Source organism: Mesoplodon mirus (assembly GCF_964341445.2).
Source record: "Mesoplodon mirus genome assembly, chromosome: 10".
NCBI lineage: Eukaryota > Metazoa > Chordata > Mammalia > Artiodactyla > Ziphiidae > Mesoplodon > Mesoplodon mirus.
Genome location: NC_138986.1, coordinates 68373919 through 68446007, shown reverse-complemented (window position 1 = coordinate 68446007; position 72089 = coordinate 68373919). Strand labels below are relative to the sequence as shown.

Genomic DNA, 72089 nt, shown 5'->3' with positions numbered 1-72089 from the left:
ATTTTATCTTCCACCTCACTTATCTGTTCTTCTGCCTCAGTTATTCTGCTATTGATCCCATCTAGAGTATTTTTTATTTCATGTATTGTGTTTTTAATCGATGCTTGATTCATCTTTAGTTCTTCTAGGTCCTTGTTAACTGTTTCTTGCATTTTGTCTATTCTATTTCCAAGATTTTGGATCTTGGAAATAGAATCTTGGATCATCTTTACTATCATTATTCTGAATTCTTTTTCAGGTAGACTGCCTATTACCTCTTCATTTGTTAGGTCTGGTGGGTTTTTATCTTGCTCCTTCTCCTGCTGTGTGTTTTTCTGTCTTCTCATTTTGCTTATGTTACTGTGTTTGGGGTCTCCTTTTTGCAGGCTGCAGGTTCGTAGTTCCCGTTGTTTTTGGTGTCTGTCCCCAGTGGCTAAGGTTGGTTTAGTGGGTTGTGTAGGCTTCCTGGTGGAGGGGACTAGTGCCTGTGTTCTGGTGGATGAGGCTGGATCTTGTCTTTCTGGTGGGCAGGTCCACGTCTAGTGGTGTGTTTTGGGGTGTCTGCAGACATTTTATGATTTTAGGCCACCTCTCTGCTAATGGGTGGCGTTGTGTTCTTGTCTTGCTAGTTGTTTGGCATAGGATGTCCAGCACTGTAGCTTGCTGGTCGTTGAGTGAAGCTGGGTGCTGGTGTTGAGATGGAGATCTCTGGAAGATTTTTGCCGTTTGATATTATGTGGAGCTGGGAGGTCTCTTGTGGACCAGTGTCCTGAAGTTGGCTCTCCCACCTCAGAGGCACAGCACTGACTCCTGGCTCCTCAATTTGGGATGATTTGTTGTCTATTCATGTATTCCACAGATGCAGGGTACATCAAGTTGATTGTGGAGCTTTAATCCGCTGCTTCTGAGGCTGCTGGGAGAGGTTTCCCTTTCTCTTCTTTGTTCTCACAGCTCCTGGGTCTCAGCTTTGGATTTGGCCCCGCCTCTGCGTGTAGGTCGCCGGAGGGCGTCTGTTCTTCGCTCAGACAGGACAGGGTTAAAGGAGCAGCCTCTTCGGGGACTCTGGCTCACTCAGGCCGGGCGGGAGGGAGGGGCACGGAGTGCGGGGCGAGCCTGCAGCGGCAGAGGTCGGCGTGACGTTGCACCAGCCCGAGGCGCACCGTGCGTTCTCCCAGGGAAGCCGCCCCTGGATCCCGGGACCCCGGCAGTGGCGGGCTGCACAGGCTCCCGGAAGGGCGGTGTGGACAGTGACCTGCGCTCGCACACAGGCTTCTTGGCAGCGGCAGCAGCAGCCCCAGCGTCCCACGCCCGTCACTGGGCTCCGCGCTTTCAGTCGCGACTCGCGCCCGTCCGTGGAGCCCCTTTAAGCAGCGCTCTTAATCCCCTCTCCTCGCGCACCAGGAAACCAAGAGGGAAGAAAAAGTCTCTTGCCTCTTCGGCAGCTCCAGAGTTTTCCCGGACTCCCTCCCGGCTAGCTGTGGCACATTAGCCCCCTTCAGGCTGAGTTCTCGCCGCCAGCCCCAGTCCTCTCCCTGCGCTCTGACCGAAGCCCGAGCCTCAGCTTCCAGCGCCGCCCGCCCCGGCGGGCGAGCAGACAAGCCTCTCGGGCTGGTGAGTGCCGCTCGGCACCGATCCTCTGTGTGGGGATCTCTCCGCTTTGCCCTACCCAGGTATGTGGGGAGTTTCTTGCCTTTTGGGAGGTCTGGGGTCTTCTGCCAGCGTTCAGTAGGTGTTCTGTAGGAGTTGTTCCACGTGTAGCTGTATTTCTGGTGTATCCGTGGGGAGGAAGGTGATCTCCGCGTCTTACTCTTCCGCCATCTTACCCGGAAGTGAGTATTAGCTATTTTAAATTTTGGATTTTTCTTCTGTTTTTTTAAAAAAACATTTATTTATTTATTTATTTATGGCTGCATTGGGTCTTCGTTGCTGGGCGCAGGCTTTCTCTAGTTGCAGCGCACGGGCTTCTCATTGCGGTGGCTTCTCTTGCTGTGGAGCACAGGCTCTAGGCACGTGGGCTTCAGTAGTTGTAGCAGGCGGGCTCAGTAGTTGTGGCACACTGGCTTAGTCGCTCCGTGTCATGTGGGATCTTCCTGGACCAGGGCTTGAACCCATGTCCCCTGCATTGGCAGGTGGATTCTTAATCACTGCACCACCAGGGAAGCCCTAAATTTTGGATTTTTCTTTGCTTTTTCTCACACTCATATTTTTTCTCACTATTCCCCAGGAAATTGTGCCTTATGGAATCTCAGAGTACACAGCACCTAAAAGGTAAGCCAGTTGTACGCCCATCCCCACCGTTAGTTGCCTTTTCAGCACCCTTTGTACCTTGCTAATTGCCCCTTCCGACCACATTTTTATAGCCTCCTCCTTTACATTGTCAGTCTGAGCATCAGATTGCACCAGGAATACATTTCTGTTTAATTACTGTTATTTATTTATTTTTAATTGAAGTATAGTTGTTTTACCATGTGTTAGTTTCAGGGGTCTATTATTCATATATATATATATATTCTTTTTTATATTCTTTCCCATATGGTTTATTACAGGATATTGCATATAGTTCCCTGTGCTCTACAGTAGGATCTTATTGTTTATTTATTTTATATATAGTGGTTTGTATCTGCTAATCCCAAACTCCTAATTTATCCCTCCCCCACCCCCTTTCCCCTTTGCTAACCATAAGTTTGTTTTCTATGTCTGTGAATATGTTTGTGTTTCCTAAATAAGTTCCTTTGTGTCCTATGTTAGATTCCACATAAATAAGTGATATCATATGGTATCTGTCTTTCTCTGCCTGACTTAGTTCACTTAGTATGATCATCTCTAGGCCCATCTATGGTGCCGCAACGTTTCTGTTTCTTTTCTTTTTTTTTTTTTTGCTGTATGCGGGCCTCTCACTGTTGTGGCCTCTCCCGTTGTGGAGCACAGGCTCCGGACGCACAGGCTCAGCAGCCATGGCTCACGGGCCCAGCCGCTCTGTGGCACGTGGGATCCTCCCGGACCGGGCTCAAACTCGTGTCCCCTGCATCGGCAGGCGGACTCTCAACCACTGCGCCACCAGGGAAGCCCCGTTTCTGTTTCTTGATACCCAGAGGACACCCAAAGCCCAGCCCAGTGTGAGGTGCCAAGCCCTGAAAACCACTGCGTGCTCACTCAGCCACCTGGTGTGGATTAAAGCCCCATCAGTGTCCGACTGCCGAGTTTAGAGCCCCGCCAGTGTTAATCCACAAAGAAACAGTTCTTGATCACTGCAACCATGCTTCCCAGTGCAAAAACAGCATGGGCTCAGGCCAGCCAGAGGGGAGCCATTTACCCAAATGCAAAGCGAAAGGGTCAGGGGGGCAACCATGTGAGCCAATAACTTTAAGTTGCCTTGCGACCCTGAAGCTATCAGTATAAAACCATTTCATCGGTATAAAATCATTTCACCTGTTTTCCTGATTACTGATTCCTTGTCTCCGTTGCTGACAACTGCTAAACTCTTTGCTCTACAAATACTTCAAATTGCCCATCCCCACCGTACATTCAACTTTATGCTTTTTATTTCTTTATTTCTATTTTTTTAAATGAAACAAATAGGCCAAATCTCCTCTCATGTCCTCCTATGCCAAGTTTCCAAGGAAGGCAAGTTCCTGCCAAGATCCCACTACAGACACACACACACACACACCACACACACACACACACCAATCCCCAAACCATACCTTTCTCCAAAGGCAAAAATTCCTTTGTGTCCATCTACCCCTGGGGCCCCTCGCATCTGCCTGGGTCTGTTTTCTGCACCCCACTCCTCTAGCTCCTCTTTTTGCTGGATTTTTGGAGATCTACCCTTAGAGCCCATTCCAGGAAGACACAGGGTCTTTCCAAGCACCAAATTCTTTCCAAGGTCTTTCAAAGCCCAGATTCCAGGAATCTACAGGAGTTTCCCTTTTTTTGTTGTTGTTGTTTTTGTTTTTGTTTTTGCGGTACGCGGGCCTCTCACCGCTTTGGCCTCTCCCATTGCGGAGCACAGGCTCCGGACACGCAGGCTCAGCGGCCATGGCTCACAGGCCCAGCCGCTCCGCGGCATGTGGGATCTTCCCGGACCGGGGCACGAACCCACGTCCCCTGCATCGGCAGGCGGACTCTCAACCACTGCGCCACCAGGGAAGGGAAGCCCCCAGGAGTTTCCCTTTTGAGCCTCCCCAAGTGATCAGCAGCTCAGAGTCACTGACAAGACTTCCCATCCTCCTGGTGCACTTATTAGAATTCCTGTCAGTTTCATTCACAGGCTGGGCAAGAGGTAGAAAAATTCCACCTTGAAGAACAGCTGTTAACCAGTTCTCTCTGACCCCTTTTGGCCCTCACTGACCCCAGAACACACTCCAGAGAGATGCATCCTGCAGAAATAGCCTATGCATTTGTCTTTCTCCCGGAGGAGATTTTCAGACCCTTTGAAGCAGGAAACAATCATCTGTATCATTTTTTTTTCTTTACATGGTAGTTTCCTCTTACATGCATTCCTGTGGAGGATGTATACCCTTTTCATTTGTGGTCATTTTATTAATAATCAGTGCTGTAATAGTATAAAATTTCATAGCACTCTTCATCCAGGAATCTCATTGTACTTTATAAACAGTAACTAATTGGAGAGGGACTGCTGTGTATTTACTTAATGATACAGTTGTATCTCCTGTTTTAACAAAATGTTCGGTTCTTTGCTGTTTACTGTCAATGTAATTTCCTTCATATAATACAAACTAATGAGGAGAGAAAAAAGCAAATTTGTTTTTCATTAGTTACTAATTTAAGACTTTCCAAGCTGATTAATCAGAGTTCTTCTAGCCCACCCCAACCCATGCACTCAACTGATCAGCCATTTTTCTTCCTAAGAATATGATCTGTAGTGAAATGTTTGTTTTGATTCCTTAACCTATACTAATCTTCCATTTGCTTATACATCTGCATTTGTCACATTTCTCCGTTCTCTTCCTTCCTCTCCCACAAAACCCACATGCACATGATACAGATACACGCACACTGTCTCATTTTCACCTCTCAAGCAACTCCTTCTTTTTCATCTAGTCTCTCAAAATTATGCCTTTCTTTTTTTCACTTTTTTTCCACTACCTTTGAATTTAACTCAGTGGCCTCAAGGGTAAGATCTTTCAATTTGGAGTTATCTCCAAATACACACGCAGACAGAGATGATAGCTTTCTGCAGCTGGGGAGATTATTAACTGCTCATATGACTTTATCACAGATTTTTTGTGTGTGTGCCTGACAGTTGCTTGTAAAAATTATATTTTTCCTCAAGTTCTCCAACAGCATTTCTATCATCATCACGTCTTCACCTTTACTGGGCCCACTGGCAAAACCTCAGTTATTAATTGTGAAATAAACAGCTCTCCAGCAGAAAGAGACCCTGTCTCCTTTCATAGGAATCCCCCAGTAGGGCCATCCTCATGGGCGTGTGACTTGTGAAGTTGTGCAGCGTCCTGCACCTAGAAGGGCCCCTTGCTGGATTTCATGCTTTGTCATCACCATCTTGAAATTCATAATAACTTTGTAACAAGGGACCTGCATTTTCATTTTGTACCAGTCACCACAATTATGAAGTCAGTCCTGCTTCCTCGGTAGTATTGGCTTCCTCCTTCTTTTTACAGGTCCTGGGAGCCCTTGCGAAGTCAAAGAGGTCAGACTGGCCCTTTGGGGATGTATTGTTATCAAGGAAGAGAACACATCGAGACTTCTCTCACCAGTAGGAACTTTCCATCACCCCGATCACCTCCACTGAGAGAATCTCCTCCGAGTGTCCTAGGTCATTTGGTGACTATGACTCCAACACATTCTTCTCCCCAGTCTGAGGCCCCAGTTTTTCTCTTCCTAGGACTCCTCACCTGAACTTTGTCTCATCCTCTTCCACCTTCAGGTGACTCATCCTCATCACGTGATTGGAGCTGATGCAACTCAGTACTTCAATGGCAGAGACACTGAACCTGGTACCTAGATACCTCAGGACCTGAAGTCTGAGCTCAAATATTCAGAAAAAGTTTCTCCTGATAGTGACTGGAATGCTCTCTAGAAGCAACAGCCAGCAAGAGGTGGGCTGAGGTGACAAGAAGGACACAAGTGCTTTGAAAGAAAGGGGCTAAAGGGTGGTAAGAGAATCAACAGGAATCAAAGCAATAACTGGGTCTAAGCAAGGGGCACATGTTCATCCCTTATGAAGATATATGCAAACAAGTATGCAAATGAAGAGAGAGAAGGCAGGGGAGGTCTCCCGTGAGTATCAAACTGATTGAAATGTCAACTGTCAGCTGTTACTTCAGGGCCCATTGTGGAGGAAAGACCGGGACTCTACTGGGAAACAAATCTGACAGGAACTGGACCACGCCTTTCTCTTTTAAACACACACACACACACACACACACACACCACCACCACCACCAATCATGACAATATTATTTTATTGCACCTGACTTGCTCTGACAGCTGCTCTTAGGGATCAGGATTTTTATCCTTCTTGTTTGTTTGTTTATTTTAAGGCATTGCTGTTTGTCACAGGATCTAGGACTTGGTGTGTGTCTTCAAAATACCAGCTCAGGGCTTCCCTGGTGGCGCAGTGGTTGAGAGTCTGCCTGCTAATGCAGGGGACACGGGTTCGAGCCCTGATCTGGGAGGATCCCACATGCCGCGGAGCAACTAGGCCCGTGAGCCACAACTGCTGAGCCTGCGTGTCTGGAGCCTGTGCTCCACAATGAGAGGCCGCGATAGTGAGAGGCCCGCGCACCGCGATGAAGAGTGGCCCCCGCTTGCCACAACTAGAGAAAGCCCTCGCACAGAAACGAAGACCCAACACAGCAAAAATAAATAAATAAACTCCTACCCCCAACATCTTAAAAAAAAAAATACCAGCTCAATCTATGACCCTCTTTCTTTTAAGCAGCTGTGTGTTCTGCATCAGGGATGATGACATGCAATGCAGATTCGAGCAGATTTGAAGCGTCGGGAACATGAAGCATACTGCTTGGAACGGATTCTCGTTCTGCTGTTGCCAGCTCTGTAGCCTTAGACACATGTCTAAACTTCTCTATGCCTTGGTTGCTTCATCTAGAGACAGGATGTTGTGAGGATTAGGTGGGTTAATATACATAAAGCACTTACAAGGCCTAAGCACTGAATAAATGTCAGCAATTATTAGTGTTGTTGGCTTTTCTCTCTGCCTTGGGAGGAAACAGAGCTGGACTGTGCAGAGCGTGTTGTGAGGTCCTGCTTTCTGGAGCCCTGGGGCCACATATCCTGCTCCAAGCAAGGACTGCCATCCTTCCAGGGTGTCAGAGCATCCTCACCTCTTAGGGCGGCAGCGGGGCTTGATTCAGAGGTCTCCCTCTCTTCCACCTCTGGGCACAGGTGACATATTCCATGTTTATGTCCTGAGGAAGTTTACCAGGAAGAATATTTCTGACCATTCACATCCAGAGCACAGCACAGAAATGTGACTGTGCTGGGTGGGTGATGTGATTTCCAGATACTGGTACAGCTGGTGCAGTGGTAAATGAGACAGCAAGGTGAGGATGATCTCCCCAATGCATAAGTAAGAACAAAACATGTGACACGTGGGAAAAATCTCGCTGGGAAATCAGTGGGTCCAAGGGGTGGAAATACTAACAAAACTGATGGGACTACAGTACCTGATGAAAGGCAGCTTCTTCCTCACCACATCTCTGCAGCCCATAAAAAGCAATAAAATCATACCAATCACACAATAAAATATTGCAACCATATTATTCAGTTTAATCTGCTAACACAATGCTAGACCTTAGCATTTTCCCTTGCTTCTAGCTTCTTTGTGGAAAGAATTCACCCTATTAGGTGACAGCTGTCCTTGATACTAAAGTAACATTCAATCATTCTTCTTTTTTTTTCCAGATGCAGACCAGGGACATTTGTGACTTGCTTTCAGAGTGTCTCAAGCACTTGGGGTTTTAATTGATTATTTTTTTTAGCTCAGCCAAGCTTGCCATTGGACAATTCTTTGAATTTTCAAACAAAGCCCAGTGCCACAGAAGCCCTGCAGCATCTCAGAATAAAGCAATGTTAAATCCCGGAGAAAGCATTTGATTTCAGGAGCAGCCATATCCTTCATGGCCCCCGGTAGATGCACCTAATAGCCTTCTGCTAGATGAGACTCATATTTTGTGACCTCCAACTCCCTCTCCACTGAAGTATCAGGTTCTGTGGTACTTGCATTCACTGACCACAGCCAGAGAGCCCCAAAAGGAGTCCAATGATCAGAAGGAAATCACTCTGGATAGGAGCCAAAGGAGAAGAAAAACAACCTTATGTCCCAAACTGGTTTCCTTAACACCTTCCGTCTGAAGGAAATACGTACGTGAGATCATCAGGGAGATGATGACAACAGGGACACCTAGGTCACCCGAACACTGTGTACTGTCAGCAGTTGAACTGTCAGTTGCTTCATCTAAGCTTTTTGAGTGCTTTGCACTGGTAAAGATAATAATGATGATAATAGGGTTAAAAAAAAATAGCTTCCTATCCTAACATTTCTTCAGATTCCACCTGGGTGACACTTTCGTTCTTTTTGGCACAGCAGCCCATGAAAGGGCAGTAAAGGTATAACATGCTAGGAGGATGTATTTAACCCAACACACTGTGACACTAATGAAAAACATCTCAGCCATGGTCCTATGAAACTATTTGCATGAACTCTTCCTTGTTGCTGGCAATCACGCTGTGACAACTGTTGTCTTCAACAAGAGGAGAACCTTAAACATTAAATTTTGGCAAAAACATCTTTTACTAGCAATGAGTAATTTCAGGAAAACAAGTGCTTCTACATAGATTTCCCTTGCATACACTGACCTAATGTAAGGAGACAGTGAAGGCTGACTAATCAACAAGATGCTTTGAAGCTAATACTCAGGCGTGCCTATCCTTCTGATTTCCATTCGTAAATATTTTCTTTTTCCTGTGCTTGTAATGAAATTTGAAGCTAGTGGGACTTTTTATTGGCTTTAGGAGGCTTTTGAGGTGGCAGAATTTCTCAGTCTAGTGTGCAGATCTGACATTTGCTCTTAGTTTATTCAGAATATGTAATAAAATGTCTGGTATAGGATTTACGTATACATTTGCACTACCCGTTCTATCAGTATTTCATTGGTGTTCAAAGATCAAAAGGGTTGGATTTCCCTTCTTGTGTGGAACATGGGGTTGAGGCCCTTTATGGTCCAGCTAACAGAATGTTTCTTATTATCACTTGAGGTTTTCTAGATGATGAGAAATTTCCAGAATGTGTTCCCAAAGGGGTGGTAGTCAGGACCAAGGAAAACAGCTGGAAGCAACTCACTAATCTAAACAAGTTTAAATGAAACAAAACAAACAACAACAACAAAAAAACAAGATTCAAAACCAAGCATTTAAGGAACCGAGAGAATTCAGTTAGAGAAAAGATATGAAGGAGAGGAAGGTAGGTGAGCCAAAGTGAATTCTCTGATTTAGGGTACTGATCCTCACTCCTGCTTTTTTAGGGTACCTCTGGCCCCTGAGCTATTTGTGTTGGAAGGGGTCAATTCCAAGTGGACAACCTGACTGTCTTCCATGTGTGGGCTTTTTTATTTTTTCATGGGACCCAGGCACCTCAGAGCACACTGCATTTGAAGACTGTTTTCACCCCTTGGAAGCCTAGAGTATAATAATACTGTCAACAAAAACGGAAAAGGTGCATGATTTCTATGATGGGCATGTAATTCTTCAGTAGACCCACAGGTCTTAAAATCATTCTTCTGCAGATTAAATTTGACCTATCTTCCTAATTTCCTTCTTCACTGAATGGAGCAATGATGTGTGAGTGCAAAAAGATGAAGTTGATGCAGAAAAATATAGGGTGAAAGTGAACCTCCCCACTGTGATTGAGTAAGGGAGAGTGATTCCTGTAGTCATAGAAGGCTTTGGGTAAATTCATGAGGTTTGAGAGACAGCTCAGAAGATAGCTGGGTGGCAAAGATCACTTAGTGTATTTGCAAATGGTAGACATTCATCAAAATACTCAGGAGAAAGGACGAAGATGCGGGAGAGAGGTGTGGAACAAGGTGAGATCTGGGGGAATAAACCAAGGTCTAGAGCCCATGAAAAAAGCAAGTTGGTGGATTTTTAGGACCACCTACCAAAAGGCCACCTTTGCCCTCACTGGGTATTGATTGAATTTTTGGGTCTCAGTTTGAACAGCATCAGGTTAAAACTAGAAGCCTTGAGTTTTTCAAACTGGCAAGGCGCCTTATTCCTCATGAGCACTTAGGTAAGTCTCTTACACTATTTCAATCTACAGAGTTGCCTAGTGTAAGAGGGCCTACCACCTGGCTAGTCTTTCTTAAGAGTTATTAGTGCATCACATGAGAAAGCATATGAACGTGTTCTAAAAATCTAAACCAGGACTTTCAATAAAACGGAAGATCAAGAAGGCAAGAATGCAAGTTCAAGTGCTGGAAAAATATTTTCCCACCAATTATTCAGTACAGAACTAAGCTCAAAAAATGAAATGGAAATGCTGTGGCAGAAATTAAGAGAGAAACCAAAACCAGAGCAGTAAGTAGCTGCTGATACCACTTGTCCAAGTGGGTTTCAGATCAGATACATCTCTAGATTCCAGAGGTTGGCGACCCAAGTCATGGCTTTGGATCTGTGTGAGATCTGGGGGTGGTGTGCTGAAAAAGAACTCCACGCATAGAGCCTGGAGTCTTAAAAGCTGCCTTGTTTGTTGAAAGAGATCTAGAAAAACCTTTCCTACCAGCTCAGAAAAACAGAAATCAAGCTTAATATTTGTCCAAGGCTTTGGGGGTAAAAGGAGAAGAGATGCTTATGAGAAATGTAAAGCCACATGTGAGTTGTGTGAAACGTAGATGTGGTCTGCATTCATCCTACTAGGCTGGTGCAGACAACTTAAACCATGACATTAGCATCAGAAGCTGATTCTGGACTACTGAATGACTTGAAAGCCCGGTGACAACACGTCTGAAAGGACTCAGAAATGCTTTATTCTTTTCTCCCAGAGTTCAGAGCTATCAAGAACTCCTGGGAAAAATAGGCCCTGCAGTAGATGAGCTCACAAATTAAAAAATTGCAAACCGGCAGGAGGAAATGAATCACCATGAAGGAGAGTCAAGGAAGGCATGAAAACAAATGAAAACTAGCTACCCAAGTTTGAACATAATAAATTTGAGACTATGTAGTTTTTGAAAGAATTACACAGAACTTCTGGAAATGAAAACAACAGAGATTAAAATGTTTAAATGCTAAAAAGAATACATATTAGTATGATGAGAGGTTATGTATCAGAAATAGATGTTTTTATTTTATACAATAATGATAAATATTATGAGAATAAGGAACTTTTATGTAATATTTATTAATGCCCACTATGAAGGTCTATATTAAGTTCTGAAGATACCAAAACCAGTTAAGATGCAGTCCTTGACCTTGAGGCACTCATATTCTAGGACAGACCACAATAGTGCAAAAAAAGCAATACAATATTACAGATGAATAGGCTACAAGGAGGCTTAAAGGAGGGAGTGATCAAGTCTATCTATTGGGGTTGGGTGGAGGGCAGTCAGAAAAGGCTTTGTAGATCCTTGAATTGAGGCCTGAAATACGGGTGGGTATTTTCCAGACCCATAAAGAGGGAAAGCCATTAAAAGTAGAAGGTGCATGGTAAGACAACACGGTAAGTCTGGGCCACTGGGTGTGAGGTGAAGGAAAAGGTAGAGAAGTAGACAAGGGTTGGTCGTGAATAGCAATAGTGATTTTTACAGAGAGGTAGAAAGAAAGTACAATCGTACTACAGTTAGGAACCGGGAGTCAGACTTCGTGGGTAAATCTTGGGTCTGAAATTTACTAGTAATATAACCTGTCTCAAGTTACTTAGTCTCTCTGTGGCTCGGTTTCTTCAAGTGTAAAGTAGAGAAGAACAATACGAAATCTTCAGAAGATTGCTGTGAGCATTAAATGAGATTATGTGTGTCAACACCTGGCACAGTTTCTAGTATGTTTTAATGAACACTGGCCCTTGTTATTATAACTATTATTCTTATTAAGGGAGGATTTGGAGAAAGATGGACTCAAACAGCAAAGTCATAAATACCATGGCATTTATTCAGTCAACAAATACTTGAGACCCTGTGTAAGGAATTAGGGTTATTGTAATGAACAAGACAGACTCAGTTCCTTCCCTCGAGAAACTTACATTCTAACAGGGAGGACAAATATCAAAAGGAGGCGGAGAAAATGCATCGTGCTGCGAGGCATCACCTGGGAACGTGTTATAAATGCCATTTCTCAGATTCTATCCCAGACTTGCTGAACCGAAAACTGTGAAAAGAGCCCAGCAGTCTGTGTTTGAACAAATACTCTGATTCTGACGCAAGCTAAAGTTTGAGAATCACTGCCCTAGGCTTTTATTTCTTTAAATTTCACGGCAGGAGCTCTCTATTGTAGTTGGAAACAGCCTAACTGCACCTGGAATGGAGTCATTGAAAATTCTGGGTACTCTTCTTGTGCTTTCAGTTTTTCATGGGTTGTTCTGAGGACTTATTTAAGTTTAAAAGACCTTGTTTTTTAAATAGAATTTTGGTAAGAAAGAAACCAATAGCTAATTACAGTATCTGATTTCATCTCTTTACTACCCTCAGGGAAATAGAATATGGGCCTGTTGTGTCCGGCAGGGGGCGCCACGATCATCCAAAGGAACAAGGAGAGGGTCCCTACCCAAGTCCAGGAGTGAGGGCCAGCCATACACAAGGGCTGACTGCTGAGAATTCATTCTGTGCATCGAGCCCACTGTCTGGCCTCTTGTAAGCTACTTGAAGCACTTAAGTGGTCGGTCATAAAGTACCTTCTAAAGAAAGTAGATTCAGTTAATTGCAGGGCTTTTAGCTTGTGACTGGGAATACAAATTAGGACACTACTACCTGTGGCCTTCCTGTTTGACCCTTCTCCCATAGTGATGCTCAACCTTTATCTTGAATATATGTTGAAGAAATATGTAATGAAAGTTGATTCCAAGGAAGACTGAATGATTCGCCTGCCCAGGGCTCTCCCAGGTCCAGGTCAGGCTGGAGCAAATGTACAGTTCTATGTCACAGCTGTTGAGAGACAGAGTGGTGGCTTGTTCTTCATCCATGACTGAGACCGTCCACCTCAAAGGCAAGTCAGGCTGCTGACTTCACTGGAAATTTAAGCAAGAGTTCCAGATAAACACAGCACCTTTGAGGCTAAACACATAAGCACAGCATCTTTTTAGTCTCAGAGGGAATTTTCATCCCTCAGGTTGGTTTGTAAGGTGCTCAGCATTTGGAGGAAGTTTTCCTATAGACATCTTGTTATCACATTAGCTTATTTTTTTTTCTTTTGGCCGTGCCGCACGGCACGCGGGATCTTAGTTCCCCAACCAGGGATTGAACCCCTGCCCCCTGCCTTGGGAACCCGGAGTCTTAACAACTGGACCACCAGGGAAGTCAACATCTTGTTATCTATGGTCATTGGGTGACCAGATCAAGACACGCTGTGCCTGTAGACTAGCATTAATGGTGCCGATTTAACTAGGCATAATCCCTATATCTATCTATGAAGGGTGAGGAGGAAGGCTTTGGATGCTAAGACCACGCCCATCTCCTACAATGGTAGGGTCACTGAAGGCAAAGGTTGGTCATCAGCAGTGGGCTGGGAGAAGGATGCAGAAGGAGGAAGGAAGATGTATACCTTCTCTAGGAGTGTAGTGCTTGTGTACACTTCTACATCCCTAGAATGGAAGAAAATGCTCAGTATCCTATAAGAAGGCATCTCTTAGTGCTCTGCACTGGGGACTCCAGGCGTTTTGATGGGTGGGCAGAGGTGGAGGGGTGGATCGGGCTCTGGGTCATTTCAAAGCCAACAGGTAGGGGTGGGGCTGTCTGTTTGGCAGCATTTATATGTGGTCTTAAAGTACATTCCCAATTGGAGACATTGACCTTTTCTTTAGATGAAGAACAAGAAAGTGATTGACAGATGGAAAACCTTTTGTGTGTGTGGCCAGTATATTGGAATGAATATGGGATCCCTAAGATTCAAATGTAGTGTGCCTGGGGTTTGTTTTATTTTTTATTTATATATATTTTTTGCGGTACGCGGGCCTCCCACTGCTGTGGCCTCTCCCGTCGCGGAGCACCGGCTCCGGACGCGCAGGCTCAGCGGCCATGGCTCACGGGCCCAGCTGCTCTGCGGCATGTGGGATCTTCCCGGACCGGGGCACGAACCCATGTCCCTTGCATCGGCAGGCGGACTCTCAACCACTGCGCCACCAGGGAAGCCTCTGGGGTTTGTTTTAGAACCAAATCAAAAGTGCTCCTGATGACATGACAAAGCGTCAATGGAAATGGAGGATTCCATAGGTCCACGGTCCCACTTGGTATTTGCCCAAGGTTTGAACCCAGGCACTCTGATTCCAGAACCTCTATTCTTAATCAGCTAAACTTCCATAAATTTAACTGCCTCTGAGTCTCCAGATTTGTGGACAAAAGGACGTACCAGCCTTTTGCAGAATAACCTGTCACAGGTGGAGGAGCCTTTGTTCTCTAAAATTTGCACTTAACCTCAATTATTCTGCAAGTTCAGATAGGCATGCAGTGAGACTGAGGGAATTTTCAATGTACTGGTTTAATCTGGAAGAATTCCATTAGACTATTCCTCTCCCCTCTAGTCCCCACTCACTTTCCCCATCTCACCATCTCTGTATCTTTTTAAAAAGAAATTAATATGGCTAGAACACTTTAATTCCCAGATCTACCATGCATTTGCACATGACTTTAAAGGGAGGGAATTCTCCAGTGATTCTCCTATAAACATTTGTAAATTGCAGTGTCTACATGTGTAAATGGCAGGTAATGGCCATTGCTTGATGGGCTTTTTAAAAGCACTGTGTTTGTACATGACTTCTGGCTTCCTTGGGTCAAAGAATTATATCAATTAAAACAGAAAGATTCTTGGGGCTTCCCTGGCGGCGCAGCGGTTGAGAGTCCGCCTGCCGATGCAGGGGACATGGATTCGAGCCCCGGTCCGGGAAGATCCCACGTGCCGCAGAGCGGCTAGGCCCGTGAGACATGGCCGCTGAGCCTGCGCGTCCGGAGCCTGTGCTCCACGACGGGAGAGGCCACAACAGTGAGAGGCCCGCATACCGCAAACAAACAAACAAACAAAACAGAAAGATTCTGACATAACACCAGTTATTACTGGGAAATAGAAGAACATGCCTACAGTAAGAACCATGGAGCTCAAAGGGCAAATGCATTCAATTGAGTGAAACTAATAAATTATTGGAAAACACTTTTCTAAAAGAAGAAAATAGCATTATTATTAACTTTAAAAAGGTACAGAACGTCTCACGTTGCAGCCTATCAAAATCATCTTTCAAACATCTTATTCAGAAACAATGACCTACTACAATGTTTATTTAGAAACTGAAATTCCCAGTGCAGAATAAGCACTTCTTTCATTGCTGCAACTCTGGAAGCTTAAAAGGCATTATTAGATGGAGGTGGTGAAAACAGCCTACTGCCCTTCGTACAAATGAGATCAAGACATGCCCAGGAGAATTACCAGAAGTGCCCATGTCTGATCCGAGGGGGAAATTGACAGTAGATCAGAATCTACATGATAGACATATATTATTGAAAACATAGGCTTTACAGTATAGTATCATAGCCTATCATTTACTATTATCATTTAGAATGGTAAATTATTGTTATCATTTAGCCTAGCCCGGGGTAAGTGAAGTAAAAGTGATTATTAACAAATACATATAATTGAAGCTATTATTTTAGAACATTTACACTAAGGTATAAATGATGGTAAGTTCAATATGTCATGAGGACATTTGCAGTCTAATAAAGGATCTTGTTAATCTGAATTCATTTCTAATTGGAGAAATCACAGCTTCTCTTCTCCTAGCAGCCACTCATTCCCCTCATCTCATCTGGGGGGTCAACAACCTCCACCTTTTGCTGCCTTGCAAACTAGTTCCGTACGGTGTAAAATGCAGAGAATCAATACCATTTCTTAGCAGGAAGTCTCATGTCACCTAGACTTCTCTATCCTAACATCTTTACAAATGACTTCATATCTCATGGGACTTGGTAAAGAGAGTCATTTTTGGAGGGAGAAGTGAATGTTGGCTCAAACCTAATAGATATTCAAAATCCAAGGAATTGTAGACCTGTGAGTACAGGGGATCACTTACATACTATAAATTATCACAGAACCTCCAAGAGGCTTTGAGTTGTTTCCCCAGTGTAGGCAATAGATTTGCACAGGTGTTTGTTGAATGAATAACATATAAATCAAGAAATAATCAGATTCTGTCGATTCATGGCAACAATCATTAAGGAACAGAGTGAAACAATTTGGTCTCTACACCGGGCTTTAGCCTGGCTAAAAAATCAAGAACAAATGTGGCAATAAGCAATGACTCTAAAACATCACAATGGGATAGTTGACAGCTAGGAATCATGGTACAATCCTGTTTTTGATAGTCAAATGGACAAGCTAAGTTTTTCCATCTGTATTCCCAAAATTGATTCCCCAAATTGGATCTCAAATCGATACTGAAATAGTGTTATCAGTTACACAGAGAAGTTTCAAGTCTAACCCTAAGTCCACTGGGATTCATCTATTTTATTTATTTTCAGTGTCTACAATTTTTTGCATGTATATGATCTTTGGGAGAAAATAATATCTATTGCAAAGGGTTTGACTTTCTATATGAATTCTGTGCACAGAGATTGACTGCTACTGCATCACCCGGGAGGCTCTGGCTAGGTGGCATTGAACTTGATCGTAGAAGACAGAATCATATTTTAAAAGGAATTCTCCCAGCAGTTCAGCTACATAGCAGAGGTTTGCCCCTTTTCTTTTCAGTGCTGGCTACAAACACCACACTCCCCTTCAGGCTGTCAGAGCTCTTGGAAGTAGGTAGAGAAGGTGAGACAGAATAAAAGGATTGGACCCTATTGGAAGCTTGTGGGAAGACACCCAGTCCCTTTGGCATGACTTGCAATGCTGTCTCATTTTCCAAACCCTCCCGAAAAGAATCTTACATGCATACAGCCTTTGACAGACTTAACATGTAGCCACAGAAACGATCCCATTTCATCACAGTTCTAGCCCATTGGTTCTGCAAAGCAGCCAGGAAAACAATTATTGGGGCCTCATCTATGGGGCAGGATAGAAGTACAGCCAAGCTCAAACTCAGCTACTAAGTCAGGCTTGAACATGGGCCTGCCGTCCTCTCCAGGACAGCACAGTGGTTTCACTGGGGAGCCAGGGAGAGAGGGGGCTGCCTGATGGTGATGGCCTTTCTGGAGAGCCTTGGGAGAGGTCCAAGGCCGAGCACTTAGCCTCAGCACCCACTGGACACGGACAAAATCACTGTTAAATGGAAGTAAAATCCCCTCTGGCTTGCTCCTGCCTTGTTTATGGTCTTCTCTCTGTTACTTTGGAGCTAATTATGTGGTCTGCCGAGTGTCTCTGCTCCCAGACCCAGTGCTGTCCTCTCTCTGACCATTTGCCTGACTGTTACTCTGTCAGCAGACAGAGGTCAGCGAGAGAAGGCGTCAGACTTTAATCAGCCTCCTCTCCCACTTGTTAGCACCAGTGGAAAAATCTTTACAGAATGTTTCATATTGGGCTCTCAAGGATCTGGACATCCAGGGATTATTTATGGATTTCATTATTCACTTTATTCCATTCACTGTAATTGTGAAGAGCTGAGGTTTGCCTACATTCCTAACACAATTTCAAGTTTGCAGAGGGGTCTTGTGCCCTGAGGAATTGAACATATTCAGTTTATTATATCTATCCACGCAAACTATTCCATGTTACAGAATACAGAAGGATGCAAGAAACACTTGCGTAAGATTAGAGGGTAGGAAAGGTGAAAAGTTTTAAACTATAGGAACATCTCCCTTTGAATAATATTTCTATTTCTGAAAAGTTATTAAAAATCGGATTTATGCAAAACTGCAATGAGGTATCACCTCACACCGGTCAGAACGGCCATCATTAAAATATCTACAAATAACCAATGCTGGAGAGGGTGTGGAGAAAAGGGAACCATCTTACACTGTTGGTGGGAATGTAAATTGGTGCAGCTGCTATGGAAAACAGTATGGAGCTTCCTCAAAAAACTAAAACTAGAGTTGCCATATGATCCAGCAATCCCAGAACTGGGCATATATCTGGACAAAACTGTAATTTAAAAAGATACATATTCCCCTATGTTCATAGCAGCACTATTCACAATAGCCAAGACATGGAAACAACCCAAGTGTCCATCGACAGATGAATGGATAAAGAAGATGTGGTACATATATACAGTGGAATACTACTCAACCATAAAAAAATGAAATAATGCCATTTGCAGCAACGTGGATGGGCCTGGAGATTATTATACTAAGTGAAGTAAGTCAGAAAGAGAAGGACAATTACCATATGATATCACTTATATGTGGAATCTAAAATATGACACAAATGAACTTATCTACGAAACAGAAACAGACTGAGAGACATAGAGAACAGACTTGTGGTTGCCAAGGAGGAGGGGTAGGGGAGGGAGGGATTGGGAGTTTGGGCTTAGCAGATGCAAACTATTATATATAGAATGGATAAACAACAAGGTCCTACTGTATAGCACAGGGAAATATATTCAATATTCTGTGATAAACCATAATGGAAAAGAATATGAAAAAGCATATATATATATGTATAACTGAATCACTTTTCTGTACAGCAGAAATTAACACAACATTGTAAATCAACTATACTTCAAAAAAAATAAACTTTTTAAAAAATGGGATTTATGAACATTTAGTTACATTTGAAATCCAGCAGAGGAGTTGACAACTCAAGGCACACCCTGCTATGAGCTCTTTTGCAGTTGCAAAGTATTTTTGTGAGGAAATAATTCCCTCCCCATTTGTCTTTTTTATGAATTTGAATCTATCCAGTTGTCTTAAAACACCTGTATCGCTAAATCTGCCAAGATGCTTTTCATTGACTACCTGGTAGATGAATGAACTCATCCTCTTGCGGGAACATGAGAAGCTGTCTGGCTGTTTCCACGTTCAAAGGTGAGAAGAGCCTATCATAAATTGGACATAAGGTTTTTAATGGGCCACACCTGGTTAGGTTCCTACAATTTTTGAACACTCATTCTCTGACTATGGGAGAAAAGCAAATGGACAAGTTTATAGAGCCAGACTTAGAAGCTTCTGCTTTATGTAATGTTAAATCTATTGGTTATGGTGTTTACATATATTTGGATAAGAAAGACCTATTTGTTTTTAAGTTTCTAAATCTAATATCTTTGCAAATACTTTAATCACTTACCTAGGGAATTTTCATTAGGCCCAAATAGTTATATAAGCTCATTTTCATTCATAAATTACATACTCTTTTCTGCTTTTTATGCCTCATCTTTACTCTCCTAGCTACAGAAAAAAACTAGTGTTTTTAGCTCCCATTTTCCAGATAATTGCTGTCTTTGCCGTCCTTTGTGCAAATGGCTTCAGAGTTCCAACACAAACATATAGCACCGTGAAAAATAAGCCAAAAAATTTGTAAGAGTTTAAGGTAGAGTAAAGCTGATTTTCCCCAGAGTTTTCGTTTCTCTTGGCCCACCGCCTATCATCTAAATATTCTAGCCCTGGACACAAAGGAAAGAGCTTGCTCTTTAGACTGGTTCGTTCCATTTACTGTCAGAGATGATAGCCATGAGAATAATAGCATTAAGCCTTGTTGCCAAGTCCCTTGGTTCACGACTGTTCCCTGGCATTGGTATACATTCCCATCTTTGCAACTGAGAGGTCATACATTGGTTCCATGCTTAGTCATCCTTAGAAGCAGCCCTGGAAGTGCTTTTGGTTGTCCTTCAACTTTAAGAAGGCCAGGCTCTCCATAAGGAGAGCCATGAAAGCCGATTCCATTGGTGGCCACTGCATTTTAACCGTAGTGTTGCTTGTTTCTAGCTTCAAACTATCGAAAGTGGTCTGTTCATAGACAAATAAAGTCTCAAGAAGCTTCCTGTTCTATTGCAGGCATCTCCTGAGGCCACCTTGTTAAAGAATTTACTTTCATAATCAGTTTCTCAGAATCAATATTTCTTTTCCTGTTTCCCTCCACTTGGACACAATGTGATTAGAACAAAGAACACTCATGCGTTGGGACATACCAGAATGTTTGCTAAAGAAACACTGTCCAGCTGTCCTTCTCTCACATGTGAACTCAGCTGTCCTCTTTCCATGTAGACATGGCAATGGCTGTGAGAGTGGGGGAGTTCAACCCAGCAGGCTTGGGACTGGGGCTCTAGGGGAAGCAAACCTGCCCCCATCTTCTCGGAGGGGCCTCAAGAAGGGAAAACTTGTACCAAGATCTTTGTTGATTCATATTTGCTGTAACAGCAACATGCTCCATCTTGCTCATCTCTCCCTAGAGGCTGTCCTTGGGAGACAGACAGTGGCATTTTGCAGTAAGTGTGTCCTATTCTGGGTCATTCAAAGGGATATTTGGATTTATCTAATGTCAGTGAATAATGCAGCAATACATAAGGTTTTTCCCTTCGTTAGGAAATGGAGGGCATTTTCTAAGGCTTTCTATCTCTAATTCCTCAACCAGTGGGAAAGGATTAATACTTGAAAATATTTGCATTGGATGACGAAGTAAGACAAATTGTTCATAGCCACCCATGTTAGAAAGAGAGCGATTTAACAAGACAAGCAATCAGAGGCTGAATTGAAGTGCTAAAAGGTCTCTGTCCCTTTCTAGAATAATCAGAGGTTTGAATGAGGCACAAACCGGAAAAATCGCTGTTAGTTTTATAAGTGCAAGTAAATAAAAGCCATCAAAAAATGTATGGCAAAGTTCCCCCCACCCCCCCAAAAAAGATGCAACATTTCTTTGAGTAGATTTTGTGAACGCTGGTATAGTGAATCTTGACAAACCTGTGAAGTATGCAGTTAAGCTGGAAAAGGATTGATGGTGGGATATTTTAAAGCTTTACTCCCCTCCCCACAGCATAACTCAAAGATGTTTTCAGTTTTTTTCCTTCCTTTTATAAACTCAAACTCCTAATTGAAAAACAGTCTGTGTTATCCGATATGAATGAAATAATTATATTTGCATCAGGTGTAAGGTTGGGTTGCTTTGGACAGTTTTAAAAGATTCTCCCCCTTAGTCCTTATTTATTTGCTCCCTGAAGGATTTCTGTATCTCTTTGGGCAAACCACACAGTAGCAGCAATAATCTTATTTACAAAGAGGGCAATAGGGCACAGGGTTGGAGGCCCCAAGGGCTGGAGTTCAATATCGTCCCTGTCATCCTGAGATCAGAGGGTTTGCCCCAGCCCAGGTGACTAATGACCAGGAACACTTTGTGACTGATGACTGCTCTGTTTGGGGAGCTAATTGATGTCCCTCAGTTCCTAGTGAATAATGCTCTTTCTAGCAGTGACGGTAATGTCATCAGGAGGGAAAATATGTGGCCGGCTAATGAGGAAACAGGATACAGAGCCCCGACCCCCCACCCCCAGCCCTGGGTGCTCTACTGGGCCAAGCAGGAAGCCATACTTTTACATATATATGCAATGCTTTGTATCCCAGTCACATCCCAGTCACATCCGTCTATGTGTCATTCTCTGGACATACCACGTTCTCTTAAGTCTCTCACCTGTCTCTCCCACCCTACCCTTATTTTTCTCCCTATAACATCTTTTATCTCTATTTTTTCCCTTTTCTTTTTTTCCTGGCTACCTCCCTCTTGGTCTTCAATGTTCAGCTCAGGTATTACTTCTTCCTAAGTCAGTTTCTTGTGCCCTTTCTGGTTTCCCATGGCCTTGTCTCTTTTAGCATTTGTTGCATTGCACTGAGATTATCTGTTTAAGTGTTCACCTTCTTTCATTAGATCTTAAGTAATCTGAGGACTTGCTATGGTAGATACTCAATAAATGTTGCTTGAATTGAACAAAATAAATGCACAGTACAGTTTGCTAAATGGAGACTGGCTTCAGGCTATCAACTCAGTAATGTAGTGGCTAAGAGCAAATCTCAACTCTACCACTTACTGGCTGTGTGACCTTGGGCAGTTAACTGTCTGCCAAATGGGGATAATGATACGTCACAGGCTGGTTGAGAGGTTTAAATGAGATGCTGCATCTCCAAATCAATGAGATAATGCTAACCATTATTGTTAGTGCTAAGTACAACATAGGTTCTCAGTAAATACTTGCTATATTGTATTTTACGATTTTAACAAATTATATTTCATTGACAAGTAGAGTATTATTTCTTAGATGCCTTGTTCTATATACAACTTAAAAATAAAGCACGTGGATTTTTTTGTTTGTTTGTTTTTGTTTTTTTGCAGTACGCGGGCCTCTCACTGTTGTGGCCTCTCCCGTGGCGGAGCACAGGCTCCGGATGCACAGGCTCAGCGGCCATGGCTCACAGGCCCAGCCACTCCGCGGCATGTGGGATCTTCCCAGACCGGGGCACGAACCCATGTCCCCTGCATCGGCAGGTGGACTCTCAACCACTGTGCCACCAGGGAAGCCCCAAGCACGTGTTTTTTTTAAATTAAGAGAATTAAAGTGAAAACTTTGTGGTAGGAAGTGGCCAAAGAGGTGGAAAAATAGTTTTTCTAAGTGAGATCAGGAATACATTTGTAGCACCCAGCTCAGGGGACAAAATAAACTTCTCAGCCACTGTTTCAGCTACCCAAGGTGAGTGATGATTTATACTAGGCAGGTGAAGAAGAACACGGATTTAATTTATTTTGACATCCACAATGGGTTTGATAAGGTTTCAAATTGCTGCTGTCTGGAGAATGAAGGAGGGAAAACGCAGGTACCTGGTTAGAACCGTGCACCTCATCACATCCCATGTAACGCTGCAATGTTGTCGGGGGGAAAGATCCCGAGCTGGGACCCGGGTTTGAGCTCCAGAGATTCAACTCACTACTAACTATCCATGTAAACTTGGGCAAGATCCACACCTACATATGTGGAAATGTGCTGTAAAACACAAGAACTTTGGGTGTTATTTGTAGTAGCCCTTCCGGTAAGAAAAGGTGCGTTTCCATCTTTGCGTTTCCTAGGGCAGGGGAAATTTTTGATACATACTTGTGGAATATATGGCTTTAAATAAATAATGGATGGATGAGTGGAGGCACTGTGGTTTAATAAAATTAATATGGGCTTTGGAATCAAGAAGGCCTGGGTTCTAAGCTTAGCTATGTGGTCTTTACCTGACTGAGCTTTTGTCTCACCTATAATAGGAAGGTAATGACACCTACATGATAGCGCTGCTAAGGAGATATATATATATATACACATCCACATCTATACACACACAGACATGTATGTATATATGTATGTATGTATCTATCTATCTATATATGGTGCCCATATAAAGTGCTGCTACGATGCCTGTCACTCATAGGCACAACAGAATGTAGCTTCTTTATTCCTGATTATTAACTAAAGCAGCAGTCCCCATCCTTTTTGGCACCAGGGACCAGTTTCATGCCAGACAATTTTTCCATGGACGGCGGCAGGAGGTGACGCTTTAGGCAGTAATGCAATGACGGGGAGTGCTGGAGAGCAGCAGATGAACCTTGGCTCGCTCGCCCACCCGCCACTCACCTCCTGCTGTGCGGCCCGGTTGCTAACAGGCTGCGGACCGGTAGCAGTCTGCTGCCTTGGGGTTGGGGACCCCTGAGCTAAAGGACTGGGATAGACATTGGCTGAATACGACAAAATGAATTATTTGAACACGGGTTAATTCCAATACTTGCATGGGTGTAGCCCTTCATGGTTTTCAAAGCTCTTCCAAACACTTTACATCATCTGATGCTACTGATATTTTCAGAACTGGCATTTTTTACTGATGAGAAAAGCAAGTCAGAGTTGTAGCTTGTCCAAGGCCAGATAGCTACAAAGTGACTGATCCAGAACTACATCCTGGGTCTAATAATTTCTTCTCCAGTGTTCTCACCAGCACAATAGCTGCCTCTGTCAGTCAAAGCTGGGTATCTTGGACATCTGTCATGATTCTGATGTTAGCCAAAAAGAGTGTGTGCTTGTGTAAGTAAGGTAAGTAAGGTAGTAAGATTGTGTAAGTAAGGTAGTAAACATTTAAACATTTTCAAATGGATCAGGCTTACCCAAGGATGTGAACAACTCTGTTATTGTTATTATTAAAATAAACAACTGAAGTGCTGCATTAGTCATCTAATTTCTTAGAGTTAAAAGAAACATTATTCCATTGCTCTACAAATATCTGCTCATCCATGTTCAAAGCAGTGAATAAGGTGATGCAGTTAGTACCGGGAGTCCCAGAATTTCATTTGGCTCTTAATCCAAGACTGCAACTGTATACTTTAATTACTCATCCCATTTGTCATTCCTTCCTGTCACTCTCTTTCCCTTTGGGTATGTCACAGGGAACTATATATCTTATAATCCTCTATATTCATTACTCAGCCTTACCCAGAAACTTGTGAGGTAGTTCACAAGTAACCCAACCTGTATTTTTGAGATGTTCAGAGCCCCACCCATTCTGCACATTTCATTACCTCCTAAACGAATCAGATATGTACACTCCAAATTTCCCTTACCAGCATTCCAGGGACAAGGAGTTGAAGAACAAAGATAAAGTGTATTGCTCACCTTCTATATTCCAAGACTGTACCAAGAACTTCACATGTTATCACCTTCAAACCAGGAGAAACACTTACCATAGAATATTCTAAAGAGGATGGTGAAATTTTTCCAGTTGGAACCATCTGGGGGCGTACTGTGGCGCTTCTTGCATACCTCAATTGGTTTTCTGTTTCTACATCATTCTTAATGTATATTTCAATATAGATGGCAACACGGATTACTGATTGGGATCAGTTTTGAGTTTCAAGATGCTTATGAAGATATTGAAATAAGTATCTTATTCCCTTCAAACCCCAGTATAAAATTTAAGAATTAAGAACACATGTCATTTGCTCTTTGTTAGAAGCATTTAGCTCATGAAGTTAACTACAATGTTTAATAAAAGAAGAAGAATGAAGAGTTTTAATTATAGCTATTAAAAAAATAAAGATAATCTATTTTCAAATATTTGTCTCAATTCATCATTTGAAAAATTTAAAGTCTTCTTTCAAAATTGACTACAAACATACTTTACTTCAGACAGTAATACTGTGTAAACTTAATTGTAATGCTTTTCTATTGATACTTCATTATAAAAATTTCAAAATATTTTCTCTTACTGTTCAGATAAAAATTTATGTTTTTATAAGTTAAGTTGAAAAGTTCACGATTCCAAATATATGATGTTATAAATTCTTTAGATTTATATATTTTACTAAGTCTGCTACGTTCCAACTTAATTTATACATTGAGAATAATAATTTGCTTTAATTTACTTCAAAATCACTAAACGCTTTAATTAAATAATGACGTAAAAGGTATGGCAGATTTTTGTCCTTTATTATGTAAATGATGGCTTTTTGCATGTTTTTCCTATGTTAAAAATTAATATATTAATCCAATCTATACCCATTTCTCAAATAAAGTCTTCATTGCTTTTGGGGAACAAGTCAATCTTTTAGAATTGAAACCCCAAGTGTTTTAACATCAGACTGTGAACTAAGGCAGAATTCAAAGACACTGTATGTTCTTTGTGATAATCTAGAATTTTTATTTGATTCCAGGTAACTTCGGACAATAGACATGATGGGATGTTTTCTCTTTGAATAAATAACAATTTAACTACATCATTGAACTAAAATATAGCGTGGGCTTAATACATTGTAAATATTACATTAGTACTACTTCACTATAGTAATCTAATGACTGAAGCTACATTGAATAACAATCTTACTAGTACTTGTGTACAAAGTTTTATTACTAACAAAGATATTGCAGCGGTTGCAAGGATGTCACCAGCTCAACAAACATCTAACAGTACAATATTCTTCTAAGAGGAAAAGTAATCATGTTTGATTTACAGACAATAAAGAGCTTTGTTTTCCACTTGAAACATTGGAAATAAGAATCCAGATCATCTGGTATCTTAATTCATATTATTACAAGGAAAGCTTTCCTTTCTTGAGCACTCTGGATCCTCAGCAGGCCTAGTACACTAAGTTTACGTGAAGATAGCTTTTCGGATGTCACAGCAATGTAAGGAAACTCTCCTATCTGAAAAGTACTGATTTGTAGGCCACTGCTTAAACATCTGACTTTTTAAAAACCTATTTACATACATTCAGCCCAAACCAGTAGATAAAATGTTTTGTCTATATTACAATAGGCATTGTTAACATTTCATCAGAAGGCCAGTGCAAGACAATTGGTAACAGCCATTGCCCAGCATTTAGGAGATTTTAAAATATCATACAAATATACAGTTAGAACACGAGAAATCTAATTTTGCTCACGATATTGGTGGTCTCTTTTACAGACATGGGATGGCAGAAATCAATCAACAGGACAGTAACTAGAATGCCACTCATCAAGGGCCAAAATTCTCATCTGGAGGTTGGGTCTGTCTCCTGCAGTGTGGGTTTAGATGGCCAACATTCCATGACACTTAATGCCACATAGACCTGACTCAAAGTGACAGGAGGCTTGGGAATCATCTCAAGTGTAGGCATATGTCTGTAGCTTCTTCCAGATCTGTGTTTCTTTTACATTTATTTCATACGTAGTGGGAAATTAGGGGTTCTTGGAGACAGCCCTCCTTTTCTAAATAAAACTGTTAGTCTGGGATTGAAAGGTTTATCAGTACTCTGAAGAAATTGAGCAGGTTGGCATTTGGCCCTATCTAAAGACATACATGATGGTGAAATGCATGATCAGGACACATATGTCAGCCTCAGAGGAAAGTAGATAACTCTGAAGGTAGACCTTATAAAGCTTACTGCAATCTAAATTATATTTAAATCAATGGGTCTCATTAAGGGACTAATTAATGAATGATACTATTGAATAATAATTCTAATGAGTATATTCATTAGGGAGAACATCTGAGTCACTTGGGTTAGGAAATGACACTAAAAGTATCAGAGTGAATCAAACTCCTTTAAATGTTTTAAAATGAAGGTGGTGTAACACATACATGATGATATTTCACAGATATTTCTTAGAACATCAATAAGCACCAAGTTTAGTGCTGTCAGCCCCATTGTCCCTTAATTTATTATATATGATTGAGATCTTATAAGCACAACACACTATAAAATCTACATTGCATACACACAAATACAGTTTCAAAAATGAATCCTGGAATTTTTCTACCAATAACAAGAATTTCATCTTCACCATGTCTTCGTAGCTGTGAGAAGAGCGTTGGTATTGCCTAGTGAGCTCTGAGACGTGTGGATTAATCTTTAGGGTAATTTAGAACAAAAGAGTGGCAATGCTTCAATGGAAACTAGACCCTGGTGAGTTTTATCATAAACAATCTTTTCTCCTTCTAAAGAGATCTTATTAATCCTCTAGCACACTGAGCATATCATCTGCATATCACAGAGAGGTAAAGTGAGGGAACCAGCAGGCAGATTCGAGCCGTACAGACAATTAAAAGCATCTCAGCTTGGCCCACAAGCCACATTCAGCCTTACACTGCAAGAAAGGACATTGTCCCATCAGGCTACTTGGGTACCACATAGCTAGCAATCACCAGATAAACGCTAGCTCTCTGCTTTACATCAGGCTATGCAAGCCTCCTGGTCCTGCAAAAGCCAAGCTTTATCTGTTTAGGGAGAAGATAGTTTGTAAGTAAAATTTGTCAGAGTCAGGTGGCTTCTTAAGCATTATCAGTGCTTACTGGGAAAGGGCCTAAGTCAGAGCACCCATGGCACCATTAAGGAGTATGAAACTGGGGTGTAAGAAGAAAGCAAGCCATGCTCATCTTTATGCTTTAGCACCTCTTATTAATCAGGAACAGAGGAGAGGCCTGTTCTCTAAAGAGCCCAAACCTATACAGACAAAGCTGGGTGCTGGGTTGTCACCAAGGGCATCTGCACGAAACACAGAAGCAGCCATATGACATCCAGGCCTCAATCACGAGTGTGTCATCTCCTCACCCTGCCCTCTTCTGTCTCACCCACTGTCTGATAGGCCTTCTTACCACATGAGCCGGATCTGGTAGTCCCACTGCAGTGAGCAAAGTATAGTGCTACTGAAACTGGGGTCACGCTGCCTACACACACAACTAAAATATGTTACCACTGGAGGGTTTTATTTTAGAGCTACTTCCCTTATAATGACTTACATCTCCATGGACTTGATCAATATTAGGTGCTCAGAAACCAAAACACTCCCATTTCCCGACATGAACACTGTAAACACAGACCTTGACCTGAAGGTTCATTATAGATGATTCCTTGCTAAACGCTGGTCTTATGAAATACCTAAAGGTCAGTTTAGTAGTACTTGACCCAGTTTCAAAGGGGGAGGGTTCTGAAGGCTTATGGTCAGTATTTTTATCAACTAGATTTCCGGAAGAACTCAATTTTAGAAACTGAATTCATGTGCAAGAGTGCAGCAAGGGGAACAGCTTACACGTGGTCACAGTTTTCTCACTTTAGGACATTACTAGAACAGTCACAGGATAGAAACACACACACACACACACACACACACATTTATATTCACACTCACACACAGTATAATTTTACTGATCCAGACAATACTTCTTTTCAATTAAGAAAAAATGAAGACTGTTGTTTGGCCACCCAGGCATGAAATCTACTTAAACCTGGAATATAAGGATGCAATACTCTTCAAGAAAACAGCAATTGCACAGTGATAACAACATACATTAAGATTGACACATGCTGTCTTAAGAGGTCCAGTAAGAGCTAAAGTCTAAAGAAAGTCGGAGATGTCAGCCAAAGTCAATATGCAGTCTCTCTTCTCTTCTGATTGTAATCCATCACCCAACAGAACAGCTACAGTCCAGAAGATAATACAAGTCCTCGTATGAAAATGCAGGACTAAGAAAATTTTAAGTGTCAACGAATTCTGCTCAAGACTTTGGACAGTCTTCAAATTCTTCTGGTTGGATTAACAGAAAAATAAACCTTTATGGTTATTTCAATGTCAAATTTAAATAGAGATACTTGAAAAAAATATTAAGGTTTCTAAAGTTACATCATGGGCAATAATGTTTTAAAAAGTGGTCTCACTGGCATATATCCGCTGCTTATGTGCCACTGTTCTTGTAGAAGCCCACCTTGCAGTTCTGCTGGACTAGACGAATATAAATAACACATGGTAAACGCTGAGACACATCTCACAGGACACACTACATTTTACACAATAGCTCTACTTTAATACTGTAACTGTTGTAAAAATGGACATCTCTGATGACTTCCGGACAAGTACATTTCACATTATAATGAAAGTTGTGATTACAAAGGCATTACTCATTTGATGGCCTTTTTCTATGGGTATTTGGGCTTCCAACTGTGTAGCCAAAGGTTCTCTCCTATTTCACTGAGACTTTGAAGGACCTTCCAGTCCCTTAAACAACAGGTTTTCTTCACCGTAAACCCCCCAGAGAACTGAGTTTGAGGACCTACACTATGGAAACGTTAGAGAACTGAAAACTGATCACGGTGACAATCACCTTTTCAGTGAGCGTGGTCAACTTAAAAAAATATAACCGATGAGACGACAGACTCTTCTGGGTTTTTGAGCTTTTAAAAAAGAGAGAGAGAGAGAGAGAGAGAGAATTTCTTTTCCTGTGCTGCCAGGGACGCGTCTGGCTCACAGAGCCTCGGCAGACGTGTCCGTGGACACAGACATGGTCACCTTGGCGATCTTGACCGTGCTCTTGATGCAGCTCTCCGCGGCCCTGTGGACGCTGGCTGCATTGTTGGCGTGTTTATGCAGGCAGTCCGAGTCCCCCATGCTGTTATCGAGAGGCTGCGCAGTGCCTTCGCACGAGGGGAACATGCTCCGGAAAGCATGTCTCAGGTCCTTGCTCCGCAGAGCATAGATGATGGGGTTCACGGTGGAATTCAGCAGGCAGAGCATGCTGCAGAAGGCGAACACTGTCTTAATGAGCTTGTTCATCTTCCCAAAGACATCGTACACCATGATTGCGAGCAGAGGGCCCCAGCAGATGATCAAAACCACCAGGATCAGGACCAGGGTCTTGGCCAGCCTAATGTCCATGCGGGCTTGGTCCGGCCGGGTCACCTGCACCTTGCCGTCCTCGGACGTGTGGATGATGATGCTCTTCTGGGTACCGCGCTGGATCATGCGGACGGCGTGGCTATGCGCCTTCCAGAGAATGTACATGTAGGCATACACGATGAATAGCAGCAGCACGCTGGTGACCCCGATCCAGAACATCAGGTAGGTCTCGTCGATGAGAGGGAAAATGTCTGAGCACACGGATTGCAGTTTCTTGCAGTTCCAGCCCAGGAGAGGCAGCACGGCGATCACAATTGCGATGGTCCACATCAGGCAAAACGCCACCACGGCCTTGGGCCGGGTGACGATCCTCTTATAGGCCAAGGGCCTGTGAATAGATATGTACCTGTCGATGGCCGTGAGGAACAGGCTGCCGACGGAGGCCGTGAATGAGGCTGTGACCCCACCCAGTTTGAACAGAAACACGTTGGGGCTGTCTTTGCGGTGGAACACGTGGAAGTCGACGAAGCTGTAGACGAAGATGACGCTCCCCAGGAGGTCTGCCACGGCCAGGCTGCCGATGAAGTGGTAGGAAGGCCGACAGCGGAGGCTGCGGGAGTGGAGGATGACGCACAGCACCAGCAGGTTCTCCAGGACTGTAAAGGTGCCCAGCGTGAGGGACAGCACGGCGATGGCCAGCTGCTGGCTGGGGTTCAGAATCATGAAGCACTCCATGTCCATAAAGTTCTCCCCGCACTGAATGTTCTCATCGTTCTCCTTGTAGGAGGACAGAGACTTGTTGTAAAATTCGGTGAGGTTCACCTGGTCTGCTGGGACCAACTGGGGGTGCTCTCCCGCAGTCATCTTTTCTTGGAAGGGACTTCCCCTGAAGGAAGTGAAAGGAAATTTCTGCGGGAAATATCCTAATTTGGATGCCATGTCGCCTTTGATGTCTTCGTACTGAATGTCATTGGCACCCACGTAGAGGAGGTCTGTGGTGATCGTTCGGAAGGTGGTATCTGCAAGGCCATCGAGGATAGACTTCATCCCCTCTGTCTTCGATTAGGCCACACTCACAATGACGGAGAAGGAGCCCCGCAGCAGGAAACCCTGATGGGAGGGAAAACAGATAAGTTGAATGGGGAGAGAACAGGGAGAATTAAGACACACGAACAACTCGCCCCCCCCCACAAAAAAAAAGATGGTAAACATCCCAAATATGTCCCCTTGTGTTATTTCATTCCTGTCTCTGAACATAGGTAAAATCCTTGTCCGATTCTGTCAACAAAATGTGTCGATCCTTCAGTTAAAGAAAAGCTTTCCAGGGAATTCCCTGGTGGTCCAGTGGTTAGGACGCCACACTTTCACTACCGAGGGCGCGGATTCAGATCCCTGGTCACGGAACTAAGATTCTGCAAGCCACACGGAGCAGCGAAAAAATAAATAAATAAAATAAAGCCATGCATTTGGTCAACGTACAGAAAAATATACCATGATAAAAATAAAAACACAATTATGATGAAAAAAAGAAGAAAAAAACCAAGAAAAGCTGTCAAAAGTTGGTGAGGTAGGGCACACACCCAACACATCCATTTCTTTCATTATTTAAGCTCTCTGGACGTGAGTCGCTGTGTGAGGCCCGTGTGGACCTCCAGGGTCTGGTGGTCAAGTGAAAGCAATGTGTCTTGGGTGCGACTGTGTTAGGGAGTGTTTGCCACCTGGCTTCTACTATCACACACACACACACACACACACACACACACACACACAGAGTCCTGATGCTGGTGGGGAAAGCAACCACATGTCACACAGTCTCTGCTCTTAAAGACTTTACTGCCTTGTCACACAGGTAAGACTGAGCATATAAGACAACCAAAGAACAACAGGGTGTGGAGTCAAAGACTGAGTCGTGTGGCCTGTGTGTTGAGCATAAAGGCGGAGGAGGACGTTGCTGGGAACTATAGGAAGCAAGTGGCCTTAATGGGAAGATCCAGGTTCTAGCCCTGACTCCATCAGGCAAGTTTCCTCACCCAGAGAAGATGTTTGAACTGAGCCATGGCTGAGGTGAACTTGTAGAATGTCTACACCAGCCAAGAAAACTGTTACGAAGGGTAAATTTGCACTGATGCTCCTGGAAGAACAAGATCTTTAACACTGGAAAGTAGTCACAATGGACAGTGCTTGCAGACAGTGACTTCCATGAGCAGTGAGGTGACACCAGCACACACTGGAGGATGGGAGAAAGACCTGATCATCCAAGCCTTTCCAGGTGGATGGCACTGGAAGTAAGGATGGCTCAGAGGAGCGGCCAGATTTTCAGGGCTCTTCAATTCTCAGCAAGGCAATTGGCTCTGTTTCAAAATAAATGGCCAGAGAATTGGTGTTCCTAAATATAAATATTTGTTTAAAATGTGGCTATTGGGCTCTTTAGCTTATATATTAGAAATACTGAGGGCAGTCCAAGATGGCGGTGTAGAAAGATCCTGAGCCCCCTCCTCCCAGAGGCCCACCTAATCTACAGCTACAAATGGAATAATTCCCTCTGAAAAAGACTTGAAAACCAGCTGAATGGCACTTCACAGCAAACGATAAAAGGGCCACATCAAAACGTGTGGGAGAGGCAAATCATGATGTCGTATACCTGAAACTAAGACAATGTTCAATGTCAATGATCTCAGTATAAATAAATAAAGAAGAAACATTAGAAGTATGGAGTGATATCTACAATCATTTTAAAAATCATAAAAGCCAATATTTTACTCACTAATTGTCTTTTTATTGTTCCTAAACATATCACACTGCATTGAGGGGGGAAAAGATAGGCATTAGCTTGGATCCAATTAAAATGTTCTGAATCCTCCTGCTAAAATACAGTGATCCCACCTATCTGAATTAATAATTCATTTATTCATCCATTCAACAAATTGTGGCACACCCAGTATATGCCAGGCACTGTACTAGGCACTAAAAACAGAACAGTATCCGGAAAGAGCCCCTGACCACATGGAGTTCAGTGTAGCAGAGGAGACAAGCTGACCCTGTAAGTGTGAGAAAGCATTGTAACAGCTACAGTCAGGGACATACAGGATGCGGTGGGAGCAGCCATCTGGGGGTTGAAGGCGGCTTCCCCAAGGAAAGGATGTTTATGCCAAGAGTATGTAGAATTAATGTGGGTGGAGGCAGGACACGGAGACCCAGGAAAAAATTTTTAATGAATACCTGAAGCGTCATGATGTGGTTTTTGCTCTGTTTGTCTAGTAATTGGGAAAAGGCACAACATGCTAAATGTGGCCCAAGTTCCCACATTCTGCCACCTCTAAGTCCAGGCCACCATCACAGCTCACCAGAACCCGAATACCAAGCACGTGGCCAGTTTTCCTGCCTTTCTCTGGACTGATCCCCTTTGGATCACTTGCCAAATAAATAGCTGCTGCCGTGATCTTCATAAAACAGGCGGCTGATTACGTGACTCCCCTATTTCAACCTCTTTGCCCTAAAGACCAAGTTCAAGTTCGTTCACGAGGTTTCCCTTTCAGGCCCATGCTCTCCAGACCATCCCATGCAGCTCTTCTCTCTGCCATCTGTGTCGGCCCAGCTGAGGGCCTTTCAGGTCTGACCCTCACTCCCCTGTGCCCAGAGCTCTCCACATTCTGTTCTCCCTGAGCAGGAAAGCTCTCTGCCTCCATCCCCACACCCATAGGATGAAGTCCAGTAAAAGGCTTCCTTCCCAGGGTTGTCTAGCCCCTGCCTGTCTCTCCATCCCTCCTCTCACCATTCCTGGACTTGCCACTATACCAGATCATTCGGTTCCATGAACACACCAAATCCATTGCTTTTCAACTTGGTGCTTTTGCTTCCACTGCTTTTCACACTCCTCTGAGCAAACACCCTTTCCCTTCCTCCACCTGGTCAACTCCTTCCCCCAGTTTGATGTAGTTCCCCTGTTCCCATCTTTGGGGCTCCTAGAATATCCAGATAGAGTTCTACCATGGTGTCCATGGTGTTTACTAAATATTCTAATATTTCTCCGTGTTTGCATTTGTTTTGCCCCTCCCTCCCACCCACTAGGTAGTAAGCTCACTGAGGGAAGGAATTTTATTTATCTTAGTGTTTATTCATAGCATTTAATGTATAGAAGGGGGCCCTACATAAGCTGGTTGATTGAATATATGTATTTCAAAAGAGAAAAAAATCCCTTCCCTATTCAACGTGGGGGAGGGAGTCACCCAATCATAATGGGAATAAATAAGCATGTAGCTTGAATCAGGGTATCTATCCTAAATAGCTGCCCGATCCATTCGTGCTAGAAAAATGTTCTATTTAGATGACGTAACTGACATTGTAAATGGAAGCTGCCTGTGTAATGATTACCTAGCCTAAATACTCATGGAATGAGCCACATGACACGGGTAACTTTGGCTAGATAGAGGGGAAGGACAATACCGGCAATATTTTACCAGATGGTGAACAAAGCAAGCATGACAGGTGAGTCAGGAGGGCTCCCTTAGCTCCTTCGTGGTCCTGTAGCCCTTTGGCACGATCATTATAGCCTGCAATGACAGTTTGGAGGCACCACCGAACCAAGGGTCCCGAATCATCCATGGCTAACTTCTGGCATCACTCAGGAACTTACTGCTTCTTCTCTGAGCCGGTTCTGCACACCCTCCCACACTGGCGAAGGGCAAGGCACACAAGGGCTGGACATCGCTCAGCCAGAGGCAGGAGCACTGGTGCACAGACCGCACAGGGACACCCAGTGTCCACGGAGAGTCTGATAAAGGCCAGCCAGGTGTCCCGGGGAGGTTGTCTAGTTGTGGAGGATATAAGAATAAAGGATGCAGACATAAAAGACTGAAGTTCAACAGCCACAGTGGTTGCCCTGCGCTGCCTGGTTCCTCTGTTACAATCTCTCCTGAGTCCCCAGCTCAGCCTGGCTCCACCTGTTCACTCTCAAGTGTCCTCAAGTTCCCTGTTCAGCCATCTGTCTGTCATATCCTTTCTCACATCCTCGGCTCTTCCAGAAAATGTCCTACTTGTGCCCACCACTGGGCCCTGTCTCTTGAGTCAAGTTTGCTCTTTGTGCAAACGTACATTCACTCAACAACTCCACTTACATAGGAACGTGTTCATGGAATAGGAAGGACACAGAAGACAGCCACAATCTGAGAGCCGTTAATGGTCCTGGCACGTCCTCAAATCTTACTTTTGCTTCTCAACTGCCCCCCATGCGGAAACACACAGCTTCCTGGCCTGGGAGACGGCTCCCTGCTCCTTGAATTACCCTTGCACACCTTCCTCCTTTCCTCCTACCCCGCCCTCTCTCTGCAGTACTCATTTCCAAGTTGTCTTTCTGAGATAAATTATCTTTACCTCCTTGACCTGTCCTTCCCACCAGGGAGAACTAGTCCTCCAGTTTTCCCCTCTATTATAGACCTCATCATAGCATTTACGCATACGTTTACATATTTATTTCCATAACTAGAATGTGCTTTCCAAGCACAGGACTGGCGTCTTTTTTTTCTTATGTGACTCACTGACCTGATAACATGATAGCAGGTGTAGGGGGGATGGGGGAGGCTGGGCCCCCTTAGAAATCTTCCCATGAACCTAATACAGTGGCAGTTGAATTTTATTAACTGATCCATGAAAGCAATGATTTAATAATATATATTTGCCTTTTCTTAAAATTAGAAGAGAGAAAAGTAATTAGTTCAATGGACATTTGGCCTGAAGATCAATGTTTGAGCCCAACATTTTCAAGCAGTTACTGGGAGCCAGTCCATGATCTCCATCCCATAAGTCATCTTCTCTCAAGTAACTAATTCTCCCTTCACACTGCCTAATTAAAAACTAATTTATTTGACATTTTGATTATTTATACGTATATATTCCATTCATACAATTCAAAATGTACAAAAGGATATACAGCAAAGAGTCAACCTAACCTCTCCCATTCTGGTGTTCCAGCCAGCCAGTTTTCCTCCTCAGAGGCAAGAAGTTTCTTGGTACACCTTGCAGCGATATTCCATGCATATTCAAGCAAATATATATACATTTATCCCCTCTTTCTTTTCTTTTTAACAAATACTAATATACATGCTGTTCGGCACCTTGCTTTTCCACCTAAAAGTATATGTGAAGACACTTCCACATCAGTACACAAAACCTCCCTCCTCATTTAGCAGCTCCCTTGAGTATCTGCCTGCCTCCTATGGACACAGGTTTAGCTTATTTGTCATCTCTTACTATTACAAATAATGCAGCCATGTCGTGTTTCACATTTCTTGCAGTATTGTGAGTAATCTCTCTAGTCACCCAAGCTCACACCCCACATTTAACCTGAATTCCCTCTCCTCGGCCTCTATAATCAGGTAGACCACTAAGTCTTGCTGATTTTTCCCCTTTTAAGCACGTATGGAGAGCTTGTTATGTGCAGCTGACCCTCTGAGCCTCTGATGTATATCAAATTATTTTCACAGTAGCCCTGTGAGGTAGATGCCATTATTATCTCCATTTTACAGATGAAAGGCACAGAGAGGGTAAGTAATTTGCCATTCACACAGCTAGTAAGGGCAGAGCCAGAATGAACTCAGATCTTCTGATTCTAGAGTAGTGTTGTCCAATAAAAATGGAATGCAGAAGGCGGCTGGGCATCCAATATAATATGCACATTCTTTTTGTTGTTGTTGGTGGGAATGTAAGTTGGTGCAGCCACTATGGAAAACAGTATGGAGGTTCCTCAAGAAAACTAAAAATAGAGTTACCATATGATCCAGCAATCCCACTCCTGAGCATATATCCAGAGAAAACTATAATCCAAAAAGATACATGCGGGGATTCCCTGGTGGCACAGTGGTTAAGAATCTGCCTGCCAATGCAGATGACACGGGTTCGAGCCCTGGTCCAGGAAGATCCCACATGCAGTGGAGCAACTAAGCCCATGTGCCACAACTAGAGAGCCTGCGCTCTAGAGCCCGTGAGCCACAACAACTGAAGCCCGCGCACCTACAGACCGTGCTCCCCAACAAGAGAAGCCGCAATGAGAAGCCCTTGCACTGCAACAAAGGGTAGCTCCCGCTCGCCACAACTAGAGAAAGCCCACACACAGCAACGACAACGCAACGTAACCAATAAATAAATAAATAAATAAAATCTATAAAAAAATAAAAAAGATACATGCACCCAGTGTTCATAGCAGCACTATTTGCAATAGCCAAGACATGGAAGCAACCTAAATGCCCATCAACAGATGAAAGGATAGAGAAGATGTGGCACATATATACAATGGAATATTGCTTAGCCATAAAAAAAATGAAATAATGCCATTTACAGCAATGTGGATGGACCTAGAGATTATCATACTAAGTGAAGTATGTCAGAAAAAGACAAATACCATACGATATCACTTATATGTGAAATCTAAAATATGACACAAATGAATGTATTTACGAAACAGAAACAGACTTACATAGAAAACAAACTTACGGTTACCAAAGAGGAAAGGGGGTGGGGGAGGGATAAATTAGGAGTTTGGGATTAGCAAATACCAACTACTACATATAAAATAGATAAACAACATGGTCCTACTGTATAGCACAGGGAACTATATTCAGTATCCTGTAATAAACCATAATGGAAAAGAATATGAAATATATATATATGTTATATATATATAACTGATACACTTTGCTGTACACCAGAAACTAACACAACATTGTAAGTCAATTATTCTTCAACAAAAAATTAAAATTTAAAAAATGCACATTTTTTTCACATTTTAACATCCCTGAAATTAGAGTGCATCTTATAGAGGGTATCGTAGTTTCGTTGTCACAGAGCCTCTCCAGCTGGGCCCCACCCTGGCGATGGGGTCAAGGAGGTGCCCTCCCAGAGTCACCCTCCTCCAATTCCAGGAACTCCGTGGGCTTGCTCCTGGGGTCTGTCCTCCTGGAGGCCACCGGAGGCAGCTGTTTGTGGGGGAAGCGGTGTGAGGATGGGCAGGCTGGGCCGATCACACGTGTGTGCCTGCATGCCTGTGTCCTCGTGGTGCAGTGTGGGTGGGAGCAGAACGGGACGGGCAAACCTGGCTCCCCCGCACCATCATGTTTTGCTGTCTAACTCCAAGGAGGCCAAAAATTCTAAATTTGAACCTGGGCTTGCAGGCCCTCGTGAAGGCATATTTGTCAAGATAAGAGGCTGGAATATACTTTATTTAGTAGTTTATGAGCTTGATTTATAGCTTCAAAATATTTTTTTAAAAAAATGGAATGCAAGCCACATAGGCAATTTTAAAGTTTCCATTATCGAGGGTAAAAAGAAAAAGGTAAAAGTGAAATTAATTTTAATAATATATTTTATTTGAAATTAATTTTAATAATATATTTTATTTAACTCAATACATCCAAAGTATTATCCTTTCAATATGTGGAACTAGCCACATTTCAAGGGCTTAATAGCCACATGTGGCTAGTGGCTACCATATTGGATATTGTTTGGATATTGACAGGTTTGGAGCTGCTTTCAACCTTTTTTTTTTTTTTTTTTTTGCAGTAGCGGGCCTCTCACCGTTGTGGCTTCTCCCGCTGCGGAGCGCAGGCTCCGGACGCGCAGGCTCAGCGGCCATGGCTCACGGGCCCAGCCGCTCCGCGGCATGTGGGATCCTCCCGGACCGGGGCACGAACCTGTGTCCCCTGCATCGGCAGGCGGACCCTCAACCACCGCGCCACCAGGGAAGCCCTGCTTTCAACCTTTATGATGCATCATCTCCCTAACCTAAGACAGGGATGCTACTATCTCCCTTCTTTTCCCCACTGATTCCAGCCAGTCCAAGCACCAGTAATGGAGAGAACACTGAATTAGGAGTTAGCAAACCAAGATTAGTGTCAGACCTGTATTTGGGTAAGTAGTTAATCTTTCTAAAGCTCATTATTTCATCTGTAAAATGGGAAGGAGAAGGAGGAGGAGGAGGATGCCTCCATCATAGAATTGTTCTGAAAATTACATGAAAAAAAATAGTGCACGTGAAGTGCTTAACACAGTGCCTGGCACAAAATTTAAGGCTTCAATAAATATTAATTAGTATTATCATTACTTAGTATAATGGCTCTTTGCCATATACTAATTATACTTCCAGATAATTCATTGACTTAATTAGATCATAGGCTACTTATTCAATTTTTATTTTTGTCTCGGCACTTAAAGCATGAAGCAAGGATAAGATACACACATGGGTGAGGGAGGAGGAAACTTTATTGAATGTCTATTACATTCCAGGCATTTGAGAGAGACTGCATATATTCTATCGTGAAATTGTCATGACAACTCTATCAGGTGCTTATTTATAATCCCCGTGTCGCAGATAAGGAAGTGGAGACCATAAGATTTTAAATAAATTGTCCAGAATATGAAGAGCTTGTAGCTGAACCCATGTCTCTCAGACACCAGAGTTTCTGCTTTTGGACTTTATACATGCTTTTAAGCATTAACAGTAACTAGGATAAAGCCATTTTGCATCTTATAGTATATTCGAGTCTTCCAGCTTCTTACAAACACGAATTCTGGCGTTTTGCCAATAGTAATGAAGACTACCTCCTACTAAACCACTCTTCCTTATCCCAACCCATCTAGGTAAATCTGCCTACTGGCACGTCCTCAAGGATGAAAATTTTAGTATTTGGAAGAGGTATAAAGCTTCTTCAGTTAAGACGAAGGATCACAAACCTTATTTCAATAATTCAAAACATGTGTGCCTGTGACTTACTCTATATTAAGATCACCACATACGTGATCACAATTTCCCATTTTAATGTGACCAAGCACTTTCATTAAAAAAAAAAAAAAAAAACAGCTTGTTAAAACCTGAGTCAGGGCACAGTGTGGTTATGAAATACAGAGTAATTTCTACCCAATTTCTACCCAATATAAGCCAACTTTAAAGAATACAGTTAAAAATATACATGGATTTTGTGTAGTTCAAGGATCTTAGCAAGGTCAAAATGCCACTGTGCACAGGCTATTTTAACAGTTAATGGGATCATGGCAAGAAAACTGTGCTCTGCATTTTGGTAAGTCTTTCCTTTATTTTTACATTTGGATTATTACAGTAATTTCCACCTTACTATTTTTTTTTATATTGAGAGTTTTCTTTGAGAGTTCATTAGTAATATAGTTTAGGCTTTGGGGGATGCAGCTACCATTAATTTTGTTTTTGTTTGCTACTGGGAAAATCATAATTGGAAATTTCCAGCAAGATGTGTAGATGCACCTATTAAACAAGTAGTTGGGTTTTGTTACCATTATAGTAAAAAAATGATTGAATGACATTTAAAGGGGATTGTCCTAGAATTCTGCATTTAAAAATATAAGGAACATAGTCTAACGATTTAGGCTGTAAATCATGCCTTTATAACAATAATAAAAATACTTTAATATATTGAATCTATTATTTTTAAAAAACTTCAATTTTTAGAATAACTTCACCTGTTCTTTTTGCCCACCTCTCTATGCACACCTGCTTTTCTCCATCCACCACTTCCAAACTTATACATCAACTAGCAGGCTATGGTGTCATCAAGAAATTGTTATGGATTTGGCAGCAGTATGGAGTTTTTTAAAAAGTCTATTCAGAGTCTGTATCTTTGTTTCTATAACCATTAAGGGTATAAAACATCCATGTTCTGATTAGGATGAACATGGAGTAGGTCCTCAAAACAAGACTTCAAATAAAGTCTTTTCTATACCAGTATAACTTAATAGCAGACTATTTAAGATGTCATTGCCCCACTGAAGACCTTCTTTGTTTCAGAGGGACACTTCAGTAATTTAGATATCTGGCACTGTTGATTCTGGAGTCAAAATCCTTGCAGCACCTCTGGGGGAACAGGCACTAGAGAGTATTTGCTTCCTGCAGGATATCATGTCCAGGAAGGCAGAAAACCCTCTAGAAGCATCAGAAGCACTGGCGCTCCCAATATAGTTACGGACTGTATCAGCCGACCAGGCTCCTTTTCTAGATTCTAAGTTTGTAAATGCTTTAAGGAAATAATCCCAAGCTCATCATGTCTAGATTGATAGACGTCCAGGATATCAAATGTAGGAGCCATAGGCCTTTTCTTAATCGTGTTGTTTTCCTTAGTTTGTTGGTTGTCTTGCTCTGCTTGGTTAACCTTATAAAACAGCCTTGCGAATGGTTCAAGAGAAAGAAGGTGCCAGTGGATATATTTGTTTGTTATTTTCCATTCATTTCTGGGAACAAGTCTGGTTTCCCTTAATTTGATCAAGAAAAATAACTTGCTAATGTATTTCTCTAAAGTCAGTAGGGAAAATTTTAGTTGACTCTTATAACTGCATTATTTCTAAGGCACGTCCTTAATGTACACTGGCAGATCTCACGGGCCGACTTCACAACTTGATGAATGATGCTTCTGTTACAGCTGAATGGGCAACTGAGTCTGTTCTAACTCTTACCTAACCAGTTGAGTTTTGGAATTATTAAAGTAGTTTGGTCACTCATTGCACCATCTTCCATAGCAAAGTCAAAGATTGACTTAATTATCCTGATAATTCAGGTAAAAATACATAATTCTTCTTCCTTGTGTTAATGTTCTCTCTCTTTCCCATATATAAAAGAAAATTCCATTATGCTGGTAATGCTCAGTTGGTTCTGAAAGGCTTAGCTTTTCTTATATTTTGTAACATAGAGCAGAAGCTATTAAATGTACCCTTTTCTCTGGTCTACTCTTACTAACAATATGAGTGTTACATTTTTCATTAAAAATATCAATTATTATGAACCAGATAGACATTAGGACACTTATAAGGCTATATTTCTGTTCAAATTTACCCTGAAGTATGCCTAATTATTTAACATTTATAGGCTTCTGAAAGCATAAAGAATTTCAGGGCTCAAGAAATGATGCCTTTAAACTACATCAAATTAAGCACTCACTATTAGGTGAAAATGCTAGGAGGAAAGCCTACCACAAAAGCAAATTAATGATACAGATGAACTGATTCCTTAGATCTGTTGACTTTTGTAACCAATTCCATTAATCATTTAACTTTGCTCTGCTGTTTTGATGTTTCCTCCTACCAAGTGCCTTTGCTTGTCTGGCGCGGGGGGAGTGGGGTAAGGGAGATACATTTTCTATATAAGCTGTAAAAGGAGCATAATTGAAGCAGCCTTCCCTTAAAATAGAATTTGCAAAGTTTTCAATTCAATAGAAGCCCTGGCCCATATACAAAATAGTCCATAAGATTGTCTTTATCTTGCATGAGGTTTGATCGATAAAGGCCAAAAGCAATATGCAGAACCCAGTAGGCAGGTAATCTTGACAGTTCATTGCCAAGGACAACAGTGGTTTAAAGCGTGCTACATGTTGTCCAATGGAGCAGCATACTTTTCAGTCTCTTCATTCATCTTTCAACAAAAAGTATCTTCTCTTTGAATCCATGAACAGACACATGAAGTCCAACTAAAAACAGAGTTTTCTTTCCCCGGGCTCAAATCTCAGTGATTGGGTGACTAGGGTGATTAAATGTACGACAGAGAAAATTCCAGTTCCCAAATATTTTCAATCAGAAACATGTTTATGTGCCATGCATCATGCTAAGGATATGTATTATTTTTAATATTTACATGAATTAGGTGCTATTACAATTCCCATTCTACATATGAGAAAACTGAGGCTTAGAGAGGTACAGCTTTGCCCAGCGTTTCCCACTAGAGCGAATGGAGTTAGAACTTCAACCCAAGTCTGTGTAACTCAACGTCCCTGCTCTCAACTTCGAGGTCCAGGAACCATTTAATAAGACTGTCTTCTTTCCACTTCTAAGGAAAGGGAAGAATCAATTTTGAGAAAGGAGGTAATAAATAGTACTTAATAATTTTACACAATGAACAACTAAAATCTGAAGGAATGCTCTGTTGACAGAAAAAAATTGCCCATAGCACTTGCAAATCATCCTTGTCCCGTGGGCTTTAGGGACAAAGTATGAGAATTAACTATAAGCTATAAATCCTAGCCTTGGATTAGCACCTTATTTGCCATCAATGGCTGTTGGCAAGTAATAAATAAAATCTAACTTGTCTTTGCCACTGATTTTAAAAATTACGTATATATTTTTTTCTTCAGTAGTCAATTATAAAGATTATGGATGGTTATGATAGATTCCACGACACCAGCAAGGAACAGAGAGGGCACCTTCTTTAGGTCTGAATGAGACATGACTGTTGTTAGTCGACAAAAGCTTGAAACATCCATTGCCCATACGGAGCTATTAAAACTCAAAGGAAATCACTCCACTTCCCACCATGAGCAGGGTGGTTTTCTTAAGGCCCAGAGAGAGGATGCCACTCTCTGGTCAGTTCTTAAGATCTTGCCTGGAATCAAGGCAGAAGAAACTATGTAATCGTCATTTGGGCTCCAACAAGGGAATGCCTGTGACTCACTCTTGGCGCCCAAAGGGCTGTGTTACTACAGCAAAGCAGCAGATGGATATAAAGTTATTGGCCCCTACAGGCTTCGTGTAACATATTTTTGTTGGGCATGTACTCTGTGCTAAATGCTGTAGACATTGTCTATTCACGTATCACACCTGGAAAATGGATACAGGTCAAGGAAGCAAGGGAAATGATTCTCCATTCCAACCGACCCATCCAATAAAGCCCATCCATCTGCCCTTCCCCTCCCACAGAAGACAGAGTTGAGTAGGATATGAATACAAGTAATAGGCAGATGATACTTCATCATCAAATAGTACTGGCTTGGGTAAATTCCCTTCCTATATGTGCTTTGAGGTTTTCTCCCTGGAGAGATGATTGGCAATGCTGAGTCATCCCATAGCAGTCTTTCTTGTGTCTAAACCCTTCAGCTCATGCACACCTTGAGAGTAGGGACCTGTATTATATGGTCTTGAATGTCCTCTGCCTGACAGAGTGCCTGGCACAGTGCCTGGCACAGGGTATGTACTCAATGTCTGTTTACTAAATGAATGTTGGCAGTAGAACAGAGCTATCCTAGCAGAACGACTTTTAACTGTGGATAGTTTTCCTTGGCATAAAGTCAGTTGATCATTAGGGAAGTAAACCTGAGTCTTGGTCTCATACAAACATCCAGCTGGAAAGAACTGTAACCAGATGTAAAAGTTACATGAAAGGCATCAACAACTGTTTATCCCAGGATCTTTGATCTCAGTATCAAACAGAAATTATATTGATGGCAAGTAGAAGTTATGGACAAAGATCAGGTATTTACTTTCTCTTCTGATCCTTGTTCAGCCTGAGTATGTACTATGAACCTCAATGTTTTGCCATATAGCAGTGACATATAAGGAGATTTTTGTGAGATGCACAACTGTGAATGAATCCTAACTATATGCCGTTGATAGACCTTTAAAGACAGTGTATGAACTTATAATTATAATGGACTTTTTCCTTCCCTCAAATGCATGCTGTTATGCACTGATTTTTCCCAGATGGGTTTCTGCATGTGCAAGTGTGTCTTCAAAGCAACTTATCAAGAGAAGTTATGTGAAAATTCAACCACTAGATGGAGTGGCTTTTATAAGCCCTCAGGAATCAGTGTGTTACTCTGTTCAGTGGACATGGTTCTTGCTTTGGTTGAACAACTTTTCCTGCTAACAACATTTTATGCGTTTTACAACTGAATTAATTTAAACATAAATAAGAAAATATGTTAAAGAGGGTTATTACTATTGCCTACAAAAACAAAATTTCTAATTGCTTTTCTGAGGCAAAAAGGCATTGAGAAAATTTAATATATTGAAAAATTAATTGTGAGTATTTGGAATTGTGCCTCAAGAAAGTAATTAAGAATGAGTAAAGGAAAGGAGTTATACTGAAAACAAATGACATGTTTATGCCAAGAGATGCTAAAAGTAAGAATGGAATGTCTCAGGAGCCCAAGATCAATTCTAATAACAAACTCAACTCATTTCTATTTTATGAAACATTTGGCTTTCCAATTTTCAAATATAAAATCACCAACACAGGTCATAACTCTGTGACGAAAAAGAATGGAAAATTATTTTCTATCATTACAGAAGCTAAAATGGAATATTTCACAAGAGAAGTTAATATTTGTTTAAATACTGATACAAATCAAGGATACACTCGTTTTCTAAATAATTCAATTTCCTTCCTATCATTTTCTCACTGGAATAATTTTAAACATTTTTATTGTGTGTAAGCTCAGGGTTCCATTTAAACATGATTTTAAAAACTAGGTACTTACATATCACCTACTTTAGTTGAAAATCACTTAATAAAAAAAATTTCAGTGTGTATGAACAATACAAGATATAAACAGAAAAATATGCTTTCAAGATGTAAATTATAATGTACAAACAGAACTAGAAGAACTTGGTTTCAGTAATGACGTAAAATATGCTTTGGAAATGTAGAAGCAAATTGGATGCAAGTACAGAGTTTTTATGCCATTGAAACCATGAGGTAGTTCTATTATACTTAAGAGTTTGACCTTGAATCATGGTTTGTGTGCTACAACTATGTGATTTTGAACAGAGTTGAGGAACTAAAAGTATTCAGAAAAAGTGATGTGAAGATAAAGAACTAGGAAATAAGATAGTTGAGCATAGGCTAGACATCCCAGGGTACACCTTAAAGAACAGTCTGAGAAGTCACATGTGGTTTGGAAGAGCACACAGAGTTAGTTATTTTATAGGTCAGTGGTTCTCAAAGGATGCTCTCCAACCAGAAGCATCAGCATCACCTGGGTACTTGGGAGAAATGCAGTCTCAGGTCCGACCTCAGACCGACAGAATCAGAAACTCTGTTCCTGGGTGGGGGCACATCTGTGTCTTCACAAGGCCTCCAGGAGATTCTAAGACACTCTAAAATTTTAGAACCATTGTTAAAGATGGAAACCTGTGAAAAAGACTAGATGGGGGAGGAAAATAGAACTAGCCTTTAAGAAGAATTGAGGTGAGATAGGAAGAAAAAATATTCTGTGAGCATAGGTTTTTCGATCACTGAAATGGACTGTGAAGGAAGCCTGTTCATGATAAAGTAGTCTCTCACAGAAGATCTTTAAAACCAAGCTTTTCCTATTTGATTGGAGTAGAACAATGTAGTCTAGCCTGAAAATGAGCGTAAGGAGTGACGAACCTCTCAAGAATTTTCAGTCTACAATCCAGAGCTTCTCTGCACTTTTTCAGGTAATTTATTTGCTAGATCTTTTGTCCAACAAAGAAAAGTGGTTTCAAGACATAACATGTACTTACGCAGTAAGCAGACATAAATTAAAAACCACATACCATTTTCTCTTAATTTTATTTACAAAGTCTATGTAAAGTTTGATAGGGCTGCTAACCATGTCTATGAACACCGTTGTGAAGGAACCATGACTACTGAGCATAAAAGAACAAGAAAAAGGTAAAAGTAAGTAACACTCCAGCTTATTTCCTTTTTAAGCTGGAAATGTTTCTATTTGTTGTCCTTTTGCCAAAAGCATAAAATAATGTATCACGGGAGGTGAACCCAGAAAATGACAAACTGAAATGGAAATTTTGCAGTAGGCCCAAGTAATGCAAATCTACTGCAAATTATCTTACAGAGTTACCCTGGTAATTATGCAATTTGCACTGCTTATAGCTGGCAGGGATCTTTCAAAAATACCTACAAGTTATAAATATATGGAAATGTATCCCAAAGCACTTAAATATATGACTCTGGGCAGACTGTTCCCTCTCTAATTATTTCATCAATAAAAATGGATCATAGATTACTCATAATTAGTTTCCTTAGCTGAGGACTAAAATCATTCAAAGGTTTCCCTTTTTAAAAATTTGTATGAACTTAGATCTAATTTCCAAAAGTAGTTGTACATTTTCCAAAGTCAAATTCCCACATAGATAGAGATACAGATTTCCTTGGACAATCTTTTGCTTACTTTAGTTATGAGTTAAGTTGTTTAATTTTTTTCTTTTTAGTTTTTTTCCCCCTTTTTCTCCACATGCATATCGCTTGTTCACCACAACTTGTACAAAAGCTAGAGAAAACATTTACAAATTCTGGTAGCAATGCATTAAAATGAGTTGAAAATATGGTCCATTTAAGAAGTAACACTGGAATAAACCAAAATACACAGATCACAGTGGTATTAAAATAAGCTCTCTTACAAAGAATAAATCAAGTTGATTTATTTTTAAATATAGCTGGGTTAAAAGCAACAAGAGTGACAAAGGCATACTCTATGTATGGTATTGGTTCACTTGCTATATTAAAAACATCTTTTTAAACCACCTGACCAACAGCAATCAATGTTATAAAATTTCCTAGTACAAATGTCCAATATGAAAGTAGAATTTTTTTAAAGCATACTGGAATTTATCACCAATTTAAAGGTAAAACTCCTTTTAACTCAATTTACAGAACTCACATTGACTCCAATTTTCTTCTCTAAATATATGGTCTAAGAACGAATAAAGAAATGATAAAGGAAAGAGGGGAACCCTCCCATTTCAACATAAACTTTGAAAAACATTATTTCCTAATAATATTTTATTTTAATTATATTTAAATATACTACTGACATACACAGTTTGTGAAAGCATTTGCCAGTATATTCAACTCCCACAACAGATTGCCTGGCATGTCTTTGAAAAATGCTTCTGCTTTTCCTTAAAAAGCAATAGCATGGAATTTGCTAGTGGGAATAAAGAAATAGATATCACACTGTCAGATTTTGGAAACTATGCTGCACTTTACCTCGAAGTTAAAAAAAATTTTTAATGCTATTCAGAGTTTATAATGGTGGTAAGGAATCATGCCAAAGGTATCAAATTTCTCTTCAAGGAATCCAAACTCTAAACAATTAAGAATCCAAATTTGAGTGGAAAAATAAGACATCAGATAATAAAATATCATACTCCTAGGGAAAAATGATTTGCCATCTGTGTTAGGAGAAAAGGGAACTTAAATCCCTTGTTGCATTTAAAAATGCAGAATTTATTTTAATAAACTTATTCAAAAATACAGACTATAATGCAATAACAGCGCAGGGGGTTAAAAAAAAAAGAGCTGGCTAAAAAAACACTGATTCCCATCAGACCAGTCTCAACTGGCATATTCAATAAGAAAAGAAAAGAAAACAAACAAAGCAAAACTTTTGAAAGCCTTCCTAAAGTGCAGGTGTGAACATTTCTCCAGTTGGGGCTAAAACAGAATTCACGGTACTTTGAAACAACTGCTATGACTCTGCCAGGCCTATTTGCTTAGGTTTGGGGTGTAAACAATTCTTTCCTCAAAAACCTATATGAACACAACTCTGAACCTCAGAATTCCGTGCTCGTTAAGTTATGAAATTAACCTGTCCAAATGAAACTTTCAGAGGATAGCCCAAAGTTATTCACCAATAATCTATATGAAAAGCACTTCAAATATATGGAAAATAGCCATAAAAACTAGATCAAGAATATATTTGTAATCACAACTGCCCTAGAAAAACTGTTATAATGAAATGTACTTTATTTTCCATAAGGCACCCTCTGTTCAGTGAAGAAATATGATCCAGGAAAGATTTTCAGTAAATATTTTACGTTAATAACTAGAGGTAATCACACTGATTACTTTATGTAATGGCTTTGACCTCTGATTACTGATATGTCATAAACATATCTATTATCCATGCAAGCCTGTTTGAGATAGAAGTTCATCTAACCTCAAACCATTTGAAAAGTACCAAGGGAAGCACTGGAAAACCACTAAAACAGCCTTCCCCTTTCCCCCTCACAAATTTCCTATAGTTTTAACTTAGTTGTGACAGCATTATAATGTGTTATATCCAACAAATATACCTATACTAACACGCATCTTGTGACACAGTAATAACCTTGTATATCTTCTCCCAACTTCCTTCCAAAATCAATAACCAGTCAGCAAGGTTGGTGAAAATTGCATTAAACACATCCATTGGTGTTTATGAGAAAACTATAATGGAATGTGGTTCTGCCCATCCTAGCATCTTTGCAAGATTTTTAGAACACAGGACACTGGAACAGATTTCCACTATCCTGGAGAATAAGAACAGCCTTTTTTTGATTCAAGCTGGATACTCCCTTTTGCCTTGAGTCTTCCATGTCCTCTGCATAACTGCCTTGAATTTGGACATTTCCCCAAATTTGTAGTATTTATTTAAAATCTGAATCATATGTTCAAATACATCAAGGCAACATGTCTCAATTTTTATTTCGGTCTTGATATATGTCTTTGAAAAAGTTTCTTCAGACATATTTATAAAAGTGTATTTATATATCCTGGTCCTCTTAAATTATGCAGTATAGAACTTGACATTTTGTAAACTCTGGATGCCATTCTTTCTTTTAGTCCAGAAAATATTTGGGAGAAACCTGAGTTGATCTGTAATATGTTATAAAGTTAACCTAATCTAATCTAAGAATATACAGATTAGCGAATTCAATGGTTATCAGAACATTAAACAGCAATTCAGTTACAAAGTGCTGAACCTTCCAGGCCCTCAAAAACAGCGTTCACGTGGTTATAATATAAGGTTAACATTATCATGAGAACAGAATTAGGAAAGAGCTGGAGATTCAGGGGGGAAAATAGGAAGTTAAAATTTTGCCAACACAAAATACATCCATTGGTTTTGATTTCCTCTTATTCTTTAACTTCCTGACCAACTTCCAGTCAAGATAAGCAAAATCAGCAGAGCTTTCAGCCCCTCAAAATATAGATATGCAATATATAAACCTGCCCTGGCATAGTTTTTCACAACAATGTTAGGTCCAGGTCATTTCAGAGTCAGAAGCAGAATTATAAATAATTTAAACCCAAAGGCTGTCTTCACTCTCATTTGTTAGTTCAATTAGAAAATGATGAATACAAAAATAAAAGAGACAGACTTACACTGGTGGAGACAATGGCATCCCTTTAGAATGAAAGAGGAAGGAAAGCTCTCATCTGTGTGCTTCATGCAACTGAGCTAACATCATTACCCCAAGAATAACAGCAAACTCACAGACAGGCTCCATCTTCCTAACCAAATTCAAGACCCTATAACCAAATCTCATTTTACTCATCACGTGTTGTTAGGTATTTCCAAATTTGATTTATTACTCTTTTTTGCAGCATTCCTGGAGAGCTAATTATGGGAAATAATCCCTCTCCTTATTAGGCCAACTGTTTTCTGGGAAGAAACATTTGGTAAGCCTGGTGAACTATAAACTGCTATTATAAGTTCCATTTCATAACAGTTTATTCTAATACAGCCGAGAATTCCAATTCTAATTCCACATACTAATATGTAAGACAACCTAGGAGCTTGTCTAAATATCCTGGTGGTTCAGATTAATTCAGTCAAAGCAGAGAAGAATGGCACATTATTGTTTTGAGTGAGTTTTTCAGGCTTTGCCTTAGTAATTAATAAGCTGACACCGCATATTAAATACATATCAACACAGTCACTGGGACTGCTTCTTTCTTGAGAAAATAGGTAAACCGATTCAAGGAGTTTTCTTTCGGAAGAGACTGTGATAGGCCACAAACGTAGTGGTTCTTCTGGAGAATTTAATTCCCAGCAGTTTCGTCTTGGTAACATTTAACAATTTCACTATTTTAACATTTTGAAATGCCAAAGAGAACACACTGATCCTGCAGCTAGGCTTATTAGAGGAGAACAATCTCACAAGCGAGACAGAGAGGCACGTGGTCCACTGGGAAAAGGGTAACAGAAAAAGAAAACAGTGGATAACAAACAAAGCCGAGCACTACTCCAACGTGAGATCAGATTTTTCACTAGAAGGTGAAACTTCACACGCCAAAGTAAATAATATCACCTAGGGCTTGTTTAAGGGACTAGGCATAACATTCTTTTTATATGCACATGTACTGATGCTATCTATTAAAAGTTGGGGGGGGTGTCATGAATATAATTTGCCTTCCTAACAACGAGTATGCAAGCATAGTAATTTTATTTTTGAAAGGCCAAAACTGAGCAGTTGCCCCCTGTGGCATCATGTTACCCCCAGGGAGACTAAAGAACACAATAAGACCTTTCCCCATCAGACACTTGATACCTACCTCAGCTAAGATTGCTCCTTGCCAGGAGTGCGAGACATCTTTGGAACAAAAAGAGTTCGTTTACAGTAAGTTCTCTTGATAACCTAAAAATGCATTTGTTTTTAAAAACCATGTCCAAGCGTCTTGCCCAACTGTGGTAACTGCTATTGTACCTACAGAAACCGCCTGCAGTATGCAACGTTTAAAATTCTGGAGGTGCGTGGATTCTGTTCATGTATGGATAATCAGAAAATAATCTGTCTCACTTAAGAAACTATACGTAGCCTTTTATTTTGAGAACACTGCTTTTAACTGAGTTAGAGAGCGGGGGAGGGGCAAGGACTACCAGGAAGAAAAGGACCGAGAAAAATCAATCAGTATATCTTCTCTTGCAAACTGTCAGTAGGGTGGGATTAGAAAAGCAACACCTTAAATCAGATAAAGTCCTATGGGAACCTTAAAGGTTGGTTGCTCTGAGCTTCTCAATATTCTGCAAAATCGACTGATGGCAGTGGTCACCCACTGATACTCAGTGTCCACTGAGTTTCCCCAGGGAGATTCCATTTCCCCCATTGTTCAAAAGATACTAACTTGGTCTTAAAAATGAGAAGTTATGGGACTCACTGAGATATATTTCAACACCTTTAAAACCAGTAGATCTGTCCTCATGTCTTATTGGATTAAATGCCCGAGGACGCTAATACATCAAGAAAGCAACAACAAAGACAAGAAGAGCACTTATCTGAAGGAAAGTAAAAAACATGGGAGACACAAGGATTAAAAGGTGACTAATGTTTTTCTCATCTGTTTAATTAAAAACTAAAATCAGAAACATGCATGTTGCTTCTAAACTTTCAAACGACCAAATGACACTTTCTCACGTCTGTCACAGCAAACACATGTTCATTCAGGAGCTGATCCGTTTGTGATTGTGAGCCTTGGCAAGAAAGGTCTCTTAAAAACACGTCAACTTTTTTCATCTAACAGCTAGTTCTAAATTAAATGGTTCCATCACTTCAAATTGAGATATCAGCTAAATGCTCGTTCATTTTTCCTAAAAGAAGAGTGGTTCCTGTAGCTATATTTTTATATGCAAAAGTTTATTATTTGATATACATTCCTTTATATGACATTTACTATTTGACTTCAGACAGTTTTCAGGTTTGGTGCAGAGATCGATGTATTTCTCCGGGAAGACTTAGTTGATGATATGGCTTAGAAGCATCAAGTACCAACTCAAGCGCCCGTTTTTCAAACATGCACAATTACACATTTTCCACAAACAGACGTCAGTGCATACAGAGAGCCAGGTGCACACACATTCAATAACTAGTAAATGGTAGAAACCTCCAGAAGTAGCACGGACCACAGTTAACAGGCTGGGGCTCTACGGCTTAGTAAACACCGATGCACAATTCGCTCACACGGAATAAGAACTCCACGAAGGACACTTGGGGACTACACTGGTCAGCACCCGAGGGGGCGGGAGGCGGAAGAAGTATTTACAAACGCAACTCTGCCAGGTCTTACCCTTCGCATCCCCCGGTCCTCGCGGGAGAAGCTCCCTCGGCACCTCTTGCCCAGCGCAGGGGCTGCTTCTCTGCTAGAACGAAACGTCCCCCCCCAGCCCCGACTCTACGGAGAGCTCTGCCGGGAGCCGAGGCACCCCGCCCGGGCCAGGGGAAGGCACTGGCGCCGCGGGAACCGAGCAGAGGCGGAGGCGGAAAAGAAGTGGAGCAGGAAGGGGTGGCCGAGGGAGTCGCGAGAGGGAGGCGGCGCCGGCGCGGGGATGCGGGCGAGGCCGGGCGGGGTGGGGTGGAGCGGGGTGTGCCTCCGTCGGTCGGTCAGTAAGTCGGTCGGTCCGCGTAGCCCGCGCGCCGGCGTCCCCTGCCTCGAGCGCCCGCCCGCGACAGAGATAGGGACTGGCGCCCCCTCCGTCCGCGAGCCTCACCCCTTCCCGGGGCTCTTCGCTGGTTCCTCCCGCTCGCCCCGCCGGTCCCACCGGTTTCCGCCAGCCCGGGCGCCCGTCGCCTGGTCGGTTCGCGCGGTCCCTGCCTCTCCCTCCGCTCGCGCTCTGTCTCTGGCTCCCTCTCGCTCCGGTCCCATTTATGAAGCGCGGTCCCATCACGTGTTAATGAGCCTTTGTCCTGCCCTGGCAGCAGCGGCGGCACAGACACCGCCGAGGGAACTGTGCGGGGAGGGACGGGCGCGCGGCGCCCGTGGCTCCAAACTTTGCTGGCGCTGGGGATCCGCCGCGGCGCCGGCCCCGGGGCCAGAGGGGACGAGCCTCTCCGGGCCGCGTCACCTACTTCTCTTCCTCCTCCTCCTCCGCCGCCGCCGCCGCGGTCCCAAGGGCCCCCACCGCCATGACCTGGCTGTCCTCCCGGATACCCTCACACCCTGGCCGAGCCAAGAAGGGGCTCGTGCCTGCGCCGTCCCCGACCTCGGGCCATTAATCACACGCGCCCCGGCAGCGCGCAGCGCCAGCACCTTGCGCGGGGGTCACGTCTGGGCCAGCGGGCTGAGCCTGAAGGGAAGGGGGACCTGGGGAGGGGGGGCCGAGGCGGCCGCGCACCGGGCCCGGGGATGCGGCCTCCAGCCACCCCCCGCCGCCCCGTTCCAGGCCGCCCCCGCGGCGGGCGGCCACGAACCGGGCCCGGGGGCAGGCAAAGGCTGGGGACCGCACCGCGCAGCCCCCGAGCCGTTTGCTACCTGGCGGCGGCCACGCGGCCACCTGTCCTCCGCCCTCGGGCACCGCCTGGCTTCGCGCCGGGAGCCGCCACCAGCCCCCGCCGTCCCCGCCCGGCGCGGACCACTAGGGCGCGCCCCAACCGCCGGGCCCCGGCTGCAAACAGTTGGGCTCCGTAGGCGGCTGGCTCTGCGCCTCCCTGCCCGGCGCGCCCCCTCCCCAGCCGCCCGGGGGACCCGCTCCTTGCACCTTCTAGCTGGAGGAGGACGCCCCCCTCCAGGGCCTGGAGGGGGGGGGCGCGCGGGGCTCGGGGGCAGCCGCCTCAGGCGCCTGGGGATCCTCGGTGCGCCCGGCGGCCGCGGCAGGAATTAGGGGACATGCTCGTTAATTGGTTCCACTATCAGCCGCCGTCTGCCTCCTGTGTGCACGGATCAAACCTTAATTGGTCTTTACATTTATCATGGTGAATTGCGAACCTACAAACAAGCCCCAGCCGTGGCTTCAGCAGAAAAGGCGCTCCCCCTCCCCCCGGGGCCCGGGCAGTGTTGCTGTGGCAGCGACCTTGGTTATTTAGACATCTTTATCTCTCTGGCGTTGGGTCGGGGGAGGACTTCATGGTTTCCACCTGATGGATGGAGCCATGTCACTCCTGCCCCAGGAGCCCCGCCGAAAACCCTTGGTTCAGTTCCCAAGCTCTCCTCTCTGTGGCCACTTCGGGGTTCATCTTATGACACCCCACTGGGCATCTGATAAATTCTGCCCCAGTCTTCATCCCGCACTCGCTCTGGTACCGACCTTCACTCTCCTCTTGCCCAAGCCCGGAGACCAACAGCAATCGTAACATATCTGGGCCCCATATTTGGACTACGTGGTGAGAATCCGGAAAAGCCAGCCTCGCAAGGAAGGGAGGAAAATTGGTGCGGAGGAAGCCCAGGGATGGTGGGTCCAGAGTCCTGGAGGAGAGAAGGCTGTTGAGGGCCTTTTGGAAAAATCAGGCCAAATCCTGGAAAGGCACAGAGCGCCAGTGAAGCCTCTGAAAATCCCCCTAGACTGCTTTAGGTTAGAAAAAATATTTTTCATTTCTCCATCAGAAAAATGGCCATTTGCGATAGAGTTCACAGCTGAAATGATCAATTTCTACTAGGTAGGTAGATGGAATAAGTTATAAATAAAGATCTGATGGACCCATCAGTCGATGGAGGTTGGGTAGATGTGGGATTAAACCTGATGCCTCAGGCAGCCTCTGCTCCTGCCCAAGAAACCCGTCTTCAACCCACTGCCACTGCGGACACAGCTCCATCTAGAGATTTAAAAGGGGAGTGGGAGGCGCTTCAGCATCTGTTCCTATTTTTTCTTTCTTTTTAGGGGTCATGGTTGTTAATTTTACCTTCACCTCACACCCTTGGCAGGAGGAAATATTCGCCAAGTTTTGCCCCCCTTGTGACCTTACAGACTCTAATTTCCCAGGTGACCCAGTGACTTGACAAGAAATAACTTCAAAGTCTGCCAGTTCCTGGTAGCATAGATTCAGATGATCACTAGTATTCAAAAGAGAGGATCTAGGCCAATCTTCTTCTGGCTATGATGAGGTCGTCTTTCAGGTGACAGGAAAAGCTAGGGAGCTGGGCTCCTGAAGGGATTTTAGGCAACAGGATTTCACATGGGTGCTGCCATCTTTCCCTGCAGCCTGGCAATCTATGCTCTTGGGGTGGCCGAGGTTTTTAGCATCCCTCGGATATACAACACTGACACTTCCTGGGGGTGCCCCTTATAGGGCATTCTCCCACTTACCAATCTACTCCTTGGTGCTGAACATCAAAAATCTAAGGGTGGGGGCTTCCCTGGTGGCCCAGTTGTTGAGAGTCCGCCTGCCGATGCAGGGGACGCGGGTTCGTGCCCCGGTCCGGGAGGATCCCATGTGCCGCGGAGCGGCTGGGCCCGTGAGCCATGGCCGCTGAGCCTGCGCGTCCGGAGCCTGTGCTCCGCAACGGGAGAGGCCACAACAGCGAGAGGCCCGCGTACCGCAAAAAAAAAAAAAAAAAAAAAAAAAAATCTAAGGGTGGAAACCATTTACAACCTATGGAAGGAATTCTTTGGAAATCTCATATCTCAACTCACCCACACCGACTTTTGCTTTCTCCTGAAGAGGAGCAATCTAATTACCTTAATTATCTCTAAGTTATCCTAAATCTCTTTTGATTGATGGCGGATCTCTTCACTGAATTCTATGAAATTCCAAGCAGAAACCTGGGATCCAAAATGACTTGAAGTCTATTTGTTGAGTGACTGGCTGAAGTGACCTGTGGACAGAGCCACTCATTAAGAATCTAATCAAGTAGTGACTCCAGCAGCTATAACTGTTTAGCCTGTTAGTCTGTTGTTGTTCAGTGTGAGGGGAAGGCTGGAGCCTGACAGCTGGTGAATTGTACTGACTTTCCATTTAGAGCTCAAGGGTAATGCTCAGTAATGGAGTCAAAATTTGACTTGTGTGACCTGGCATTTTATCGCCATGAGTGAATGCTTTGTTGAAACTGAGAGAGTTATTATGTTGCTTAGAAAATACCTTCCTTGTGGGCATGCTTGTAAGTCTTTAACATTTAAAGTCTGTCCTGGGCTCATCAAGGTGTTAGACTGTCAGTCAAAGAGTGGCTCTACTTTTCCCTTGGAGCTGGAAGATGGGCAGACAGCAGACAGCGCGAAAGCAAGATGCTCCTTGGTGCCTCGGAGTTCGCTTTTGGCAAGGATCACGTTTATATGGGAGGAAGTGATTTAGTTTCCACATGTGGCTGGCCAGCCACTGTCCTCATGAGAGAGTCAGCAAGCATGACAGATGCAAGCTGTTAGCATCCTTTTGGGAACATTATGTTGAAGGCACATATATATTTAACCTAAGACGTTGAATGGTCCTTGGTCATCACAGACCTAGGTTGAATTTGAACCCATGACCTTCTGGGGAAAGACACTGAGAGCCCCTTAGCGGGCTTCACTAGTCCCTGCATTGCTACATGTGAGGCTGTCTGGTTTTTTAGTTTTTTATCCTTTTAAAATTAGAACAGGGCTATGATGAGCCAATTTACTGCCGTTCTGTGTAATTTAGGTTATTCACTCAGTGCAATGTAGAGGATGAGAGCACAGTTCAGGCTGCATATTTCAACTTCAAAGAAAAATAGATCTCAATTAATTTCTGCCGAAGTATTGATCGTTATACTGGACATAGAACATTAGAGAAGCATGTCCTGCCTCCCTGAGACAGATGCTGATCCGAAAGGAGCCGTACTCCACAGTTTCTTTTTTTGCTTGTTTTGGTTTGTCGTACATCTCGCCCACTCCCTAAAGGAGTGATCTGTTGGGATTGATGAGTAATGGTTTCCTGGTTTGGGAAGTGGAAGCAAAAACATCACCCTCTCTTAGAGTTTGGGAGTTCTGTCTGAGTTTGGGCTTCATGTGGTTGGTCTTTTTTGTTTTAGTTTTAGGGTTTTTTTTTTTTTTTTTTTTGTATTTTCAGTGTGATGCTCACACCACAGGATTGGAATGCTCGGTGATTAAAGACATTTTCAGAATGATGTTATGACGACAGGATTTGTTCTCATTCGGCGCGTTGCTTTAGAGTTCGACAGTTATTACTGGCTCTCCTTCGAAGCACTAACGCAGTGTGTTTTTCAGTGTCTCTGCATTGCGAGATGGGAATTTATTCTTCATTCCCGATGTAAAGGGTGAGTGTGAGTGAGCCTGTGGACTGGGCTGGGTATCTGTCATCCCAAGCTTGAGATCTGAAATGTGCACTCATGAGATGCTCAACCAGTGATGCAAGCAACCGAAAGACCCTCCCGCGCCACTTCTGTGTGTTTCTCAAAAGCTACAAGCTGGTGATGGGGAGTGACATTCTTTTTCACTCCACTATCAGGAATTAAACTTTATGATATATGCTGTAGGTGGAGGAGCTGGTTGCCAGGGTAGGAAATGAAGGGGTGGGGAAGGAAGGCTGATGGGCTTCTTTGACCTTGGGGGACACTGCATTATGTTAGGCACAAAGAAAATCACTGCCGTGTCTCAGTGATCTTTCCATATAACTAAACACATGCTCGTTAGGGCTTTTATTTTCACCTTCTCACCTTCTTTCATTAAACCCCACTCTTGAACGTCCCAGCTGAGAAGCAGCAAGGAAGGCTGAGAAATGACAGGAAGGCATTTTTCCTTTGTTCATATGTTTTGTTTTGTTTTTCATCACCAAGCAGAGGATCGGTAATGAGGAGATGGATGGATCATCCTTTCATTTCAAACCATATGAGGAGTATGTTCTAACAGATAATAAATAAGCATATAGTGCAAATAAGGGGAGTGAGAAAACAGGTTCCTAAAGCTTTTGTTCCCCCTTGATTAAACTCTTACAAAATAGTCATCAAAACTCTATGATTCAAAAGGTTGCAAACATTATATGTCTAGATATTTCCTTTTGAAAAAAATAGGGCAAGCAGCAGTATTATCGTATCAAAATATGGCAAATAATAGAAAAATAGTGCTAAAAATATGTACATCTTAAATAGTCACTTGACCTGCCTTCTGAGTAAACTCTCTTCTCAGTGTTCTTCATGGTTCTTTCAACTTCAGGTGGGAACTTAGAAGAAGAAACGGCTATCTATCTTGGGTTATGAGGATTCAAAGAAATAATAAACATAAAACTCCCAGGCTGGTGCCTGGAATGTAGGCTCTCAATAAATGACAGCTGTTTTCTTTCTCTCACTACTATTGTTATATTGTAGCTGCATCTGTATTCACTATCTGGAGAGGACCACAGTATGGCTGGAGGCTCCTTAATTCTCAAACCAGAGGGCGGGCAGCTGATTCGTAAACAAAGTGCTCACATTTTGAGGGTTTCTTGGGGCTCAGCTGAGACCTTTTTGCTGTTGCTCCCGTTCTAAACAGATGCCGCCGGCTATCTGCTTTATGCGGTGGTCTGGATGTACTGATACCCAGAGAAGTCCCCATTAGCCATTGCCTGCAGTTCACCCGCTTTTTCTTGAAATGCAGCTGCCAGTAAAAATGAGAATTGGCAAAAGCCAATGGGGTGTATGATTAGTCTGTGGGCTCGTCGTCTTGTCTGTTGAATCCAAAACACGTTAAACAAACAGGTACAGCTCAGACTTTATGGTTTCAACAGCATTGAAGAATTGAAAGGATCCTATTGTCTTCTAATTTTAGTTTAAAGATTGAAAGGATCCTATTGCCTTCTAATTTTAGTTTAAAGATTTAGTTTAGTTTAAAGATTTAGTTTAAAGAATTGAAAGGATCCTACTGTCTTCTAATTTCAGGTGAGATCTGAGCCCAGAACATCTTGGGGATACAGATTTGAATTCAAAGGTATGGCACCAATGACCCAGACTATCACTTACCATTTCTAGACCTCACTTTTCTATTCTGTGAGATGGGAGTACCACTAATTTGCCTAAATTCTTTTACACTGTCATTGAGAATGGCTAACAAGACAATAAAGGTAGAAACACATTGGAAAAAGCTTTAAGAAAAATTCGCTGAAAGATTTTATTACCATTAATAATTTATCTAATATAATGGTTCACTGATTTCTCAGTTGTATAAGATTACATAGAATATTTTAATTATTCTGCTCATGTCAAAAGAATATAATAAATAATGAATCTTAGAGCTGCGAAGGCATTGATTTTGTATCTAAGCCCCAGAGAAGAGGATGTAGTGTGCTAATAACCAAGTTGAAGACTCTTAGGCAAGAATACTGGACAGAGGTAATAGGTAATTATGTACATTGAAAGGAATTTCAGTCCCTGGCATGATGGTATGTCTCTCTATGCTGGTAAATTGACTGATCCACCTGTGCTTATCGCCACTGCATGCTGCAAATTGTTGCCCACTGAGGGTCACTTTTTCCACTCAAGGGGATATACTTTCCTTATGCATAAAAATCTGGAAAATGTGCAATTTATTACTCCTTAAAAAATATAACTTTCCTCAAAACTGGTTACTGAGTGTTAAGGCAGTATAACTAACATCCTCCCTAGAGCAGGGATTGAGTAAAATAACAGTAACTTCATCTCCACGTAGTGTGTGGTTTTCAGGCATCAGAAGAACAGCTGTAAGGGTAGACATCTCATATGAGAAGTTAATCTAAAAGCTGTTAATAATTTGCCAGATATGATCCAATGTATCAACTCAGCAGTCTAGAAAAAGAAATCATGTGACAATTTTATATTGTCAAAGTTATTAAAGAATATAAAAGGGTAAAATGAACCATCAGTAAATGGCATTTTCAAAAAAGCTTCAGTTCTCGAGTTTTCTATCATGATCTGTTATGAGGAGAATCCCAGTGTCAAGGCCATGCCTCCACTGTTCTGTCACCTTCTAGAGGAAAGCTTTCGTTTCCCCTTTCACTAGTTCTTTCGTCCTTTAATAGACCTTTTTTTTTTTTTTTAATAAGGAGCCTGTTGGGTGGGTAGGTGGGAGAGATAAGAAAGGAAAAAGAAACAGAAGGAAAAAAGAAACAGGAGGAAAGTAGAAAATAAGAAAGATTTCTCGACAATATCAACCCCTCTTAGAGTCCCTCAAACACTGAAAATGAGAAATTTGCGATGGTCTGTGAAATTTGTGATCTGACACTTTACCTATATGAAGCTGAAGTGGTAATAGTCCTCAGCTTTTACAGGCAGCCCCAAGGGTGACTTTGGAGAATTCCTGGCATATTCTGTGTAAGCAGCTCTTAACTAATTCATTTCTGCTCTAAGAGACCTCACAGAAATGAACTGATCTAACAATAACCCTGAAAGTGAGAGCACACTGAGGTAAAGTTGGACATTTCATTTTATTTTATCAAGAAAATGATTCAAAGACAACACAATGTCAAGACGACACCTTTTAGTGACATCACAGTAATATGTTGGGTCTAAGCTTCTCAGTGGGTTGGGTCACTACTCAAGCTGATCATTTCATTCTCAGCCTTTATTATTTTTTTGAGTAAAAATGGCATTTATAAAACTACTGTTTTCATAAAAGTGAAACATACTCATTAAAATGAAAAGTTATTTGATAGAAAGTACAAAGTCAAAGTCCACACCTCATACCCCAATCACCCAACTCTTCACTCAAAGGCATTTGCTGTTAAGGGTGATATATATCCTTCTATCCATTGTTTGTATATAGAATTGCTTGACTGAATGAAAAGACAAAGTCCTAGGAATGGAATTTTGGAGTGAAAGTTTTGTGTATTTCAAATGTTGAAAGAAAACGTCAACTGTATACTAAGCCTTTTAAATGGGCATGATCAATCCATATATACGCACAGCTAGAGTGAAGTGAGAACTCAGTCTGGCCCCATCTCTCCAACAGCGTTGGGCCAGCTCAAAGATGGTAGATGGGTACTGCCCCGCAGGGGCTTTGGAAATTTGTAGGAGAAAGGGTATTCTGTTGTCACAATGATTGGGAGGGTGGAATAAGGGGCTGGGACATTAGACATGCTGCAGTGCATAGGGCAGTCTCACCGAATGAACAATTGTCCTGTGTCCCATACAATCTACAAATGTTTTGGTGGGCATTCATGTTGATGAAGAATCTTTATTATCCTGGGCCCAGAGCCTGGCTACATTTTACATATAAATTCATCCACAGTTTTTTTTTTCCTTTGTCATGTTTTTAATATACATTGAATTTTCCAGGAATACAGCCACGATGTAAATAGAGAGTTAAACGTTTTGTGACGCAGTTAAACTGCGTCACAGTGGCATTTTAAGTCCTAAACCAACATATTTTTATTGGTCTCTATTTATAACTAGTGCATTCACAGTGATTCTATTTGTAATCTGACTATGCTACCACTATACTCAAGCTTATACATAATGATATATATGTTTATTTTATAAATTACTTGCCTTTTGGTTCCTTTTATATTGTGTTTAGGGTGTGATGTTCATTTTTTTAAAGTATGTGTATAGTAAATTGTATTATCTATAAATTCTATTTCACTTTACTTAAGGTTATACTACAAAATATTTGTCATAAAAAGAGGCACTGTGTCTGCCAGAGATTAAATCCACTGTGCTAGGGAACATTCACATTTCCCGGTTCAAGAGGGACCTGCTGGCCCATTTGGCTTCTGAGCTTGCTTAGGCTCTGGGATCCCTTCTTCACCCTCCAGGCCCCTGAACCCACAGGAAGATAGTTACTCCAATCCTACACAGCAGCTCCAGTGAACCAGCCCAGCCAAGACAGTTCTGCCCAGTGCTCTCCAGAGGGACAGTGCAATCTGTGGGCAGAAGAGCTTCTCTCTGTTTCTAGGAGAAAGCAAACTGGCCAACCTAGTGACCGTGAGCATATGAAGAGGAGTAATAACATGAAGATGCTCGCTTACTGCCCTGAGACCTACCCAGTGTCTAGAGAACATGTGTCCCTGGTTAGGATGTAGTTTGTTGTTTTCTTATTGATTTGTGGAAGAGAGAGAATGAGCGTGAGAAAGAAATTGATTCTGGATAATAATGTGGTATTGGTTACATGTGTTGCAACTATCTTCTCCCATTTTGTAGCTTGGCTTTTTACTTTCTTTACAGACTTTCAATACATAGAAATTCTAATTTCATCCTTCTATAGGAATGTCTTGGCTATACTTCATGCTTTGCTGTCTAATATAAATTTTAGAATTAGCTAGTCAATTTTCTCTGTATACCTTGTTGAGATCTTGAAGGAACTACATAGAATGATTAGTTTAGGTAAATTTCTTCCTGGGTATTTTATACATTTTATTGCCACTATAAATGTCTCCTTTTTCAAAAAATTACCTTTTCTGTGTATTTATAGAAATGCAATGAATTTTATATATTGATTGCATATCCCATCACTTAGCTAAACCTTCTTATTTAGCCTAGTAATTTGTCTGTAGATTCTTTTGGATTTTCTATGTAGACAATCATATCATAGGCAAGTAAGGGTGAATTTGTTTTTTTTCATTTCCAGTCATTCTGCTTTTATTTATTTCTCCTATTGCCAAACCATCTAGGATTTCCAATGCAGTGTTGAATGGAAATGAAGTCTTCATCCTTGCCACAAACCTAGTTCCAATCTCCAGAAACAATGATCATTTGTTGTCTCCTATCTTTAAAGATATTTTATACATATAAATGTATAATCTTACTTCCTATACCATCTTGATCTTATTGTTTATGTGATTCTTCACCATGCTTTTTTATTTAATAATAGATTGTAGAGGTTTTCCTTATTAGCAATTGTAGCTTTATTTTTATGTCTACCTATATAATTTCATTAATTTCTGCTCTTACCTGTATTAGCTCTTCCTATCTACTTTCTTTGAATTTACATTTTTCAACTTCTTTACGGTGGATACTTAACCTCTTAATTTTCCAGTCTTTTTTTTTTCTAATAAATACTTTAAAGCTATACAGTTCCTTTAAAGTACATGTTCAGTGTATCCCATAGGCACTGATATGTTGCTTTCATTTTCTATTATTTCTATGTGTTTTAAAATAAATTTATATTTTTATTTATTTTTTGCACTATGAATTTTTAGAACATTGTTTACTTACCAAATACAAGAATGGAGAGTTATAAAAATTGATCTTTTTGTTATGGATGTCTAACTTAATTGCATTGTTTGTGGTCAGAGAACCTGATTATATGACACAAATTCTTGGAAATTTATTGAGACTTGTTCTATGGCTGAGAACGTGGTCAACACTTGTAAATGTGGTAAATAGTCGGCACATTGTACTATATAAGTCCAAAAGACCAAGCTTGTTAATTTTGGTGTCCAAGTTTTCCATAGCGTTACTAATTTTTTGTCAGCTTGTTTTGTTAATAATTGAGAGAGGTGTGTTGAAATTTTCCACTGTGATGATGGATATATCAGTTTCTCCCTAAAGGTTTCTCAATTAAAAAAAAAATTTATTGTGCTAACACTTAACATGAGGTCTACCCTCTTAACAGATTTTTCAGTGCACAGTACAGTATTGTAATTAAGGCACAATGTGGTACAACAGATCTCTAGAACATAATCATCTTACATAACTGAAACTGTACACCTCTTGATTAGCAATCCCTTATTTCCCCTTCCCCTCGGCCCTCGGCAACCACCATTCTACTCTCCGCTACCATGAGTTTGACTATTTTAGATACTTTATCGAAGTGAAATCATGCACTATTTGTCCTTCTATGGCTAGATTACTTCACTTACACGATGTCCTCAAATTTCATCTATGTTGCCACATATGGCAGGATTTCCTTCTTTTTTAAGGCTGAATAATGTTGCGTTTTATGTATATACCACATTTTCTTTATTCATCTATCAATGGATATTTAGGTTGCTTTTTGATGTGATGGTAGATGGGACTGTTTCCTTAATTTCTCTTTCTGATATTTTGTTATTAGTATATAGAAATGTAACAGATTTCTGTATATTAATTTTATATCCTGCAACTTTACCGAATTCGTTGATGAGCTCTAATAATTTTCTGGTGGCATCTTTAGGATTTCCTATGTATAGTATTATGTCATCTGCAAACAGTTTTACTTCTTCCTTTCCAAACTGGATTCCTTTTATTTCTTTTTTTCTCTGATTGCTGTGGCTTGGACTTCCAAAGCTATGTTGAATAAAAGTGGCAAGAGTGGGCATCCTTGTCTTGTTCCTGATCTTAGAGGAAATGCTTTCAGCTTTTGACTGTTAAGTATGATGTTAGCTGTCGGTTTGTCATATATGGCCTTTATTATGTTGAGATATGTTCCCTCTATGCCCGCTTTCTGGAGGTTTTTATTATAGATGGATGTTGAACTTTACAAAAATCTTTGTCTGCATCTATCGAGATGATCATATGGTTTTTATGCTTCAATTTGCTACTGTGTTTATCACATTGATTGATTTGCAGATATTGAAAAATCCTTGCATCCCTGAGATAAATCCCACCTGATTATGGTGTATGATCCCTTTAACGTATTGTTGGATTCAGTTTGCTAGTATTTTGTTGAGGATTTTCACATCTATGTTCGTCAGTGATACTGGCCAGTAATTTTCTCTTTTGTGTGATATTTTTGTCTGGTTTTGGTATCAGGGTGATGGTGAGCTCGTAATGAGTTTGGAAGTTTTTTACATGAAATTTTTATCAATTTTTATATGATTTTTAACCCCACAGATTGGACAGCATCATTATTGGTATTATCATTTTATGTAGACAATATTAGTTTATATTTACTGATATATTTACTGATTTATTTGTCCATTACTTATTATCTTAATAATGTAGTATTTTGTTTTGTCCTGAAATACACCTTCATTTAGACTTGTACTATGCCTGAGTTCAAGCCCTGGAACTGGTATTTACTTGCTGCATGACCTTGGCTCTTAATATCTCTGTAAAATGTGGATAATGATAGTGGCTACTGCACAGGATTATCTTGAGGATCAATTGGTTAATAAATAAAAGGAACTTGGCACATAATAAGTGTTATATAAGTGTTAGGTGTAGTTTAGAAGTGAACTGTTTCTTTATTGAAAGTCTGCTTGTGAAAACTTTCTCAGTTTTTGTTTGTCTGGAAATATGTTTACCTTGCTTTCATTTTTGAAAGACAGTTTTCTTTTTTTTTTTTTTTTTTTTTTTTTTTTTTTTTTTGCGGTATGTGGGCCTCTCACCGTTGTGGCCTCTCCCGTTGCGGAGCACAGGCTCCGGACGCGCAGGCCCAGCGGCCATGGCTCACGGGCCCAGCCGCTCCGCGGCATATGGGATCCTCCCAGACCGGGGCACGAACCCGTATCCCCTGCATCGGCAGGCGGACTCTCAACCACTGCGCCACCAGGGAGGCCCCTGAAAGACAGTTTTCTTGAAAGATAATCTAGTTGAGTATACAATCCACTTGAATAGTAAATTACACTGACACTGTCTTCCATTTGCTGCTGAGAAGTATGCTTTGTCTAGTTGTCATTCTCTTTTAAATGATTACTTTTAAGGTGACTTTTAAGATTTTCTATTTTTCTTTGATATTTGTATTAGTCAGAGTTCTCCAGATAACAGAACTAATGCAATTGTCTCATGTGATTCTGGAAGCCAAGGAGTCCTATGATCTGCCATCTGCAAGCTGGAGAACTAGGAAAGTCAGTGGTCTAATTCAGTCCGAGTCCAAAGACCTGAGAACCAGGATGTGAGGGTGGCTATGATGTAAATCCTGGTCCAAATTTGAAGGCCCAAGAACCAGGAGCATCAGTGTCCAAAGGCAGGAGAAAATCATATCCCAGCTCAAACAGAGAGAGTAAGTCACCCTTCCTCCACCTTTTTGATCTATTAAGGTCCTCAATGGATTGGATAATGCCCGTCCACATTGGGGAGGGCCACCTGCTTCATTCAGTTCATGAATTTAAATGTTAGTCTCTTCAGGAAACATCCTCATAGACACCCTCAAAAGTAATGTTTTACCAATTATCCGGGCATCTCTTAGCCCAGTCAAGTTGATACATAAAATTAACCATCACACTATTCTACACTTTCACTACATTGCTTCTACGTATGGACTTGTTTGTTTATTTATTCTGTTTCAATCATGCCTTCTCTTTTTCTGGGCTCATGTCTTTCATCAAATCTGGGAGGTTCTCCAACATTATCACTTCAAATATTGCCTGTCTTCTGTGACCTCTGTTCTCTCTGTCTGGGAGTCTAAATAGATGCAAGTTAGACCTTCTTATTCTATCCTCCAAGTCTCTTAACTTCCCTTTTATATTTTCCAGCATTTTGTTTCTCTGAGCTGCATTCTGGGTAACCGCCACAGATCTATATTTATGTTAACTCATTTTCTCTTGAGCTGTGTCTAATCAAAAGTTTAGCTCATTTATATTTGTTTTTATTTATAATTTTCATCTAGACATTGTATTTAGTTCTCCAAGTAATACCTGGTGTTTTGGACAGTTCCTTTTTCTTTGCTCATTTTTTATTCCACTTCCATTACTTAAACATATTAATCATAATTGTTTTACATCTGTTGCCTAATAATTCTAATATCTGAAGTCTTGAATGGCCAGTTATCTTTTATATGTTATTTTTGCTCACTTTTACTCACTGTACTTTGTTTCATATGGTTTGTTTATTTTTAATTGAGAGCTCATATTCTGTAGAACTTAATCTGAGGAAATCTTAAGGACCTAAACTGAAGATACTTTCCTTCACAGAGGATTTGTTTTAGCTTTTGCCTTTACTAGAAGCCAGGGGATGCTACTGATTTAGATCTACTTTAATTCTCTTGTAAGGTCCTGGCTTAGTATGAAAATCTTGAGTTCTGCTTTCTCACTCTGTAGGATGTCTAAGGCTCAGTCTTCAGATCTTAAAGTTAATACCCTCATATATAATATTCTCCTATATATATGATAGATATATCTCTGTCTATCTATCTATCTATCTATCTATCTATGGAGAGAGAGGTCATTTTTCTTCAACTTATGCTGTGTAATTGGTGCTTTTTGTAGTTTTAGGTATGGAAAGAGAATGCAAGTGCCAGATATATATGACTTACTATACAAGGTGCTAACCATAGCCCAGACTCCCATATTTTCAGAATGAACTTAACTACTGTGTTAAATTACATAATTAAAATATTATTTAGTTGCACTTTAAATATTTTTCAGTCTCTCTCTCTCTTATTCTCCAAGGATGATTTATTACTGTTTACTTTCTTTTTACATAATGTGAAAATCCTTTCTCCAAAATGTTGACTACCTATAATATTACCATAAAACTCTAAAATTTAAAAAATTTAACCAACACCAAAATGTCAGCTCCATCAACCAGAATGCAAGTTCCATTTGTACAGGGTTCTGTATGTTTTGTTCATCATTATTATTATTATTATTTTTTTTTGTGGTATGCGGGGCTCTCCCTGTTGTGGCCTCTCCCATTGCGGAGCACAGGCTCCGGACGCGCAGGCTCAGCGGCCATGGCTCACGGGCCCAGCCGCTCCGTGTCATGTGGGATCTTCCCGGACCAGGGCACGAACCCATGTCCCCTGCATCGGCAGGCGGACTCTCAACCACTGCGCCACCAGGGAAGCCCTGTTTTGTTCATTATTTTAGTCCCTGCTCCCAGAACAGGGCCTACAAGGTTCTCAATAACACTGAATTAATGAGTTGGTACAGTCTATAAGGAACCTCTTCCTTCTTTTGCGATTATGGGGAGATGTGACCTAGTTACTGTCATTGCACCATGCAACTATGCTTACGTTTCAAAGGTCAAAAACCTTTTTGTATAAACTTTTATTTAACCCTAATCTGCTAATCTACTCTAATGGTCATGAAGAATCAGTATGGTGCTGGATCACTGTTACACAGGAATATTTCAAAGAGTTATGCCTATTTTCCTAAATGAGTATAATCTAGGAATCATGAAATCCCTCTTATGGCATTTCATTCTTGATACTGGTTTTTGTTTTGTTTTGTTTTTCAGTCTATTACAAATCAAATCTGTTATTCTTGTTTCTCTTCTAAAGCAGTGTAAAAACTGAAAGTTCTCCTGTTTGATGGCATTGATAAAATGGTATAGTATTGTTCAAGGGGGTTTGGTCCATTACTTGTGTTCCAGAGGGCCCTAGAGTGTGTCAGGCAATTTTCTTTCAGCCTATACTGTAACTGGTACTTTTTGCAGTTTGTTTACTGCAAGGAGAATGCACATATCAGTGGACTAATGACTTTACAATGTTCTCAGCCTGCTGTGCTTCATCAAAGGTACATGTTTGAAAGACTGGTTCTCTATCCCTATGGTAGATAACATATTTCACGGATTATCACTTAAATCAAAAAGGTCCGTATAGGAGTATTGATTGATTCCAAAGGAAATGGAAAATAACAACACTTTTCCTGTGTGTCTACATTTATTTATCCACTCAAAACTCAAGGACTCTTTACTTTTTCAACTTCTTCTTGTCATGTCCTTTTGTTCCCCCTTCGGTACAGCCAGAGATCATTCGGGTTTGTTTTTTTTTTTTTTTCTCATTCTTGAAATGTTTCATGTTCTTTACCTTCTAACTCAAAGAACATTTTGTTTCAAATTAATACAGCACATGAAATTATAATAATAACCAGAACTAAAATTTGCATAGCAACTTCACAGTTAAAATGCACTGTTGTCCCCTTCTTTTGAGTTAGATAAGGCAAATTTTTCAGATAAGAAAACTGAGACTTTGCTTAAATGACACACCCAAGTCATATGGCTAGATGGTGGTAATGGGACTTTGGTTCTACTCTCACAAATCAGTTTGCTCTTTTCTTGACACCATCGTGCCTCCCATGGCCTATTTGCCAGTCAGATGATTCATTTTCATATTTGTTCTCTCCAAGTACAGAGAGAAAGAATATTGATTCAGGACTTAGAAAACAATAGCATTTTAATAAAAATGACACTTTAGGACTTAAAAACATTAAATTAATCTTTTCTTTAAACCCACAATTTTGTAGAGTTGACAGTGTGTTAAAATAATGAGTATTTAAAAGTTTGATTTTTTTAATATGGAAATTTCAATGACTACTTTTAAAACTCTAGAACTTTGAACTCATTCACTTCATCCATCTAAACTGTTTTTAACCAAATATTGTACTAGTAATGCAAAGAGGAATAAAATATGGTTTCTGGCAGCAACTCAGGCTCCAGGTCACTTCTGACTCTCTCCCTGCTGGATTCTGCTGGTATCTTCTGAAGCCCCTTTTCCTTCATTTTTTTAATCCAGACCCTGATGGCCCTCTGAATGAAGGATTTGGACAGAAACTCACACCAATCTCTGATAGAACCTAACTTAAGTTTTACTTAATTGTAAGCCAAAACTGGAAAGCATATAGCACCCTCTGAATGATGAGTAAACAAGGAAATATCATATTGCCTACAAAGATATTTTTAAACCAAAGAAAAATAGGGGGTAATCCAGCTCAGAGAACTGCCAATTTCAGTAAACTGCTTTGAAAAACATTTGGTTTGCCTTCTCATTAAGATTCAAGAGAGATTGTATTTATATAAGTTGAATAAATAATTATGAAAATCTGAAGTAATGAAGGATTGCTTGAATTTGAAAAACACAATTGCTAAATTTAAAAGAGATGGAAGCAGCCAATAGAAGGAGAGTATTGCAGGAAATCAATTAGTGAAGTAGAAAGAATTTGCAAAACTCCCCCAGAACACAGAAGAAATGGATAAAAGATTAAAGTGATGATGGAAATAGTAAAAAGGATATGAGGAAAAGATCAAGAGATTCAACCAAGGGATACAGAATTCCCAAAGCAGATAATGGAATAGATGGATCAGTACCAAGATCAAGGAGTTAATGGAAGAAAACTTTGCTGACCCAAAGAAATTCAGTCTAAACATCTAAGGATCAAAGTATGGATAATATTCCAGTCAAATGTCATAACAAAACAACAATACTCAATAATACTTGACAACTTTCATTCCCAATAAAGGTATGTAAAAATTCTAGGCACTTTCAGTGCCTTTACACACAAAGTAAAACCAACGACAACACATCAAGTTACCTACTGTGTCAGTATGATCACTGTAGGAAACAGTAACCACTTCTGATGGTTCAGTGAAGAGACTTTAATAAATATTCCACTTACAGAGAGGATTCAAGGTACAAAAAAAGGAAGGTGAAACACCCAGATATTAGCAAAAAGGGGAAGTTTTCAGTACCTTGGGCTGAAGAAGCCAGGGGAGAAAGTGGAGTTAGCAGAGTCCAGTGAGCTGGAACCCAGGAGGAGGGGTTCTCAAATTGCATAGGGACAGAGCTACTACAAGAGATGCTGCACTGAGCAAGGGGGGAATGGGGAAAAGCTAACTTTGACCTCTCTCTCTCCTCCTACCTTCTGATTTCCTGCTGGTACCTCCCCTTTGCCAAACTCTATCAGGAGCAAGCCAACAAGAATGCCAACAGGGACAGAAGACGGCTCTCAGAAAACAGTGGTCAGAAAAGTGTAAAAAAAAAAACCATGGAGTGGACAAAGAGGAGGGGATGAGGATGTGGAGAAGGCGAATAATAGGTATATTTAACAAGAATTAAATACTAGTCTAATCAAGAAATATCCAGTTAGCTTTGGGGGAGAAAAAGACTATAGTACAATGGATTCTAATTCCAATTACTTTGTTGTTCATGTGTGAATGAAGTGAAAAAATAGTCAAGGATAAGCAGGGATTTAGGGAACCTTCTAGGAGATTCATGGAGTACAAGACAGACTAAGTCTCTGCTTTCAGTGAGCTCATAGTCATATTAAAACAAATTTGTAATAAACAGAGCAATGTGTTGAGAAGAAAAACATTTCTACCAACTTAGGTCAGACTAGTCAAGGGCCTGCAAATTAACTGATGACAGAAATATTAACAGGAGGAAGAAATTACTATGCATGCAAGACTACCCTAATAGAAATAGTAGCTCCTGGAACAGCTAAGGGTAAAAGTATATATACCAGCTTAATAAAGGCTGGGATGGGGAGAAGTTTAAGGGTTTCAAAGGATGGAAGGTTCCTATGAGACTTGTTTATACAATTTTTTTGAATGTCCTGGCACCCAAGGTCAGTGTCTCCCTGACTGGACACCTCCCTGGAGGTTGGCGGTGGGAGGGGCCTGGGGGTGGGATGGCTGGGATTTGAGGCAGCTGATTCTCATAAAGTTCCATTCTAGTCGGATACGGGAAATGCAGATAAGAATGTTTTCTGCATCTTTTGTAACTCAGATGTTTCCACTTTGAAGCAATCTCAATACCAGTTGGGTGGGTTGGTCCCTCTTCACTTAGCTTTGGAAGCAGAAGCACAGGATACTATGGGAACACCTTGGCGGGGAACAACCTAGTCCAGGAGGATTAGGGAGATCTTAGTTGAAACTCCAGGTCTTGGTTGAGACTGAAGGATGAGTAAATGTTAATGAAGCAAAGCAGTACAGAAGAAATCTAGGCCAAGGTGTCAAGCTGTATGCATTATCAGGTTGACACTCAATAGGGATTGAACAACCATGATACAATTTAATTAAAATAGCCTTATTAAAAGTCCTAAGAAAATTTTCATAGAGAACTGTCTTAGTCTGTGTGGGCTGCTATAACAAAATGCCCCAGACTGGGTGGCTTACAAACAACACACTTTTATTTCTCACAGTTCTGGAGGCTGCCAA

The 72089-nt window shown here is 41.5% G+C and overlaps 1 protein-coding gene across 2 annotated transcripts; it reads right to left on the bottom strand.

The window, feature by feature from the left end:
* Positions 1 to 25730: 25730 nt before the first annotated feature.
* On the bottom strand, positions 25731 to 53352 carry CNR1 (cannabinoid receptor 1). Of its 2 annotated transcripts, none has more exons than XM_082634155.1 (2): positions 52791 to 53352; positions 25731 to 31309 (listed from the first exon to the last, which is right to left on the bottom strand). In XM_082634155.1, the coding sequence occupies exon 2, from the start codon at positions 31244 to 31246 to the stop codon at positions 29828 to 29830; it is 1419 nt and encodes a 472-aa protein (XP_082490281.1). In that variant the 5' UTR covers positions 31247 to 31309; positions 52791 to 53352; the 3' UTR covers positions 25731 to 29827. The 2 variants fall into 2 exon arrangements, with proteins under 2 accessions (XP_082490281.1, XP_082490282.1); XM_082634156.1 differs by having other exon boundaries at positions 53212 to 53273.
* Positions 53353 to 72089: the final 18737 nt, after the last annotated feature.

Coding starts and splice junctions, on each gene's coding strand:
- CNR1 (XM_082634155.1), bottom strand. CDS start 31,246: ATGAAGTCTATCCTCGATGGCCTTGCAGATACCACCTTCCGAACGATC.